This window comes from Salarias fasciatus, chromosome 4, assembly GCF_902148845.1.
Source record: "Salarias fasciatus chromosome 4, fSalaFa1.1, whole genome shotgun sequence".
NCBI lineage: Eukaryota > Metazoa > Chordata > Actinopteri > Blenniiformes > Blenniidae > Salarias > Salarias fasciatus.
Window position 1 is genome coordinate 652,610 of NC_043748.1, and position 68,742 is coordinate 721,351.

The following is a 68,742-nucleotide window of genomic DNA, read 5'->3' on the forward strand; positions in this document are numbered from 1 at the left end:
CCATCCCTGCAGATGTTTATGGATTTCTAAATGATGCAAGAAGATATGAACATTAAAAACATCCAAACAGAGGCAGGTCTTGACAGACTGCACTGTTTTAATATTCATTGTAGGAGTCTAAAGGATTAAATCTGTTGTAATCCCCCCTAAAACTGCTAATGTGATTAAATTATATCCAAATATTATTGAACGCTGGAGCAGAGAAGTTGTTTTTGAACTTCCTGGACGTGTTATCTGCACTTCTGCGGACGTGGGATTGAGCGGTTGCTGTGATTACATTGAACTGGTTAGCATAACAGCTCCAGAACTGAGTGCAGAATCTGTGAAAGATTAATCCTCTGTTTGTCTGAAGAAACGAGGCCCTTGAAATTCAATTTGGGACGCTCCTGATGTGTGGGCTAAGCAGCTTTCTGCAGAGCAATGTGTACAAACCGCGATTAGCTCCAGACATAAATACCTTTTATCAACCTCGAGGTGCTTTACTTCCACATCATTTATTAATGGTTAATTACAGAAGAACAATAACCAGTTTGTGTGTGTTGTGTGTGTGTGTGTGTGTGTGTGTGTTGTGTACACAACAGGATCAAATCATCTCATTAGCCGCTGCTGCAAATGAATCTGCAGCATGTAAAACCAGGTTGCTTCTGTTCTATTATTCAGAACAGTGTGATTATGAGGAGCAGCTCGTGTTTACGCCTAATCTCTGTGTCAATATGTAAATCCCCTGCAGCCAGACCCCAAACAGCACCTCCTAAAGGCTCCGAAACACACACACACAGAGTTTAAGGATGAGGAAAAAGTGATTTCAAGGAAGAAAAGATCCATCGATCTTCTGTCCAGCTTTTTGCAGCTTAAGGACTTGAAGGGACGATCAGTTTATATACAGCTGGAAGAATCTCCCCGTCCATCGCAGGGAAATCACTGGGAGCTGGTGTGAATAATGGTGTGAAGAGGGCTGAGTGATCAACCCTCCGTTCTGCCATTTATTCCTCTCTCTTCATTCAGACTGTTGAGGTTAATTTAACAGCATGGGGATTTCATCAGACTGAGAGATGCTGGTGGACATTCAGATGTGTGTCCGGAGACCGCTGTGTTCTTTCTTTTATCACAAAGTAAAAGTCTGAACTCCAGACATCCATCGTGACGACAAAGCCGAGTGGTTTGATGTGTCAGAAGCTTTTTTTGATTTGATTTTGAGGAAGTTATGTAAGAATAAACATTTGTTGTTATTTTATCTCATCTCATTTAGATGATTGTATTACCGTTTTTACCTGTTCAAACCAGTCTGATGCGGCTGCTCGCCTTTAGCAAACTGGAGATCCCTCATCAGCTCTGTCCTCTGCTGCTCATTCTGAAATACTGCTGCTAACTTTTAAGGCTTTGGCCAAACACCGCTGACCTCCTTCACCCTGATGCTCCAAACTGAGCCACTAAAAACCACTCAAGGTCTCACAAACCTGGCAGAAGCCCTGTGGAGACTGAGCTTCCTCAGTCTGCGGCGCTCAGTTTGACTTATTCTGGTAATGAAAGGTAAATAAATGTTACTTCTATATAAATATGCTTAATTATTTACTGATTACTGTCCTGCAGAGAGTAAAGAAGCAAAGTGTGGTGACGGCTTTGGAGTGGAGATGAGCGTGACGGCCAATATCTCAGCTGCTTATCAAGCCCTCGAGAAGATTCCCGTCGCTGCTGAAGTTCTCCCTCCTCCAGAAGTCCTGATTTAATTAACCCGTTGCTGCCTCAGACTCCGTGGAGCATTTGAGGACTTGCTTCCTCGCAGGCCGTTGACGCACGAGCCACGGGAGGATGCTGCGCTTCCAAACCTGCGGCTATTGTTAGCATAACTGTATGTGAAGATGTATTCTTGTGAGGATGCATGCATGGACGCGGGCGTCTGCTCACTTGTTCCTAAGCAACAGTAGACCTGTGAGCCCGGTGACAGATGGTTGGTGAAGTTATTTTGGTTTGGAGGAGAAGGAAGAAGGGAGGGAGCGGCGAGGCGAGGTGCCTGGACGGTGTGGGGGGGGGGGGGGGCTGGCGGGGCGTTTCCACCTAGCGTGAGGGAATCGGCAGCCTAGCAACGCAAACTAAGTGAAGACGTCCCTAGCAACACAGAAATGGCGTTGACCCCGCGCGCCTCCCCCTCCGCCGCTCGGCGCCCCGACATCGCTCTCTGTTGTTGGGATGCCGACACGTCGACCTGGGTGAAGAGGAGGGGGGCTGACGTTCCCGCTAACAGCCCAGTTCCCGAGGAGTGTCTCCTGAAAGGCCGTCTCACTTAGTAAACATGAGAGAATCAAGCGTTCCAGCATTAAGCGTTAGAGGCCATGTGTGGATCTGAAGGGTCGCCGCCTCTGGAGCTCCTAATCAGGGAAATGGAAATACAGTCATTAGATGATTCAGGTTTACAGCTGAGTGGTGAACTACATCAACCCCAAAGAATCCAGTCCAGGAGCCTCTCCCCCACTGCAGACGTCTCATCCTCGAAACCCATTAACCTTATTTCCATTTAGAAACGTCTGAGTCGCTCACATCGTCTGCCTCTCCGCTCTGCCGTTCCCTCGTTTCTCCTGTACTGGTGCAGGCGGAACTCTCAGAGAGAACACTGTGAAACAACAGGCCGGGTTCAAACAGTTCAGGATCCTGAACGCTCAGCTTCTGGCCGGAGGACGCCCGGGCTGGCGGGAAGTAAACATGACTCGGCTTTGGAGGGCTTCGTCTGCAATCAGCTCATATATTTTCGTGTTGTGAATCAACTTTCAACTCAAAGTAAGTGGAATGAGAGGCCTGTTGAGCTGGACTGAAAGTGTGTTGAACCCAGCATCAGACTCCACCTCTCCCTCCGTCCCTCATGTGCCTTCAACCGAAGGTTTACTTCTTTGTTTTCACTCCCCTGAGGAGGAGGAGGAGGAGGAGGAGGAGGAGGAGGAGGAGGAGGAGGAGGAGGAGGAGGAGGCACACCGAGGCGACTGAGTTTTGATTCCGGCTCTCTGCGACGGCGTTGACAGGCTCCAGCTTAAAGGGCTCCCGATAGATCTGTAACACAGGTCAGGACCCCTCCGCCCCCCCTCCCTCCCCCCCTCCAGCCCTCCACTCTGCTGCTTGTTCCCACTTTAATTGGCTGCCATCTGACCCGGTCTGCGGCTTTTCTTTTCATTCAGTGCCACTCTCACTACACTCCTGCCCAAAACGCCGTCCGTTCGTCACCACGGCTCTGCAGCATCAGTCAGCAGTAGGGTGGGCTTTTCTCTGCCCGCTGTGTACTACCTGCACCACCCGCCCACACACGGCCTCACGCCAGCGAACAGTTGACTGTTGTAGCCTTTTCCTACTTATTTTTGTATTTCTGTCATTTCTTCCAGCAGCGGTTCTTGAACACGGGCGGCAGTAACTAAGCAACCGCTCGGAAAATAAGGAGCAAGGCGCAGGGATAAAGATTCAATAAAGGGACAAATGCAGCGTTGAGAAGCGTCGTCTGCACATATATGAGCGCCGCCGTACATTATACAGCCGGCTCACACACTCCTGTGGAGCATACTGTTATCTGGACTGGACCGGTGGAAACATCTTGAGCTTCGTTCCTCACTGGAATGGAAACATGTGGCATCAGATATCACAATCTGAAAAAGGAATGTCTACTAATTATTAATAACAATAAACTTTCTTGTCTTGTGTTATATTCCTCAGTGATTGTTTCTTTTTCAGCATTTTGTGGAAATCGTTTTTGCAGATTAGCCACTGCTTTGCTCCATCCACCAGAGGGCAGAGTGGCATGTTAAATATAGTTTCCAACTGCTTAGCTTTTTTTTTTCTTTCTTTTTGAAGGTACAAAACTTTAACTGTCTGCAACTAAATCATTTACTACTGATCAATACTGCACATCTTCAGGGTTTAACAGAACATTTAATCAAGTATCAATTAATCTGCTCATTAATCTATTTACAAGTCTTGTTCAACTAGTAGTCAGAAGTTGCTGCTACTAATATCAATAATAGTCATAACAACAACAACAAAAACAACAACAACAACAACAACAACAACAACAATAATAATAATAATAATAATAATAATAATAATAATAAAGCTCAATTTTAGGATATTTCTGAGAGTTTTTCATTGCAAAAACTGAAATAAATTTTACAGCCTGTGATCCTTTACTAAAACTGAAAAAGTGAAAACTAGTGCTGTCAGTTTTAATCGCGATTAATCCATTGAGGTCTGCCAATTGGGTCAAAGAAAAGAACTAGAGGATAATAGTCTTTTTTCCTGACGTCGGGACTGATTTATGAGGATTAGATTCTTCATTGCGATTAATCTCAACTTTAAAAACGTTAATTGTTGACCGCTCTCCATGAATTAATCACGATTAATTGTGATCAACGCGATTAAAACTGACAGCACTAGTGAAAACAGATAACAGTGTTCTGCTGATTTTTTTAAGTGCACTGATTAAGCAGATGTTGTCCAGCTGCTATTGCTTCAAGTGTCCTGTGATCCTAAATTGGACAAAGTGTAATATTAGCCCCTTAAGGTCCACGTGGCTTTGTTTTGTTACTGCTGTAACCATTTGTTAAAGTTTTACACTGAAGATGGCATACTCCCATGTTCTGACTCCATTGCTCTAAAGCATCTGTACCTTCCATGATGGTATGAGCTTCATGGTATGAGCTTCATATTGCGAGCACATGTGGAAGTTGATGCACTAACAACACACCAAAGATCATGTTGGACACAGACTGTGGAGCAGCCAAGATACTGAGCAGACTGTGCTAACGGATTACTTTTACAAGACTTGCAAGGTGTAAAATGTTTCTGTTGTTAATGATTGTGTGTATTCAGGGTTAGAACTCTTTTCTGCTCTTATTGTGGTGAGAGGCATTTCCTCAGCTGGCTTCCCACTACTTTTATTTGAGGGCTTTATTGCACAGTTTTTTTCTGTTGTACACCTTCTTATATATTTATATTTTCAGAATTTTTCTTCAATAAAAGTGCATTTCAGTGCACGATCTTGGTTCGTGAGGGTTTAGGTTCCGCTCTCTCACCCAAGCCTCAAAAGTCTCTTGATCCGCCCTGCAAAAGAATCCACATTCAATGATAGACGAGTCACTTGAAAACATAAAACTAAACTGCAGTGAAGCAGTGCTGAGCCATCGCTCTTGTCTTGTTTTTGGCCGGAAGTCGCCGGATTGAGTCCTAATCGAGCTGATCGGAGCGGAGAGGCTTGTCCCGGCAGGTCTGATGAGTGGATGCGGAGAGGAGGAGGCTCAGCAGGCGGAATGAGGAAAAGCGCTCGAGTAGTGGACGAGAGAGCGCGCACACACACACACCCACTCACACACACACACACTCACACACAGAGCTCTCCTCTGCGGCCATGGGATCTTTACCACTTTACCGTCTCCTGACTCTGCTTTTCCTTCTGTCCGCGGCCTCAGACGTCCACGGTAAGCTGCTGTTTTATTCTTGTTTATGTTGTTATAATGACTTTTATTTCTAAGGAGGTTCACTTCCTAAACTTTCACCTGCTGAGGAGACCGAGAGCGCCCCTCTCTGAACCTGAGCATGTTCACAGTGCAGATTGATCCCAGACATTGACCGTGAAGCCCTGGGAGGAGGCTGCTGGGGGAATGCGTTTGCCTCTCTGTCTGCAGTAATTGCGCTGCTCCATTGGAGCCTCCAACACTTTTCCTTATAAGGGAGAGAAACTCTCCACAAGCAGGCGGCGACCCACAGGAAAATCAGTACTTTAACTATTTAAACACGAGTGAGCACTGACGTTTTAGTCAGAATACCCTTTAAATGAGGTATTGAACCATAAACTCTGTGGGCTATTCCATTGAATTTCCATTAATTGACTTGATTAAAAAACAAACAAACTGACAACTATCATGCTTTTATCTCAGAAACTAGGTAACAGTGAAATCAATTATTTAAATCTGTCAAGTTTCAATGTTTTCTACACTAAATTAACCCATTTCCTGACTGTGTGTCAGTGTTGATCTTGAGTGAGCCACACCTCAGGCAGTACAAGATAACAAACAGAAGATTAGCGTTCGCTCACCTGCTGGATTACACAGCGACACATCCAATAGAGTGTGTAACATTTGTAACAGTGAGATTACTGAAACTCCAGCAGACTTTGATTATATACTCGTACGTCCCTTATTTCACCTCATAACAATTCAACACACACTGAAGTCACATGTTCGGACCAGAACCAAATTCCTGCACGAGCAAACATGAGCATGAGCAAGAAGTTGAAAGGAAAATGTTTTCATAGCAGAGAAATGTACAGAACGTGGAGTCAGGGTCGGGTCAGCTAAGAGAGAACGTCATAGAACCGGCAGCTCATCACGGTGCAGACGACCACCACAGAACAAGAACTTTTAGCTCTAAACTGCTGGCAGGTGTCAGTAAGGAGGACAAGAAATGCAGCAGATCTGTGTTTCTGTGTTTTCAGTTCAGAACTGGTTCACTTGAAACTGTTGGCTTTATGCTATGATTTTTTTTTCAACAAGAACAACTGCAAGGAAATAGGTTAACTGTGTAATTTCCTATTTTTTTCTGTATTTTCCTTCAGGTTCCAACATATGCACGTCACAGGGAGTGACTGCCTGTCAGCAGTGCCTGGCTGTTCACCCGAGCTGTGCCTGGTGCTCCCAGGAGGTAAAAACACTCAGCTTCTCCTCCTGCTCATTGCTCAGGAAAGCAAGTTGGAACAAAAAGCCTCATTTGCCAACAGCATTCTTCTTGCCGCTACCCTCTGATGTTACTCCGTAGAAACGCTCCGACATGCTTCTGCACTTCAGCCTGTGGAGTGAAAATAACAAAAACATAGCAGCTGGTTTTGTTCCTATACTCTAAGAAGCCCCATCATGAGTAAGGACTTATCATTTCCTGGTGATCAACAAAGTGGATGTGGTTGTTGTAGGAGTTTGGGAAGGGGGGATCCAGCACTTCTCGCTGCGACCTGAAAGAGAATCTGCTGAAAGGAGGGTGCAGCCAGGCGGCCCTGGAGTTTCCCACCAGCTCCGTGACCACGCAGAGGGATGACCCGCTCAGCAACAAGGCCTCGGGGACGGGCGGAGACGTCACCCAGATCAAACCCCAGAAACTCCACATGGTGCTGAGGCCAGGTCTGTTCTCACCAGGCCTTCACCGGCTGGTTGGTTAACTGAGTGGACAGTTATGATGTGAGAATGGAATGTCCTCATAAGTTACTTGGGAGATGATAGATGGTTTTGCGTGAATAACTTGTTTCTCAAACTTGTGCTCTCAGGTGATGCCCAGCGATTCACTGTGAGCGTGAGGCAGGTTGCGGACTACCCCGTAGACCTCTACTATCTGATGGACCTCTCGTTTTCCATGAAGGACGACTTGGCTCGTCTGGTCACTTTGGGAAACGATCTGGCTAAGGCGATGGGCCGAACCACCAGCAACCTGCGCATGGGGTTCGGAGCATTCGTGGATAAGACTGCGTCTCCATTCATGGTCACCTATCCTCCAGAGTCCGTCGTCAACCCTTGCGATACGTAGGTAGCGAGCGCACGGCTGAGGCGGGTTTAGTCGATTCTGTCCCGACTGACTCTCACTCTGACTCTGCTCTCTTCCAATGCAAACAGGATCAGCGAGGTGTGCCAGGCTCAGTTTGGCTTCAAGCACGTGCTGTCGCTCACCGAGACGGTAGCTCGCTTCACCGAGGAGGTGGAGAAGCAGCAGGTGTCCAGAAACAGGGACGCTCCGGAGGGCGGATTCGATGCAGTCTTGCAGGCTGTGGTGTGCAAGGTGTGCAAATGTGATCCGATACAACCCAATGTGCCTGTTTGTCAACCTGTTTGTCAGTATGTTTATTCTAACTAGTCAATCATGACTGTCATCATCAGGAAAGGATCGGCTGGCGACCGGACGCCTCACACCTTCTGGTGTTCACCACCGATGCCAAGACTCACATCGCTCTGGACGGACGCATCGCGGGCATCGTCCAGCCGAACGACGGACTGTGTCACCTGGACAGCGACAACGTTTACAACAAAACCACAGTGCTGGTAAAACAAGTGGTCGAAATGGAAACTTAATCAATTCAGGTCTCCACACGAGGAAACCACATCTGCTCTTGGTTTTAAAGATAATTCAATGAGATATCTTATAAACGAGTTTAGTCGTAGTTTGACACAAGAAATAGGAATTCAGGAACCCAGACTGCTGCTTTCCAAGATTACATGCCTCTTGTTTGTTTCAGGACTATCCTTCCTTGGGGCTTATCAATGAAAAAATATCAGATAACAACATCAACTTAATTTTTGCTGTGACCAAGTATGTGGAACCTCTTTACAAGGTAAGCGGTGCACCACTGGGGTTCATTCTCACGATAAAACATAAAAAGGAAACAAACCTGACAGACTGTTTCTCTGCTGCTCTGCTTTCTCAGGAGTACAGTAACCTCATTGCTGGTACTACTGTAGGAACTCTGTCTGATGACTCCGGAAATGTTATTCAGTTAATTGAACAGGCCTACGCGGTAAGAACTTCTGGAGGGGATTGGAAAAAGAAACAGTTACCTGTGCCATTGTGCGATGCAACTGACGTGATCAACAACTTCATATTGGGCAGAAAATTCGTTCAGAAGTAGAACTGGAGCAGGTGGACGTCCCGGAGGAGTTGGATCTCTCCTTCAATGCGACCTGCTTAAATGGAGAGGTCATCAAAGGACTCAAGTCCTGCTCCGGCCTCAAGATTGGAGACACGGTGTGTATTCATTTATATCTGAATTCGGTCTCCCTTTGTGTGACTGATTATCAAACAACGGCCTTCGTCTTCAGGTGTCGTTCAGCGTGGAGGCTCAGCTGCGAGGCTGCCCTAAAGAGAAGAGTCGCACTTTTTCCATCAAGCCCCGAGGATTCAAAGACTCTCTGGACATCACGGTAGAATTCGCCTGCGGTTGTAACTGTGAGGCCAGCGCGGTGGTGGACAGCCCGCTGTGCAGCGACGGAAACGGGACCCGCGAGTGCGGGGTGTGCCAGTGCCACCAGGGCCGGCTGGGCCCGCACTGCGAGTGCTCCGTGGAGGACTACAGTCCGTCTGATGACGCCAACTGCATCCCCAAACCGGGGAGCCCCATCTGCAATGGCAGGGGCGACTGCTTGTGTGGACAGTGTTCCTGTCACGCCAGCGAGTTCGGCCAAGTTTGGGGGAAGTACTGCGAGTGTGACGACTTCAACTGTCTGCGCTTCAAGGGGGCCCTTTGCTCCGGTGAGTGGATACAGTTCCTTGGTCCTGATGGACCTGACCAAGTTGTTGCTATGTGAGGGAGCTCGATTATGCAGGTTTATTGATTCTTCCAATTCACAACAACATTTTCTATTGTGGACAAAATATTGGTTTGTGAGATTTGTACATTGTTGCATTGCAGTTTTCTACATTAACACAGCTCCACATTTCCCTAGATGTTCAGCTTCATTCATTTTACCTCCGTCACCTGAGTATGCAGACTCTGACTTGTTTTTACTCACTTCCTCTCCATGTTTACACACCGTTTCTGCTCCTTAGAAGGGAAAATCATCGTTCTTATTAACGAAATACCCAACCACTGCATGTAAGACATGTAAATAGTTACATAGAGCAGAGTAATGCATCCAAAAGCCTAATAATCTGTCGGGTGTGTCCCCTCGGTGAAGGTCCCTCACTGAAGGCGTGTAGGTGAACTCACTGGATTAATTATTGCTGCAGTTGGCGTGGCGTTCCCACCGCTCACTGCAGGGCTGCATCATGTTCTATCCCTCCCTTTTACAAGCCCGCACGGCTCAGACAAGAGTTACTCAATGACAGCGGGGCTAGTTTATGATTTCAACAGTCTGGCTTGTTGCTCGTGAGGAGGGGGCTGGAGGAACAGCAGAGCAGAAATGCGCCAGTTCGTCTCTGTTTGCCTTAAAAATAACAAACTTGAGCTGTGCATGCTAACTGTGTGAGGCAGGGAGTTGAGTTTACCTCTCAACCCATGAACATGGAGTTTGTTTTTGTTCTTTTGGCTGTGGATCAGCTTTGGAAGTGGAAGTAAACAGGCAGATTTATCGAGGAATCTCTTGCTAGACTCATAGAATTAAAATAATTAACGTAATTCCTGCGCTACAGACATGGATTATGGACTTGGAGAAAAACATGAGTTGAGACAGACAGGGCTTAGCGAGAACACGCCGTCAGTGACCACAATGGGAAGTGTCAAGAACTCGCAGTGGAAACAGAAGCTGTTGCGCAGTATCTGACCAAGAAATCCCAACTTCTGTAACTGTTATGAACCGCTGCACTGACTGTGAACTCATGCTTTTGAACGGCCCACTGAAAGGACTGAAAGTTACTCCATCCGTGGAAACAATATGTTATTATGGAAATAAGCACACGGACGACAGTGTCAGCGCTGAGATGAAGAAATACAGGGACAATTCAGGGTCATACAGACATCGACACAGATATAAATATGTTTTGTTGCTATAGTAAGCAATGTTTGCAAGTTTATTACAGTGTTGCTGTGTTATAATTTGCTCAGATAAAAATAAAATATCAGAAAATATTTGAGACGGTTTTACAAATGTAAGGGGACAAATGTAGTGAGTGACGCTTTATTTTGCTTCTTGGCGCTTTCTGAAAGTGGGACGTTTCAAGTTTTACATCATTCAGTTATTTCGCTCCCTTTGCAGTCATAATGTTAGTTACTCATTAACACAGTAAGTCACAAACACATCATAGATCAAGTCACGGCCTCATTAGACCTTCAACTTCCATCTCTTACCGTTAAAAGTAGAATGTTAAGACAAGAAGCAGCAACCTCTGAGTCTCTCTCTCTCTCAAGGGAAGTTGTTTTCTTTTTTTCTCAGGGATCCTATTGAGACATGAGTGTTGACATGCAGGGCTTCTCGGTGCACATGCTCGCCCACAGCCGCGGCTGGTGTGAGGCGGCCCACAGGGCTCAGTCTGGGCCTGCTGTGTCTCTGTGTGCTCCTCACTGCGGCCGTAATGAAGTCTTTAAAGGCGGACCGTCCCTCGGCGACCCGTCTCCGTCTCCGTTTCTGTGATTTCCCCCTGCGGCGGTGCATTTCTCCACCCCTGAGGGGCCGAGGGGCCGGTACGGGGCCCGGCGCTCAGGCAGGAGGCGGCAGGCGCTGCCTCGGGGCCCGTAAACACGAACAGGGAGAGAACTGGAACGTTTGCATTCCACTGCTGGCTGCTTGCCCAAAAGCTCTTCCCTCTGCAGCATTCATCTCGGTGCACTTGATTCTGGTCCCCCTTAGTGCTCTCCTCCAGCTCTGTTTATCCTGGTTCTGGTCTCTTCTCCAGCCAGCCTCCCTGTTAGAATCCTGTAAAGCTCCAGCATGTGATTAATGAACGGGATTACTGGGAAGTCCTCCAGGGAGGGAGAGGAGCATGATGTAAACCCAGAAACTCCTTCAGTGTGTGTGTGTGTGTGTGTGTGTGTGTTCTCGTATTTCTATCCTTGTTGGGGCCAAATGTCCCCACAAGGATAGCAAAACGTGGAACGACGTGCCTTGTGGGGACCTTTTTCCGGTCCTAAGTAGGAGAAACAGTGTTTTCTTGACCATGTTGTTGTTACTGAAAAAAGTAAAAGTGCAAAAACATTTCTTTAGGGTTAGGCTTTGTTGTGGTGTGGGTTAGGGTTAGGGTAAGGGTCAGGGTTAGGGGCTAGACATGAATGGGAGTCAATGGACGGTCCCCACAAGGATAGAAATACGAGACTGTGTGTGTGTGTGTGTGTGTGTGTGTGTGTGTGAGGACCCAGCTGAAGACCTCTGAAGAGCAGAATCTCTTGGCAGAGTTTTGCATGAAGGGGATGTTTCCGGTTTATGATCTCCGTGTCTCGGCTCTTATCTGGGTGACAGAGGAGGAGAGATTACTGGGTGTGTGAGAGGCTGTTAACCATTAACCGCTGCACCCAACTCGTCTGATCCCTTCCACGCCACAAACACAGCCCTAAAGTCAGGCCGCTGTCGACAGGGAGGATACCGGGTGTTGTTGTTTCCTCATGTTGACCAGTGATCCGGTGATTTGTTGTTGAGCCGTGGCGTCAGGGACCCCCGGACCCTCCCGTGACTCCTCCACCTCCTCCACTCCCTGATCTGATTCAGCTGGGCCGTGACTCACAGGAGCACAATCCTGTTTGGTTTCCTGCTCAGAGCTGAAGTCGTTTCTGGGATTTCTTCACTTGTCGAGGTGGAGTGTTGCTCAGCAATCCAGTCAGCGAATCGCTGCTGCCACTTCAGACCAGTCCGAGGAAGTGTTGGTCTTCCTCCCATTGTGTGCGTGTGTGTGTGTGTGTGTGTGTGTGTGTGTGTGTGTGTGTGTGTGTGTGTGTGTGTGTGTGTGTGTGTGCCTGCCAATAATGAGATCATTAGAGTGTGTTGTACATTATATCATTGTCTGAATGGAAACGATCAGGAGAGCTGCATGATGTCTTCCAAATGAGTTACTCAAACAGAAACTTTTAATCACCAGCATATTTTGTCATTCAGACCAGGACAATGGAAATAACAGAGGAAAAGGGTTACGTAATGTATTGTGAGAAGAAGCTTGAAATGCTGCTCTTCAAAAGACCTAATGCTTCCTTCTGTTTTTTTTTTTCAGAAATTAGTCAAATCAATTTAATCTATTGGAAAAAAAAGCGTCAATTTATAAAAATTAAGATTAATTCTTCAACACACAACTAATTTTCAGCACCTTGACACTAATTAATGCAGAATATATAAATAAATCCATAGTTACTGTTAAAAGGATGAGACATGTGTTTAGACACAAACATCTACTGCCATGAATACACACACCTACTGAAGTGTGTACACTCATTGGTTTTTAGGCCCATAGTTAGTGTCAACTCTAGAGTATACACACGAGTGCACTCACATGCATTTTAATGGCATCAGCCCATTTCCTTTGGACCAACCCACCACATCCTGTGCAACACACACAGTGACCACAGCACTTGTGCTGCATTTCACAGGTCATGGTAAATGCAGCTGTGGCATCTGCCAGTGCGACGCCGGGTGGAAGGGAGAGAACTGTAACTGCAGCACCCGGATCGACACGTGCACGTCCAGCATCGGCCTGCTGTGCACCGGCCGGGGGAACTGCGAGTGCGGCGTGTGTCAGTGCACCCAGCCCGGCGCCTACGGAGAGACCTGCGAGAAATGCCCCACCTGCCCCGACTCCTGCACCATCAAAAAGTGAGCTAATCCATCACCCTGCGTTCTAAAGCATGGAGCAGGAGGGGGCTTTCCTAAATCCAGACATTCACAGACACAGTATGACAATACTGCAGACTCTAACGTCCTACGTCTGTCTTACCACCTCCCATATTTCCTGTCAGTAGAGCTGCAGGCCCATCTCTGATCTCTGATCTCAAATGTCACAGTGAAGAAAAGCAGAGCAGATACACACTGCTGCCGACATGCAGGAGCTGGGGCCGCCAAAACAAAAGCACTTAGTTTAGGTCTACTAGATTCTCAAAAGGCTGTAAGTGAGCTTTACTGCAACACGTGGACAACTAATTTTAACTAGATATGAGCAGGCTGCTAGCATAAGCACTTGGAGAGCTCTGGAGTTTTTAGTCTCCCCACCGCTTAGAGGATGAATAAAGAGAAAACATTTCATGTCAGCTGTTCAAAGGCGTCTTCAGATGCAGCTCCCACGCAGGTTTTTAAGAGATCCAGATGTAGAATGACCTGGTCCTTCATAAGAAGCTCAAATCCGCGAGCTGAGCTGAAGAGTGCTGCGCCGGCTGTGTTTGCAGGTCGTGTGTGGAATGTCAGCACTTCAAGAGAGGGCAGTACATCGAAGACAACAGCTGCAATCGGATCTGCAGGAATGAGATTGAAGTCGTGGATGAGCTGGGTGAGAACTCCTCCAACCCTCCAACAGCTTCTTAACCGACTAAAACTTGATTCATTATCTTCACATGATTTCCTTCCATCAGTTTTCCATGACACGAACGCCGTGAACTGCTCGTACAAAGACGTGGACGACTGTGTGGTGCACTTCCAGTACTACGAAGACGACAGCGGGAAATCCATCCTGTTTGTGGTGAAGGAACCAGGTAAGGTGTGGGGCGTGAAGGAGCGTCATCGGGACGTCCTGCTGTCTGGCAGAATGCTGTTATCCGAAAAACACATCTTCAGCGTGTTGGCTTCAGCCCCACCACAGGAACTCAGACGAGCGGTGATGATGCTGAACGTGGTTGTGAAATGGAGCGGTTGCTTCACTTTATGAGTGTACTCAGATCCCGGCGGTGGAGACTGATCCCCGCCTTGTGTCTCAGAGTGTCCCGAAGGCCCGGACATCCTGGTGGTCCTCCTGGCGGTGGCGGGAGCCATCCTGCTGCTGGGCCTGGCCGGCCTGCTGATCTGGAAGCTGCTGGTGACCATCCACGATCGCAGGGAGTTCGCCAAGTTCGAGGAGGAGCGCGCCAAAGCCAAATGGGACACGGTGAGGGAGTGAAGAGAAAACACAACTCTTTGAGTTAAAATGCTTCAGAAAGCTTCACATCGTTGAATTTCCTGAATTAAACGTCTTCCTCTCTGTTCCCACTCCCCAGGCGAACAACCCTCTGTACAAACAAGCCACCTCCACCTTCAAAAACGTGGCGTACCGGGGAAACTGACGGCCAAGGCCAGCGAGGACTAACTCAGGGTGGAATGTAGCAGCACAGAAATGGATACTTTCACACTGTCCTGTGACTGAAACCTGCTAACTGCTGTCAGCAACGTGATGTATTGACTGTAAAGAAGCAAAACAAGACAAAAGAGGACTGAAACTGTTAATATAAGTCCGCTTCGTGGCCTTTTTCTTTCTGCACTGTGTCAGGGATGGAGCTTCGTTCAACTCAGTGGATCCACAGCCCCCCCCCCCCGCCATACAAAGGCAAAAATCCTTTATAAAATAAAAGCACTGGACAGCTTCACGTCTCTGGCACCTGACCGGGAATTTACAGCCATGCAAACTGCTACTGAATGTCTGTCACCATTATTTTTTAAGGTCTAAAGTCTACAACTGCAGTATTTGTCCTTAAAGTTTGCTGTACGTGAGATTTCACTGTGGCAGGAGTGAGTGGATGTTCTTGAGCGCTGCAGCAGTTTGCTGCTTCATCAGGTTTTCTTATTGGAGGGAAAATGTGCTACTGTCTCTTCTGTTGTTAAAAAAAGGCCTCACCGCCTCATGTTGTGGTTCAAAGCGTTTAAAAAAAAAAAAAAAAAACCATCAAGCTGCGGCTCGATGTTTAGCTTGTTATTTTCACTGGGATGTTCTGATGTAAAATATTACATACTGCACCTTCAAAACGTCTCAAACTTGTAGATTTTTAGTACAAATTTACTGATTGGGCATATGAGTAATAATAATAATTTAAAATGGAAATGTTTGATGAGCTCCTTGTCTGTTTGAGAGATCAAATTTTTATCAACATTCCTAAAATGTGCCTTGTTTATAAATGTTTGACTGCTTTTCATTCACAGAACCACGCTTTTTTTTTTTTTTTGCACATCTGTTGTGGCAAAAGCACTGTGATAAATATGGTACAGCTGGATGTGTGCTGACTGTTTCTACAGTAATATCAGGGGTCTGTGTTGCATTTGAGAGGAGTGGAAACTTTATTGATGTTTTTTTTTTGTACCGTCTGGGTTTTTTTTTTTCTTTTGTACTTTTGTTCGAAGCTGAAATGCTGGCCTGTTCATTGGAAATTTGAAGTTGTATTCACATGTTCCAGGTTTTACACTGAAAAGCACACAGCGAAGTGCTTTGTATGTGTTGGTGTTGTGGAGCAACTTGATGATCAGTGAATCTTGCGGTTGCAGAGAAAAAGCCCACTATCAGGTGTGATCTGCATGATCTCAGCTTCCTTATGTGGCCTTGAACTCATTGCAAAGCATTTCTCTTCCATCTGCAGTTTGGCTCTTAATTTACTACAGAGGAAATGCACAAAGAAATATACTTGATCTTATTCTTACATGTGGCACTTGGCATTTGAGGTCAAAATTTCAAAATTGGTCAAATTGTTCTGATTCAAAGTAATGAATACGTTAGTAGTAATGAATAATACATGACCAAATACATCAGGATCATTTTCTTTCTAACTGTGTCTTTATTAAAGATGTGAGCTGTTTTGTTTTAGAAAAGATTGCAATAAACTGTGGATTCAAGAAGGGTGTGTTTTTTGTTCTGATTGTTTTACCTCTGCTGTGAACCAGTTCAGACACAGAGAGAGATGCAGGTGATGTTGGTTCTGTCACGTGCTGAGGAGAGGTTTTGGACCTGCTGGACACAGGATGGTGGAGCTGGAGCTGCCAGGCACAAAGAGAAGGTTCATGGAGTGAAGGAAGACATGGAGCATGGAGATAAATTGTGTAACAGCAGAGGAGGGAGCTGGAAAATACAGGGGAGCGATCGCAAAAACACAGCACGTGTCTCCCTCTAGTGGATGAACACTGAATAACCCAAATTCTTCCACATGAAAGTGGAGATCCTGCATGTCTACAAAATAAATCAATTATAAGAACTACTCTTAATGCAAACTTGATTTTGAGAAAAAACTACATTTTTAAGATTCATCCCTCTTTATTTCCTTTATCGTACTGAAAATCAAAATAAAGCCCTCATATTTCCATTTATCTATTTATTTCTTTGTTTACTTTTTGACACGCTTGTGTGCACTTTAAGGTCTTCAGGAAAAACACAGCGCCTCCCATTTCATACTCTCATAAATATATAAATAACTTTCCAATAAGTAATCATTTGTTTCCAAAACATATTGAATAAGTGTCTTTGGAAACAAAAGGGAGATATGAAATAGTTTCATTCACCCACAGAGTTTGTTTAATTGTAATTTTGCAGTGTCCAGGTCCAGAGCTGATGAGCTGGGGATTCTATCCAGTTGTTGCAAAAATTTGAAATTACAATCTCGTTAGTATATGACACCTTGCGTGTGCACGCTTTTCGTCCTCCATTATTTGTTTTCTTAGCCGTTATTTTTGTTTGTTTGTTAATTTTTTTTTATATCTTTGAAATTAGTCTTCCACGCATTTCTCTCTGGTTGTCACATTTCCGTTGGGCCGTGAACACATCGCACATGAAGTTCCGACCCCCCTTCCGCTGCGTCAAATCCAACATGGCGGCGCCCGGTGCGGCGGACCGAGTGGAGGCAGGCTGCGGTGCTACGGAACCGTCACACCCGGCCTGTGGAGACTCGAAGAGGCCTCAGTTCGGGACTCGTTTCCTCACGGACCCGCGGGAAGTCTTCCAGCACAACGCCTGGTGGGTAGTTCACAGTCTCACCGCAGGAAATACAGGGACAGATGTGCACGAGCACCTCTGTCACGGCTCGTGTCCCGCTCCTGTGACATCTACAGCTTTGTTTCCTACTTTTTGAGTTTCAAAAGCTTTCACCAAACACCTAAAGATAATCAAAAAGTGAATATTTGTACCTGGTTTACACGCTTTTCTCACAGCCTGATAACACCTGTAATAACCACTTTATAACACAGGGTGGTGTAGTGAGTCACTCTGTCGCTGTTCTTGCCATCATTCAGAGAAACGAAGAAGTCGTTCAGCCTCAGGGCTGCATTTTGGCCAGGATGATCCATCAAAATGTCTTTCTAAATGTAACAGCTAGAGTTGTGCTATTATAGTGAGTTATTACATGTTGTGATTTTTTTTTTATAGCAGCAGCAATTGTGGTCTTGACAATCTTTTAAATACTTCTAACAAAGTTTTAAAGTACATCATCTAACTACCTGAGTGTGGTGTAGTTACAATGTGATTTTACAGTGTGTGAGATATATAATAAATTGTATGCATTCTGATTTAAAAAGAAAACAGATAATATAATTAAAAGTGTTACAATTTTTTGGATTTGTTGCCACAAAAAAAAAAGTATAAACTTTTTTACACTTCTCCTTGAAGTAAATGCAGACCTATTAATCTTGTGCACTGCGTGAATTGTGGGCTGCTCTTTGTTTAGTCTTTTCACAAAAAATTTTCTCTCTTCTACCGTGACATGAAAAGTTACCCGTTGCGGTGTTAATAAAGGATTCACATACTTATTTATCATGACATATCAACTGAAACTAAAGTGTCTTTGACATTATTTTGATACATCATGGGCTCTAGTAATATATTTATTTTATTTTTTCACTATTTTGAGATTCTGTGTTTCAGATGATTTTTAAAAGTACCACTGAATGAAACAAAAAGTGCTTGACATTTTAGTTTATGTGTAGTAAATTCTGAAGATGTGGAAATTTCACAGTTTCAAGTGAATGTTGGGACCAAAAAAGTGCCTTTCCTCTCTCTTTCAGGTGTTACTTATTAACAATGTCTTAATATACTGTTGCATACTCCTGTTGATCTGATGCTGGATGTATATCAGCGTTGTCAAAATGTCACAAGAACTTCCTCATCTGGGGATGTTTGCGTGTTTCTGTGCTGCTATCCTAACACTGATAATCCTGTTTTCTTGTCAACAGGGACAATGTGGAGTGGACGGATGAGCAAGAAGCAGCAGCGAAGAAGAAAGTTTTAGAAAACAGTCAGCCGCTGCCGCCCGAGAAACAAGGTGTCATTACTGCCGCCCACACACATGAACCTCACTGAATCAGCCAGCAGCAGACGTGGGATAGTTTTTAATTGCCTTTCTGAGGATACAGAAAGTGACCTTTTCATTGTTCGAGGAGGCTTGTGTTTATGCTGTGCAGGAAGCAGCTCATAAAACTGCATCTGTGATACATTTTTTGATTGCCGTCTTCACGCAATTAAGCACGGCTGCAATTAAAGGGCTCATAATTAATTTTATGCATCATATTTACCTCATTAAGCTGCACAAAGTGGCTCGTGATGCTTCATAAACGAGCTAAGAGGTGGTGGCGTTTGGCATTTCTGTTGCAGAGGAGTACGACAGCCGGGCCAACGAGTACTGGAACGACTTTTACACCATCCACGAGAACCGATTCTTCAAAGACCGCCACTGGCTCTTCACCGAATTCCCAGAGCTGGCCCCACAGTGCGGCCTCCACCAGGAACCCAGCGCTGACGCCTCTGCTACAGAGCTGCTTCAGGAGGACAGCGCTGATCAAAAACAATGCACACAACTGGCGAGTTTGTCTTTAAGTGACGGCGAGTTTCCAGGGTCATCTGCCACGTATCGTATTCTGGAGGTGAGACATCGGGAGTTAACGTTTCTGGAAGTCATTCGAACATGTTTTGAGTAGAAAACTCCTTACAATGACCTAATGTGTACTGGGTTTACAGTAATATAGGCCAGTGGGTTTAAAGGTGTGGGGGTTAATGAAATGAATAGAAATATCTAAGGCTCAAGGAGGTTACTTTTCTCCAGCCTGAGTTAGTCTGTTGGATTTTTTGGAAACACTTGTGTGTTATTTGTATAAACACACATTTTAGAGCTGAATTTACTCATAACTTCTCAAGCTGGATGTTGATGAGGGAAATGCCTTGAAGTGCAGGACGAGTCATCAGTTCACAACTCTTTACAGGAAGAGAGTTCAAACCAAACTCTGAGGAGTCTTGATAAATGTCCAGTGACTGACCCATCCTTATAAAACACCCCGTATGGTTTACAGTTCATGAGAACGCCGATGCCTTTATTGTCATCCTACAGGATAGAAATTGAGAGAAGCTGTACAGAGATGTAACTGATACGATGCTCTGTGCGCAGGTCGGCTGCGGTGTGGGGAATACAGTTTTCCCAATACTGAAGACTAACAAGTAAGAACAGAGTCACCTCTGATGTTTGAAAGCGACTCTCGGATCAGACTAACACTAAATCTGCGGCTTTGCCCCCGCAGTGACCCGGGTCTCTTCGTCTACTGCTGTGATTTCTCCAGCACAGCTGTGGAGCTGGTCAAGGTGAGCAGATGTGGATCACAACAGAATGAAGACTCTCATCTTCTGTGTTTATGCTTTAACTAAAGAGTTGAATCTGCTCTTGTCGTCAGACGAATCCAGAGTACGACCCCGGGCGCTGCTTCGCCTTCGTTCACGACTTGAGCGACGTGGAAGCCGATTACCCCGTCCCTGATGGGACCCTGGACGTCGTGGTCCTCATCTTTGTGCTGTCAGCACTGCATCCAGACAAGTATGGACCTGTAGCTCCTCCGGCCTCCTCTCCGGTGGGTTGTCTGAAAGTGCGGCCTTCTGTCTCAGGATGCAGGCGTCCATCAGTCGACTGGCTCGCCTGCTGAAGCCTGGAGGAGTGATGCTGCTCAGAGACTACGGACGCTACGATATGGCTCAGCTCCGCTTTAAGAAAGGTTAGAATGTCCACTATATACTGATCAGTTTAACCACGTCACGGCAAACGCCTGTGTTTCGTCCATCAGAGACAGACTTCAACGCTCCTGAATGTAGTGGTGAGCAGGGTTGCTTCACACTGAGAACAGTCTCACATCAGTTCCAGGATCAGGGGCTTTTCTCCACCATGTTCTCTCTGTGGGGTTTCTATGGATCCTCTGATTACGTCCCACAGAGTAAACATGGGCCGACGGTGTCCCGCAGACCACTACATCCCCGTCTGCCTCCTCTGTGGCCCGTGAGATCATTTACATCAAAGACCGTGTTACAATGAAGACGAATTTTGTTTTGTTTCATAAATGTTGTTATACTAAATATGGTTTCAGGCAGGATTCAAACACATTCACAGAGTTAGATCGTCTCGTTGAATCAGTTGCTTCAGATTTGTTAGATCATTAAACAATGCAGGACAGTTTGTTTGTGACTGTTTGTCTGATTATTTGTCCTGTGATGGACGAGCGACTTCTCCAAGCTGTGTAACGTCTTCACACACTCAGCTGACTTTAAAATGGACGAAGCCGTACAGAGAGATGGTTACTGATGCTGCTGTGTTATTGTCACATCTTTCAGGGAGGTGTCTGTCAGAGAACTTCTACGTTCGAGGCGATGGGACACGAGTGTATTTTTTCACGCAAGGTAAAATCTGAACTTGCCGATGATTTAATGTTATTATTGTTGAGTTTCAACACTCTTGCTTGTCTTTACTGTAGACGAGCTTCACGAGCTGTTCGCCGGGGCCGGGCTGGAGAAAGTGCAGAGCCTCGTGGACAGAAGGCTGCAGGTGAACAGGGGCAAACAGCTCACCATGTACCGAGTGTGGATCCAGTGCAAGTACCGAAAGGCTCCATGTCTGCCGCCCGATACGTGAGGAGGGGGCTCCACCACTTGACCTCTGAGCTGAAAGGAAGCATGGGATGCTTATTTTTCCCAGAGGACGCACGGCCCCGGAAGGCTTGACTGTGATTGCAATAAAGAGGACGTAGCAGGATCGTCCCTGTGAAGGCTGAACACCGTCTCAGCTACAGTAATGTGGATGGACTAGTTTCATGGTGTTACTGATAATGCTGCAGTCCACAATCAAGACTGACGTTTCCATTTTAACTTATGAAAAGGACCGCTTACCCATGAACAAAAGTGTCCAGTCGTTTTTAAATTGAATGTTTTGGCACAATTTGAAAAGATTTCATCACATTTTTGTATGCAGGGAATAAAAAATGACACCTGAGGTGTGCTTTGTTTTCACTTGGACTTTCTTTGTTGTCACAATCTTTCAGTGTGAACAGCGGAGGGGAGGGCCGAGGCATTAGATGTGGGGGTAATTGATGTGAAGTGAGTGCAGTGTGGGTGTGAACAGGATGGCAAAGGGAACTTTCTGATAAGTGATCTCTGCTGGTGTGGGTGGGCGATGCTCAATCTGGTATTGTGTATGGAGGGATTTTGCCATTGGTCCAGACAAGAGGTTTGGGGGGCAGGCGTGGACTGAGCGGAGGTGAAAATACTTTTAACGATCTCACGAGAAAATATGAGATTTTACTGATTATTGTTTACATTGCAAAAACATGAGAACCGAACCGAATCGATCCGGATTCAAGTGAAACGCCTGCAACTGCTCAACTTCCGAAACAGGCTGGTTTGTTCCCCGCGGAGAGGAGGAAGGCGACTGGGGACCAACTTTGTTTTGATCGAGCTGGAAAGCCAGGACCCGAAATTCATCTCACCGCCGGGGGAGATAAAGATAGAGGGGGTAACTAACGCCAGCTTCAAGACATTATTTATACCTGGTGGAAAAACGCAGAATCTCGAGGGTCGCCATTGTGTGGGACGAGATACCCGACCTTATAAAGCACGACATGGTCCTCGGAGAGAGGGCTGTGATGGGGATCCCCGCTCAATAAGGAGCACGGAAAGGCGGGTTCGGGATACCCGGAGTTGTCGAGGCCTCCGAGGGGGGAATCCTCCGTCGTCTTCCCCGAGCCACACGGCGCGCTCTCGTGTCTTCATCGCGAACAATTAGCAACGCGAGGGACGCGGCTGTGGATGCGGCCTAGCCTGGGAGGATCTGCCGAGCACCGGGGAAACGACGGACACGGCTTCGGGCTTCACAGCAGGCCCTCCGGAGGACCGTGAATATATTACATTACAGTAAGTGTGCTGTTAGGGTTGTCGAAGAAAGGAATATGCGGGCTGAGGTGCGCTACAATGAGGCGTCGTGGCAGCAGCACCTGGAGACCCGAGCTGTTAGCATGCTTCATCACCGAAAGGCTAGCTCTACCGTGTGTCCATTAAACCGAACACAGGCACAAACAGACATTATATCGAGTCGTTTTTAATCCCACAGCTGTGATACACTCATATTTATATGTATTTGTGTTTATTACGGGATAAATCACGTCCAGCGTTGCTAGCTAGCGTTCACGGTTAGCCGTTAAATTGCAACGCTACGCTAACAGTAGGACTGTGGCTCATTTATCCATCGTTATGTTGTTTTTACAACCCCAGCTGATGGTTAGAATCTCTGCTGAGCCAGCATACGCGCAGATCCAAGTTAAAGACTAGCCATGTACTGTGGAAGCGGACACCAGCGCCGCTGTTATTTATTTAATGTATGGAAGTCACATATAACACAGTCCGCGTTGGGCGTGTAACTTCAGCGTTAACCTTTGCTCGAGCTAACAAGCCGGGCACTTATTGTCTATTGTGGCCTTTTCCCTGGCTGTGGTGTACTTGGCAGTCCCTCCATTAGTGACCTTTTCATAACTCCAGCGCCATGTAACTTGGGCCTATAATCCCAGGGCGTTATCACATGATGCTATAATTTTCCAGGCAGTGACTACACATCTGGTTCACGCCGTTAATGTATGCTCACCGTTCGCCATTGGTTGTATTTTTGGCCACTTAATGGTGCCAGTGTCTTGTTTTTTTCTTTTTAACTCAGTAACTGAGTGGCACAGCTGGTGCCAGGCTGAACACACATGATAATGTCAAACATCATTGTCAAGCCTATTGATGACTCAGAACAGGAATTTTCCACATCCATATAGCTAAAAACAGCCATGACTCATCACAACCGGTGCCTTTTGAAATAGTGATCCCTCACTCCCACTAGAATATTCCAGACTTCTCAGCGCTTTTCTTAATCTGTGCTCTTGTCTCCGCAGACATGATGGAAGAACTGCACAGCCTGGACCCCCGGCGGCAGGAGCTCCTGGAGGCTCGCTTCACCGGGGTCGGCGTGGCCAAGGTTTGTGTTACAGCGAAAGGTGGAGCAGGGCGCTCCTTCCTGTCCAAGTGCTTATAATCACAGATTTTCTCGATTACACTTTTTTTTTTCCCTCCTTGTTTGTGGATCTCTTCCTTTCTTTGTCTCCCTGTGCCTCGGTATCATTCCGCTGCTTGGCCTGGGTGAGCTTGGCCCTGCTCCTTTTCTTTGTCTGTCTCTGGAGAAGGTTGAGCTGTGTCTGTGTTTTTTGGCTGGTGCGATATGGCATCTCTCCCTGGCTCGTGATGCAGTGGCTGTATGTGCGAGCGGTGACGCCTGCCAGAAAGGCCACAGACGGGACAGGGGTGGTAGCGGGGAGGAGGAACGACGGCAGAGGAGGAATGTAGAAATAGTTCTTGACCAGGTGTAAGTGGAGGGGGGGCGTTTCAGCCTTCCGCCCCCTGGCTCGCTCCGTGGACGGAGCTGTCTTTGTGGAAGGTGATCTTGGAACAGTTAGGGAGCGAGAGTCGGCGCCAGGAGTGGGCCCCGTGCCAGCCATAGGCAGAGCCGAGCCCGGAGCATGGCATGGCTGCTGCCGCAGAGAAAATGGCGGCTTTTGCTAAGGCATCATGCCACAACCACCCCGTATGACAAGAGATGCAATGTGTGTGTGGGGCGGAGTGAGAGAGAGAAGTGTGTCAACAAATGGCTGTGAAGAAATATGGGTTGGTGGTCTAAAAGCTCTTCAATGTCACACGCTGGCTTCGGGGTTTTTTTCCCCTTGACCTTGGGCAGTGTGGCACTGCTGCTCCCTGCCATCACTGAGGTGGCATAAAAGACAGGAAAATTGTTCGCACCATTTCAGGACAAAGGAGCGCAACACCTTTTTGATAATCGAACAACAACGGCCAGAAATTGTTGCAGAGCATCGCCTCTTTCGAACACACCACCAAGATTTCTCTTTCGGGGTGGCGGCAGCAGCAGCGGCCGGGTAAAAAGGAAACTGTCATTCTTAGATCAAGCAAAAACCGACTCTTTCCCGAGAAGGGAAAATGGCTGAGGCCACGGTGAGCAGGAGGAAAATAGATGACATTATCTAAAGGTGACAGACAGACAGAGGAATACATCCCCAGCAGCATGCCTAATGCTCAGCCATTTTAGGAGGGTTCAGCGAGAGAGAGAGCTCCACTGTGCTCTGAATGACTAAGTGTCTCCCCCTGATTGGACAGTGCCTGCTGAATTCTGATGTGATTCATGTGATTGACAGGCGTCACCTAGGGAACCGGCTCTGGGACTGATGCAGGTCTACAGTCAGTGGGAAGTTAATGGTGATGGTATTTAGTCAAACCTCCGCATCGCTTTCCTTCGGATTCTCCACACCTTTCACTCAGCGTTTTCCAACTGTCTCTCCAACATGAGGGAGAAACGTTGATGTGCCGCATATATCTCTATGTTTAATTGCTTCCTGTGCGGTATGTTTTATGGATTGCGTGTGTTGTTTTAACAGGGCTCGGGTCAGAATCAAAATGAGTCATCCAATCAGAGTCTATGCAGTGTGGGCTCGCTCAGTGACAAAGAGCTAGAGGTCAGTCTCTCTTCCATATTTACAGGATTCCTTTCTGTGTTTTAATGCTAACCACGTCTCTGGTGATTTATGCCGCTTTTTCTTGACAGACTCCTGAGAAGAAGGCGAATGACCAGAGAGTGAGGAAACGTAAAGCTGACCACTTTGACGGCAGCCAAGGTAACGCCGTCCTCCTTGTCCGTCCGCCATGACCCTTTCACGGTCAGTCCATAAATATGAGCGTCCCGTTGACGTCAGGCGTCTCTCTTTCAGGCAAAGCCGGAGCGAGAGGACATAAAATTAGCGATTATTTCGAGGTGAGTGCCAGAAAACGCGTCCGTCCGTGTGTTCCAGCGCAGCTTTGATCTCACTCCAGCCTGGGATGCATCACTCTCACTCCTCAGCTTCTCACTCCTTCTCTTCTCTAACCTTCCACTGACTGCCTGTCTCCTCTTTCTCTGCGTACCTGTCAGTTTGCGGGAGGTAGCGGTCCTGGTACCAGCCCTGCCAGGGGAATTCCACCAGTAGTCCGCTCTTCCCCACAACACTCTCTGTCCAACCCCCCTGTCACGGTGAGCACGTTTGCTCCATGGTCTCTTCTGACTTTTTCATGCTTTTTATTTCCTCTCGGCACTCTTTCTCGCCTCTATCACCCCTGTCCAAAACACCAGAACAAAATCAATGGGTCGACTTTATAATCACTGACAGTGGAACTCGGTGATAAATGGTTAAAACCTGTGAGCTTCAGAAGCGATCGTAACATTTCTCGCTCGTGTCGTGTCTCTTCATGACTGGCAGCTCCAGGTCTTGACAAATTCTGTAATCTGATGAAATTGGCACATTGTTTCAGCCTGGGTGTGGGTGTGTGTGTGTAAAGTTGTGATTGGATGCGTCTCTCTGCCTCCCAGGTGCAGCAGGGAAGCCCCTCCTCCATCAGCTCAGCCACCACGGAGCACTCCACATGTTCTCTGAAGCCTGCGTCTCTTCACATGCTGCACAAAGCCACACAGGTACCGAGGCCGGATCATCCCTGCCTGTCATTTCAATCGTAATAGTGTTTTTTCAAAACGTGTCGATGTTGCTTGTTGCACTGCAGAACGATTGACGTTCATTAATACAAATACTCTCTGTGCTCGTCCCGTAGTCTGACCTTACTATAGAGAAACTAACAGCAATGGAGAACAACAAGAACTCCGACCTGGAGAAGAAGGAGGGCCGAATAGACGATTTGCTGCGGGTACTAATCTCATTACATTACATGCTGCTCTGCCTGCCTTTGTCACTGGGTTTTGAGAGCGTCATGCTCTGTTTGCTTCTCCCCACCTGAGGCATGTCAGAGACGAAGCAGCTCATTAATGTACACATAGAAAGCCAGAGCTTGTTCCCTGACGACGTCCCTGCTTGTGTTCAGGCGAACTGCGACCTCAGAAGACAAATTGATGAACAGCAGAGGATGCTGGAGCGATACAAAGAACGCCTCAACAAGTGTGTGACCATGTCCAAGAAGCTGCTGATTGAAAAGGTGAGTGATGGGGCGCTGCGACCCGAGCGGCAGGGCCTCAGGTCTGACGCCCGCTGTCTCCGCTCCCCAGTCCAAACAGGAGAAGATGGCCTGCCGGGACAAGAGCATGCAGGACCGGCTTCGGCTGGGCCACTTCACCACAGTCCGGCACGGGGCGTCCTTCACCGAGCAGTGGACCGACGGATACGCCTTCCAGAACCTCATCAAGTGAGGCTCTTCGTGTTTCCGCTGACCGAACCAGTGATAGAAATAATAATAATTCTGCTTACGTTGCCCTCTTAATGTCCGTTCCGTTTCCAGACAACAAGAAAGGATCAACTCCCAGCGGGAGGACATCGAAAGACAGAGGAAGCTGCTGGCGAAGCGCAAGCCCCCCTCCATGGCCCAGACCCCGCCCCCAAGCCTGGAGCAAAACAAACGCAAAAGCAAAACCAACGGAACAGAAAGCGAAGCGTACGAAACCCGCCGTCGTTTGTTTTCTCTCCTCTATCGGTTCTTTTTCCATCACTCGGGTTTAAACGTCCGCCGGGTTGTTTGTCCCTGCAGGTTATCGCAGGCGGAGTACCACGAGCAGGAGGAGATCTTCAAGTTAAGGCTAGGTCATCTGAAGAAGGTAATGCTTCATGTTTCTGATGATTTGTGTTTCTTTTTGTTTTTTTATTATTAATTTGATGAGTTGCGTAACTTTGGACGATGCTTTCTTGGCTGCAGGAAGAGGCTGAGATCCAGGCAGAGCTGGAGAGATTGGAGCGAGTGCGAAACCTGCACATACGAGAGCTGAAAAGAATCCACAACGAGGACAATTCACAGTACGAGTCTTCTTCACTTATACAATACACAGCATAGTGTGTGTGTATAGATCAACTCCTCTACAAGCTGATTGATTGGTTTTTCTCCCGTCCAGATTCAAAGATCACCCCACGCTAAATGACCGATACCTGCTGCTCCATTTACTGGGGCGAGGAGGTTTCAGTGAAGTTTACAAGGTGAGAGAGAGCAAGACATTCCTGAGCTGGAACCTTTTGCCATTTCCAGGCTGGTTTTCAGTCCTTTTTCTCCTTTTCCTGTCCTTGTGGTCACACTTTGTGGGTTCGCTTGTCCTTTGTAGAAGTTTCTTCAAAAATCAGCTGAAATCTTCCCCCACTTCCTGGTCATTTACATTCCACTTGTTGGTTTTTAATCAAGTATCTATAGTTTTTCGTTACATTCTTGTCAGTGAAATGACACAAACACACACATTACATCGGAACCTCGTGGCCCAATATTTCTTGCAGCTTTTTGGGAAACATTTCCTAAAACGCTGTTCTTTTCTGATATTTCCAACAGAAATGTGAATGATCTCCATCAAATTCTCCACACTCTCGTCAAAGTTTCTGCAACCGATTAACTCTTTACTGTTTAACTTCAGCGTAGTAAATAAACGTAGGAGGTTTTTCCATTAGAGGCGTCCAACAGATCCATTATCTAGTTGATGTTTAATGTATCTTCCACATGTCAAGCCAGTCGTCTTCTGCATATATTCCATGCTAAGCTCTTTCTCTGGTTTCTCTTTTTTGTAGTTGTGTGTCTTTTAATTTTAGCCTTTATTGCTGAAGTGTTTCTGTGAGAAAAGTCATTCTAGAGATTTCTAGATGTGGTCCAGTAGTCGGTCTGAAAGAGGTTCTGCTCAGAATGAGACAAATGAGGTTAGTTTGAGACGTAGAGTCATTTTTATTCTCCAACTGGAATGCGGTGTGTGTTTTCCAGGCCTTTGACCTAACAGAGCAGAGGTACGTCGCCGTCAAAATCCACCAGTTAAACAAGAACTGGAGGGACGAGAAGAAGGAGAACTATCACAAGTAGGTGTTGTCATTATTATATCGTCACAGAATTGATTTTACTTTTACCACAACTGCTTTATCTTCCCTCTTTGTTTTTTTGTTTCTTTTGCAGACATGCATGCAGAGAATATAGAATCCACAAAGAGCTGGACCACCCTCGAATAGTTAAACTCTACGACTACTTTTCACTCGACACTGACTCGTAAGTCCCGCTCCTTCCTACAAAACTGCTCTTCAAAGCTCTGTTTCGATCTGAAATGTGTGTGAACGCCCGTTCCCGTGTGGCGAGCAGCTTCTGCACGGTGCTGGAGTACTGCGAGGGCAACGACCTGGACTTCTACCTGAAGCAGCACAAGCTCATGTCGGAGAAAGAGGGCCGCTCCATCATCATGCAGATCGTCAACGCCCTCAAGTACCTCAACGAGATCAGACCGCCCATCATCCATTACGACCTGAAGCCCGGTGCGTGACGAGCCGCCGGGTTATCACCGCTGTCGTGTTTCTTATAATCCCAGGAAAAGAGGAGCGGGGTCCTCCGGTTCAGAGCAGAGCCGCTAAGCAGTTTTCTCCCCTCACAGGTAACATCCTGCTGGTGAACGGCACGGCCTGCGGGGAGATCAAGATCACAGACTTCGGCCTGTCGAAGATCATGGACGACGACAGCTACAACTCGGTGGACGGGATGGAGCTGACTTCCCAGGGGGCGGGGACGTACTGGTGAGGGACGGCCGGGACGCAGCGCCGAGCGAGCAGAGGAGCTTCAGACAGAGAGAGAGAGAGAAAACTAATGTTGATTCAGAATTTCTGAGCTCATAAAACGAGTGGGCACACACACACACACACACACACACACACACACACAGCCCAGCAGCTGATTGTTTCTGGCAGGTGGGATGAAGGCAGGAACAGGATGCAGACATATAGAAGATGGAACTTGAGGATTTTGTGGCGTTGCACTGCATGAGTGGCTTTTTAAAGAGGAAACGCTGTCAGTGATGAAGTGAGACTGTTCCTCAATGCCAGCGGGGGGGTGAGGGGGGGGCTGACGTCGACGTCTTTGATCGTCGATGTGTCGTGGAGACAAAACATAAGAGGATTATACATCACACAGCGTAAAACACCACTTACTGACATCAAAGTGTGTTTTTGGGCCGGAGGAGCGTTTCAGACGGTTTCTTGTCTCGGCGTAGCTGAGCGATGTCTCGGTTTGGTTGAAGGCTGTTCTCATCGCTGCTGGTCTGCAGGTGCAAACACAAAGACGGTTCAGCGACGAAGAGCCGCGTCACACAAACACACTGATTGCTCCTTCTTGATGAGAACTGGCTGCTGCTGCTCTCTGTTTGTTCTAACGTGGTGTTTTTGCTCCACATGTGGGAGCACAGAGCTGAAATGCTGCCGGGGGGAAAAAATGACTCGTACACAAATTGCGCCGTTACTGTGAAAAGCCCCCCCGAGGGCCTGGGGCGGTTTGATCCGGTTCGGTTCAGCGATTCACTCTCGGTTTTCTCCCCTCCAGGTACCTGCCCCCCGAGTGCTTTGTGGTCGGGAAGGAGCCCCCCAAAATCTCCAACAAGGTGGACGTCTGGTCCGTGGGAGTCATCTTCTACCAGTGTTTGTACGGCCGCAAGGTACGAGACGCCTTTTAACAAAACCGTTGAGCGCGAGAGAGAAACACGGCCGAGTGCTCCACTGACGCTTCTTCCTGGACCGTCCGCAGCCGTTCGGTCACAACCAGTCCCAGCAGGACATCCTGCAGGAGAACACCATCCTGAAGGCCACAGACGTCCAGTTCCCCCCGAAACCTGTAGTCACACCTGAAGCCAAGGTGAGCGCCCCGCCGCCGCCGCCTCCCGCCTCCCAGCGCAGAGCGCACACGTCTCAGTGTCCTCGTCCCCGTCTCCCCAGGCGTTCATAAGGCGCTGTCTAGTCTACCGTAAGGAGGACCGCATCGACGTGCACCAGCTGGCCAGCGACCCCTTCCTCATGCCCCACATCCGCAAGTCGGTGGCGTCCTCGGGCACGTCGGGCATGGCCGTGGCGTCCACGTCCAGCTCCTCCAACAGCAGCGCCTCAAACTGAGCCCCCGGGACGGACCGGGTCCATTCAGAGCGCGGGACGGGGGCGACGCCCCACCCCCCCACCCCCCACCCCGAAGAGTTCACAGGAAGTGGATGGGGTTGGTTGAGACGACATGGACGGGTTTAAAGGAAGGGGAGCTCCGCATGTCCCTTCACCCCTCCCCGTCGGTCCTGCTTTCTGGGGGGGAAACGTATAGAAGGGTGGCGTTGTCCTGGGGGTCAAAGCCCCGGATGACTCCCAGCCTTGGCTCTGTGTTCGGGGGGGGGGGCTGAAAGCGGGGTTCAGTGTTTGGGATATTTCTGTTCCGCTTTTAAAAAAAAAATAATAATAAAAAAGAAGAAGAAGAAAAAATGAAGTACAGAACTGCTTCAGCTTGGCCAGATGGGAAGGACTGGGAAGGCCTCACACACACTCACACACTCACAAACACACACCCCCTCCATGCATGAGCCGCTCTGCTCCCAGGCCCCCCCCCCCTCCAGCCGGTCCCTGTTCGATCCCGAATATCTCCGACACTGTCGTCCTCTCAGCCGTTCTGGGACCCCCCACCGCACCGCACCCCCACCGCCTGGCTTCAGTTCCGCCCTGGGTTTTATGACCCCCCCCCCCCCCCCCCCCCAAACTCCTGTGACCAAAGCGTAGACCTTCCAGCTGGTGGCAGTGTTCCACCTCAGTTTTTATAATGAATGGTTTCAGAGTGGCGTGGAAGCTGTGGAGGAGCGACCCCCCCCCTTTTACATTTTTTTAAAAGAAACTTTTCAATTGAACAGGTTTTATGGAGAAAACTGTTGTTTTCGAGTTGCCTTTAATTAGAACTGTTCTTGTTTTCGATCGAGTCCCCCCTCCTTTCCATAAACACATATTTATTTAGGTATGTTTGAATTTATTTTTGGCCAATAAAATGCAAGGGACTGGTTTATCTGATAGTACTGTTGGGGGATATTGGGCCTTAGCAGAAAGTTGCATAAACCATTAAATACTATTGGTTAAAATGTGAGCTTCTGTGTGATTGATCTACTTCCTTCACCCGCTGTGTGAAATACGACTTCCTGAAGGGTAAATTAGAAGCTGATCACCGTGTTAATCGATGCTTTTGACTGTGGCAGGGAACAGGAATACCTGGGGAGGTTCCCTCAGGACCTGGATCCACATTTGGTAAACATCTTAACTAATGCTTAGATAAGAGAATTCACTTCACATCGAAGGAATGAGTTGGAATATCTCAGATTTCTACTTATTTCTGAAATTATAAATCCCTGTTAGATCAAACAGCTGCAGCATTACTGTAATAGTTACTAAATTAGCAGCGATCACTGAGTTTTACCTGATAAAGTCCTGAAAAAGTGACATTTACCCTCCAGATGGAGGGAGGAGTGAAAAAGACTCAAATGAATCTCCACATGGTCTAAAACTACATGATTACAAGTAAAGCTATGGTAATTTAAAACTACTCTGTATTCTGTATCAAAAAGTCCTGTTCAAATGTACTCGGACAAAGTAATCAAAGTGTTTATATAATTCAGTTGCTCTGTTAACTGCAGGCTGTTCAACACTTTTGGTTCATTAAAATGATATTTTAGCAGTTTAATGAACACACTTCTCTGTTGAAAGGATGAACTATTTCCAAGAAAAACGTGGATAAGAACATTAAAATATGAAGTCAAACTGCGACTCTACCCAATAGCAAAATAAAATATTCAAACTGAAATATTTGTCAAAGTACAAGTAATCTGAGTATTAGTTATTCATGACCTCACACTGAGCAAAAGCCTGCATGATCCACACTCGTTCTGTCTGGGAATTTAACATTCTAGCAGATTTTATGTTTGAGATCCAGCACGTCCAGACGGCGGAGGAGAAGAGATCCACGGCGGTGACCTCAGGTGACCTTTACTCAAACTGCCTCTCCTCCACTTTACAGGAAGGACGGAGATGTGAAACAAACTGAGAAGTGATTTAAAAACAGGTGGTGAAGCAGCTCCACCGTGGGGTGGAGGTTAGTATTCTGAGCAGGAAGCTTCCTGGTTGGACTTGGTGGAGTCTGCATGTTCCTCCTGTGCACGCAGGGGTTTTACTCTGATTTCCTTCTATAGTCCAAAAAACCTGCATTTGAGCTGAGTTAGTGACTTTAAATTCACTGCAGATGTAGATATGGATGTGTTTACTGTGTTTGTCCTGCATTCACTCATCATTTAGGTTGTATTTGTCCCCTATGAGGACAGCAGCAGCAGCAGCAGCAGCAGCAGCAGACTCTACTAACATGGAACACCAAATGTTAAATATAAAAGAAACAAACAGCACGATAAAACAGAAATACGTAAAACTATAATGTACAAGAAGCGAAAACTGCAAAAACATGGACACACCCATGGAATGTACAGAGTGTGAAATGCAATGTGTGTGTGTGTGTGTGTGTGTGTGTAACACAGCAGCACCCTCAGCTTGTTGCTACAGTCGCTCTTATGGTTTTTCATGTTAAACTGAATTGACTCAGTATGTCAGGCGTGCACACCTGGACCTAAACCAATGCCATTAAATGCCGACGTGATTAAATTTACACCATCATATTTGGACTGGTTATTTCCCCGCATGACGTCATGAAGGGATAATCTGTTTGAGGCGTTTGACTTTTTTTTTCTTACAAACTTTGTAAAAAAAAAAACAGCCACGTGCAGCTTCACTACGTATTGAGGTCATTCTTTTAGTTCTGCAACAGAAGCGTGAATGAAAGGCCCCCGAACCTCACTTTGGATACCACACACACACACACACTCACTCACACACGCATGCAGACACGCGCACGGCGCTGCTCTGGCTCCATTCATTGCGGTCCTCGGTGGGAGGCGGACGGACGGAGCTCTGGCGGCGCGGCGGTCAAACTAAACTCTGCTCCAGCCGCAGCTGCTCCGGATTCACTCTCCCTCTTCCTTTGTTTGGCGGATTTTATTTCGCATTTTCGCGGCGTGTCTCGTGCTCTTCGTACTTGCGGAGCATGCAGGGGAACGAGCGCCGGCGGAGCGCGGACGCAGGAGCAGCGCGGACACGTCGGAAACTCGGAGCGTACAAATGCACTTTGTATTTATTCATCTTCAGTCTGGAGCTGAAGAGGAGCCTGACGGGTGAGGAGGGAGAAAAGCCGCTCCGTTCCTGCAGAAGTTTGGCTTTTAGGGGGTAAAGTTGGGGGGAACGAGGCTGCGCTTTGGGTGCAGTATTTGCTTTTCGCTCGGAAAAATGCGTGTGAACGCTGCGTAATGTGGATTTGGTGCGTCGGTATGCCACGAACCAAAAAGTCCGAGTGCTGAGTGGAACCAGATGTGGAGAGGAGGAAAAACCGAGGGGGGAGGAAGGAGGAGGAGGAGGAGGAGGGGGAGGAAGGAGAGGATTACTTTCTGTATTGTGATTTCTATTTATGCGTAAAAGTTGATTTGAACGCGTCGGGCGGAGGAGAGCTGTTTTTCAGGCCGCCGCCGCTTCATTTGGCACCCTGCGGCCAGATGTGACCTTTAGCGTCCTGTTCAGGCGGTAATTAACACATTCAGTCCATCTGAGCGGCTTCCAGGCCATTACAGTCAGAAAAACTAAAAAACAGACCAGTTTGTCAGTTTCCTCTCGCAAAAGTTTATTTCTAAAACCTTTTTTGCCTTAATCCCACACATGGATTCATTTACCTGTCGGTTTAAAGTCTCCCAGTATCCCAGGCTTGTGAATGAATGTGGGAATACTTTAAAATCTGGGTCAACCCAAATCCTGCAACATAAAAACACCATCAAAGATCAAAGAATGTGTTACTGTATATTCGCATAAATTCCTCTTTTCCACATTTTAGAAGTTAAAGCTTACTGTAATGCTGATGCTTCACTCCCCTGAGTACATAGAGATGCTGGAAGATGTGAGGGTTTGTCAGTTTTCTGAAATGTTCCTCGACTCATCCGTTGTTTGGTAGGTCTGTGTGGAATAAGAGAGAAAGCTCTGGAGTTGAGATCATTCTTTAAACTGGCAGCAACGCTCCGTTCACAGTTTAAGTGTGAAAGAACGACCGGCTGAAATATGTTTCTATTCTAATGCACAGTTCTCAGAAATAGACGCGGGTTTGACTTCTCACCAGTTAAAACTCACAGTAACACACTGTGTGGGCGTGATGGGAGGATTCGGCGGCGTTCTCTTCGCTTTTCTCGCTCTGCTTTCTAAATCTGTTTGGCCGTCTCCCTCCTTCCCTCTGCTTTGCTCCTCTGTCTCTGAGTGTGGCTACAAAATGCAAATATGCACTTTTAACCCCCCCCCCCCATGCCTCCGGGATGAGGTTAAAAGCGTCCAGTTTGGGTTTCTTCAGAGGCCAGACCACCATAAAACACCAATGAAACAAACACGGCGGCTGGAATTTCCTGTCTGTTTGCTGCTTTGTGTTTTATCACGGAGCTGTTTTACTGTTTCCATCACAGGAAGACGCTCACAGCTGGTCATAGAAAGCAGGCTGCTGGTTAGGTTTAGTTAACTTTGAGTCCTGGTGGGTGTCAGAGGGTTGATGGGTGTTTTCCACTGAGGAGGCGGCGGTTCTGGGAGCGCTGCTGGTTGTTCTTGGCCCCGGTGCTCTGAGTCTGAGGAGGAGAGGATGGGATCACAGCAGGGGGGCTGTTGTGGCTCGGCTTTCACGGGGCTCAATGGCTTAAAGTTAATCTGGAATTCTGCACTCTCTCTGATTGCCGCGCCGCTCCTCTCACATCAAACATCCCGCGGCGTCGCCTCCAGGACCAGCATGAAAACTAGTGTTTGGATTTGACTCCGGCTCGGCCTGGTTCCCACAGCGAAGCGAAGCTCGCAATCGAACCCCGACGCCTTGTTTCAGAGCTTTAATTTTCCAGACGATGGAAACACTCGGCTCCAGTGAGCGAGACGCTCATCTGGCGGTAAAATGATGGAGCAGGTGGGACGATCGGATCTGACTGATTACTATTTTTCTGAATGGAGCTCTTGATGAGACTCCCTATTGTCTCTGCATCCCGCAACTCCAAACAGGAGATTTGAAGTGTTTGGGGCTAAGAGGGCGGAAACAAGTCCGGGTCGAGTTTTTCAAGCCAAATCCCGCTGATCCTCCCCAAACAGCCGACATCCGGGCCTCCAGTTTCACTTTCCTGCCTCCATTTCTGCCCACCAGGACAGGTTTCTATCATTATATTCGACATTCTGATAACTTTAAAGTCACTCTTCCATCTCTAAACACAGTGAATGATGCGGAATGTTGTGAAAACCTGGAGTTGTGGCGCATTAAAGCCCAGCAGGTCTGAATGGTCTGGGATTCCGAGAAGAACAAACAGAGCAGAAAAACAGCAGCGGTGAGCGGCTGTCGGGTTTTATTCCCGAAACTGCAGTCACAGAGTCTGGCTCGCAGCCACGGAGGTTCACGGCCTCGCCGTTCGGCTCACATCTGGTTTGTTTTGGGCGTTTCAGGCGTTCGTGTGAACGTCTGAAGGCCTTCTGGGGTGAGCTGTCGCTGCTCACCTTCACACGGCCCAACAAGGAGGTGAAACTTTTCAAAACACATGCGGCCACTTTTCACAGTTTATTGCTCTTCCTCTCTGTAATTCCTTCCCTTCCCGTGTTCGGAGTCTGGTTGGGGTTGTTAGAGGCGTGCGTCGTGCCGACGACCCAGAGTCCGCAGATCAAACTCAGGCAGCATTAATAGATATCGATCTGGCCTCCTGCCACATTAGCTGCTAACAACAAGTTGTGGTTGTGGTCAGCGTTATTGACCGCCGCTGTTGTTTCCCTCTCTCTGCGCAGCGCCGCTGGAGTCTGACGACTTTGCTTTCTTCCTTGAGGGCGCTGACGGGTGCCTGGGCGTGCGGGACGGCTCCTTCTTCCTGTCGCCGTCCTGCGAGGACGCCGCCCAGCGCTGGAAGTGGGTGACCCGGGGCCGCCTGTTCAACCTCGGGTCCTCGCTGTGCCTGGGCGTGAACACGGGCAACGCCACCCACCCGCCGGACAAGTCCCCCGTGGGCGTGTACACGTGCGACCGCGAGCCCCCCAGGGTGCGCTGGACCTGGAACTGTGGCCTGGTGCTGGAGCAGCTGAACAGCTACCTGCCCTCCACCTCCATCTGGAACGCCTCCGCCTCCGCCTCCAGCCTCAAGTGGACCGTGCACGGCGGCGTGCAGGACCTGTGCTCCAAAACATATCGAGGTTTGTGGCCGATATTTATCGATATCGATATTAAAAGAAAAACAAGTTTCCAAGATGATTTTACATACTGAAAATCTGTGAGAAAAAATATGAAAAATGTATTATTTTTCTATTTTCCAAACCTTCAAATACTAAACACAAAACAAACAGTAATAAATCAATAAATATGTAGTAAATAACAGTGTAACTTCAGAATAACTTTAGAATCTGTTGCAAGTTCCTCCATGAAAGTTCAGTTTGCTTTGACAGTTTTATAACTTATGTCAGTTTTAACTAAAATCCATGAAATAGACTCAATCAGAAATATCAGAACATATCCTGAAGACATTCTCACGCATCAAGTTTTACTCATTAAACCCATACCGATATCAGCACTGATATGTTGGATCCCGTATTGATATTTCAAGCTGAAAATCTTCAGTGTTTCTCTCAAAATCTGTGTGTTAGGCGCCTTACACACTGTGTGTGGTGTCACTCAGAGCTGAACTCCATTATAATCCGTGTGTTTACATGGGACTTTATTTCTCTGTAAATCTGAATAAAGCTCAATTCTGCTCTAAAAATGACCATATAAACGTCTGAAAACTTTGTTTAGAATTAAGTTTGAATTAATGCTGAACTAAAAACACCATGTATTTCATGGTGCTCCTGTGACTGAGTGTGGTTACATGGCATGTAACCACACTCAATGACAGGAGCGTGAAGAACTTCAACCAAACACCTTTTCATTAGAAGCAGAAAAACAAGCCGCCTGTGTGCAGAAAGTGAAAAGGAATGAATCTGATGTGAGAATACTCCCATAAAGACGACGTTTGGCGAGCATTAGACACCAGATCGAGAGATAAGTTAGCATGTAACACAGGAATTTAATTAAAAGAATATAATAAATATCCTAAAAGAAGATTGTTATCTTGATGTCTTGAAATAATGTCTGTGATCTGATCTTCATCTCTGTGATTAGTGTCAAAACACACTTTGTATTTAAGAGTTATGCATTTGAATAAGTCCAAACAGTACTGTGAATTATACACCAGGAAACAGCGGAGTGTGTCTGTTGCCGTGTTCTCCAAACTCCCGGTTCATGTTCTGGACTCTCATGTCCACCGCAGAGGGCAGACTCCTGTTTTCGCTCTCTGCAGTGGATTAACTTTGATGTTGAGGGGAATAATCCAGCATTTCACTGAGCGTCGTCTCTGGTCCTGACATGAAGACCGAACTGAACTCAGCAGAGGAACGTCAAATCTTTATTGTCCTGAGTTTAAGGTTCTGCTCTCAGGCTGGTTTGATTATTTCTACATTTCCAGTTTTTCTCTGAGCTTAATGCTCTGTCCTCTGGATTAATTTCTCCGGGGTTCTTCCAGGACTCGTCACGCTGAACAACCTCCAGCTTAAATCCAGCGTTTCCAGCTGTGGACAGATTCATGCCTCAGCTCTTTAAATGACTCTTCCAACTCTTTCCAGCTTTCTTTTAAAGTTCTTCCTGCTCCAGATTCGTTAGTGCTGGAGAGTAGCAGCCTTGTTTTCTCTGTTTCCTATTATTCAAATTACATCCAATCTCATTTTATTCACCTGACCAGAGTCCAGTGACTGTGTGTTGGTCGTCGAAATAGAAAGACTAGATCAAGTTTCCATGTTTGACATGAGCAGATTCAAATATGTTGTACTTTAATTTAGAATTCATCCCTTTAATTCACCAAAAAAGTTTTTTAATTTAGTTTTAAACTTCATAAGTGAGTGTAATTCAGACTTTGCGGATGGGTTTAGCAGATCTCCTCTGCCGTGCTCGTCACAGCTGCATCTGATCAAATGCTGCTGTGAGGAAATGTTGGCGGGCGAGCGGCGGCCTGCCAGCCACCAATCCAAGGAAAGCAATGCCAGTGTTGGTATTCTACAGTAAACGGTCGCCTGGTTCCATCAAACCCAGAATTTCCTCTTTTGCAGTTTTTTTTTCTTCAATCTTTCTCGTTTGCATTTACGAAGCAGCGTTAGTTTGTCCGTGCAGTGGATGTGTGCGCTGCAGAGGAATGCCTGTGACATTAGTCAGCCGAGCAGCAGCTCTCTGCCGCCGCCGCCGCAGCCGGCCGGCGCTGGAGACGAGCGGGACGCTCCAGAAATCTCTCCTCCCTGCTTCTAACATGTCTGCCCTACTTTCCCCCACCGGCCGGGTTTTGGTGACGCTGCAGGTTCAGCCCCTCCCTCTCTCTCTCTCTCTCTCTCTCTCTCTCTCTCTCTCTCTCTCTCTCTCTCTCTCTCTCTGTCTCTTTCCTTCACCACACACTCCACCTGTGGAATGTTGAGGCTCGGACGGCGTTTTCAGCTGAACTGCATAAATCAGCTGAACTGGCCCGTAGCTCCGAAAATAGAATGAACCAGAGTGGAAGAGATCAGACTAGAAAGTGATGAATGTGACGGTCTGAGTATAACAATATTTTCATTTTAATGTCTTGTGTATCATTTAATTGTCATTTAAAAGATCAATTGATTATGTAGGGTTGAGTTTGAGTGTAAATTTAAATTAAAGAAAATAAATTAAAAAACGAATATTTGTTTTTATCAGAATATTTAAAGCCTTTTTTTGTCCAGAGTCTTGTTTTAATGCTCTTTGCTCTGCTGACCGCTGTCCTCCTCTGCTGTTTTGACTGGAACACAATCCTCTTGTTTTGCAGCGTGTGTTTGATTGTTCAAGCTGCTGAGCAAACACGAGCTATTTCGGTTCAGACCCGCGGGATTTAGGGTGGTGCGTGTTGTGTTTTCGGTTCCTCCAGAGATCTACACCATCCAGGGGAACTCCCACGGCCGGCCCTGCTACCTGCCCTTCCTCTACGACGGCCAGTGGTTCCACGGCTGCACCAGCATCGGCCGCGAGGACGGCCACCTGTGGTGCGCCACCACCTACGACTACGGCAAGGACGAGCGCTGGGGCTTCTGCCCCGTCAAGAGTACGTGGCCGTCCGGCAGGTCGTCTCCCCCCCGTCTCTTTCCCCCCGTCCCTCCAGTCTGACCGTGTCCTCGCCGCCTCCCTTCAGGCGGCGGCTGCGAGACGTTCTGGGACACCGACCCGCTGACGGACAGCTGCTACCAGTTCAACTTCCAGGCCACGCTGTCGTGGAGCGAGGCCCGGATCAGCTGCCAGCAGCAGGAGTCCGACCTGCTGAGCATCACCAAGCTGCACGAGCAGACCTACATCAACGGTGAGGCCGGAGGACCCGCCTGCAGACGCAAACAGGACGTGTCTTAACGGAAACAGAGCGGGGATAGAGCGGAGAAGTCCAAACTTTATCCTTGTTTTAGTGTTGAAAAGTAAAAGTACGCATCTCAGATGCGTACTTTTACTTTTCAACACTAAAACAAGGATACGCTACCTTTCACATAACATATGGTTAGATAGAGGCTGAAGCACTTTACCCACTGTGGAAAAACCCTTGATTTCCTTCAACAAACCTCATATTCATCATTTCATTTCGTGTCTGCCCATCAAGCTCTCGCTGCCCCGTGAGAAGCTTGACGAGGATTTTAATAGCAGAGAAATTTGCCGTGCGCAAACAACAGACCGTTGGGTTTGCATATTCACTCTCCCAGCGGGAATAATTGATTTTTAGCTTGCCGTCACCCTTCTGCCAATATTAGCCCGCATTCAGGCTAGTCTTACGTAACGCTCTCCCCAGCCGGCGCAGCGGCGACGGTCTCGTTAACGCCGACGCTGAGCCGCTTCCTGTCACTGACACGAGGTGTGTGTTCAGGTTTACTCACTGGATACAACGCTGATCTGTGGATCGGCCTCAACGACCTGGACATCCAGGGGGGGTGGCAGTGGACCGACGCCTCGCCGCTCAAATACCTCAACTGGGAGCCAGGTCAGGCGGTGAACACACTCCCAGCTTGAAGAGTGTGTGTGTGTGTGTGTGTGTGTGTGTGTGTGTGTGACGTTTTGTTAGAAATACCTTTTGTGTTTCGTCTCAGACCAGCCGAACCACGCCGATGAGGAGAACTGCGCCGTGATCCGGACCGAGTCCTCCGGCCGCTGGCAGAACCGGGACTGCTCCGTCGCTCTGCCGTACGTCTGCAAGAAGAGGCCCAACGCGACCCTCGACCCCTTCACTACCGGTCAGTGGAGAAGAGCTCCGGGTCACCGCCGACGACCGGATGCTGACGAGAACGTCTTTGGTTCCTCAGACTCGTGGGCGGACGACGAGAAGTACGACTGCGACGTGGGCTGGCAGGCCTTCCAGGCCGGATGCTACAAGCTGGCCTCGGAGAAGACCGACTGGGACGCCGCCCAGAAGACCTGCCAGAAGATGGAGGCCAACCTGGTCAGCATCCACACGCTGCCCGAGCTCGAGTTCATCCTGCGCAGCCTGAAGAAAGGTCAACACACACACACGGCTTTCACTTTCAGACTAATCACTGCGCTCACCTTGGACTTGAATTTTATCCTCAGCTTTCCCTCCAGAAGCTGAACCCGAGGAACAAAGCTGAAGCTTTGACGGCTTTATAAGCATTCCAGACGTGGACATCAGGGAGTTTGACATTTGTTGGTCGAATGTGGAATTAAATATTGTCACTCTCGACCAAGGACTAACAGAGAATGGGAGTGTGTGTCTGTAATGTTGACGTCCATCAAGTTCAAACAGAGGCGACTGAAATCTCTGCTGCCTTTCAGATTCTGCTAAAACTCAACAGAATATAAAAGTAATCACGGTTAAGAAAAGTGTCATAATGATAAAAATGAATTAGCTTTATGTATAATTTAATTTAACAGTGATTCAAGCAGCTTTTCAGGCCACAAAGGGAGTGAAAATAATGAGAGGAAATAGGAATTCATTGGGTTTTTGTGATTTTCCCTCCACCCATTTGATCTGGTTGTATCCAGAGTTGTGTTGTGTTGAAGCTGATCTCAGCGGACTGTGTGTGACGGCAGAGTCCAGCCTGGACAGGAAGCCAGTCCATCAGTCCATCAGGGGCAAATAGAGGGAGACACACAGTCACACACACTCACACTCACACAGTCACACACACTCACGCTCACACCTGTCAGCTCAACTGTGGCGGGAAACTGGAGGGTCTCCAGTGAAAACCCCACTGTCCATCCATCCACCCATCATCCAACCATCATCCAACCATCCATTGTCCATCCAACCATCCATCCCTCATCCATTCACCCATCATCCATCCATTATCCTACCATCCATGATCCAACCATCCATCCACCGATTGTCCGTCCAACCATCCATCCCTCATCCATCCATCCATCATCCATCCATCTGTGCATTCATCCATTACCTATCCATTATCAGTCCATCTACCCATCCATCCATCCAGATATAAATCATCCATCCATCCATCTATTATCCCTCTGTTCATCCATCCATCCATCCATCCATCCATCCATCATCCCTCTGTTTACCCATCTTTCTGTCCATCCGTACATTTATCCTTACATTCGTTCATCCATCCATCCATCCAACATTCATCCATCTATCTAAAATGCATCTGTCCATCATCCAGCCATCTAACATTTATCCATCCATCCATTATCCAACCGCCGATCGATCAATCAATCCATCCAGCCATCCATAATCAGTCTGTCCATCCATCCTTCCATCTAATATTCATCCATCCATCATCCCTCCATTCATCCATCTGTCTATCCTATGTCTATCCATCCAATTTTCATCCGTCCATCATCCGATCAAAGACCTCCTTCATTAGTGTCTCAGACTCTCTCCAGCTCAGCACTAATGGCCGACGGCAGAGCCAGACTGTGAAGCTTTTCATAATAAGCGGCTGAACTGCAGGAATAAAGTTTTGACATTTTGACAGATTTATGATTATCCCAGACAGGACAGTCTGCCATTTTGACATTTGTTGTTTAAATGTGAATTCAGACATCGTCACGCTTGAGGAAAGATTGAAGAGGGATCAGAAGTGCTGCAAGTTCAAACAGAGTTCATTCAGACCTGTCAGGACTCTTTACTTTTTTGTTCTCATTCCACTAAAAAAAGCAAACATGTTCATATTTGAGCTCTGATTTGAATATAGGGTTTGAAAGCAAATTAAAAAATATAATTTTTTTCTCCACATTTTGTTTTACTTTCTTGATAAAATTGATCATATAAATAATTGATAATAAATAGAGGTTGTTGTAGCACCATTCCTCTCCTCAGGAAAGAGGTTTTTCCAGCTCATGTCGTCCCGCTGTGTCGTCTCACAGACATCGACCAGCTGTGGATCGGGCTGCACGACACCGACATGCAGATGGACTTCCAGTGGACCGACCACACGCCCGTCATCTTCACCTACTGGCACCCGTTCGAACCCAACAACTTCCGCAACACCCAGGAGGACTGCGTGTCCATCTGGGGAGCTGTGAGTGACCCTCGCCGTGACCCCTGCAGCCTCCACCCCCCCCACACTGACTCAGCCTGTCATGGACGTGCTGCCGTCTCCTCCTCTTGTATATACTCACCAGCTGCTCTGCCTCTGCCTCTGTGCTTGTGTCTGGCCGGTATGTGCAGGAGGGCCGATGGGATGACAGCCCCTGTAATCTGACGCTGCCCTCCATCTGTAAGAAGCCAGGAACAAAGAATGATGGGAAGCCTCGGCACCAAGACTGCAAACAAGTACGGCCTCCTCTCCCTCTTGGCATTCACCGCTTTACACTTCATTTTCTGCCTGACATTTTCTGTTTATGCTTCATGTCACTCAGATGTTTGTTTGTTTTTTTTCTTCCCTGCTGTGGAACTCTCTCCAGAACTTTTTCTATACTGTTCAGATCTGCAGTGATTCCAGTCAGTGACATTTATCATTCTAAACATTTCAGCCACTCCTTCACCGTTGCCCTGCAGCTCCTCTTTCTCTCACTTTTCGTCACTCAGACTGTTACAGTAATATGAATCTCGCTCTTATTACACAGACAGTTACTACCAGTCAACACTTCTCTATTCCAGTGTTTTTCCACGTTTTTTTTCCTTGGACTCCCCTTTTAAGAAAGGCTGTGGACTCTCTATGATCTGTTTTTTCTCCAAACACACACCCACTCTCACCAACACTGAAGAGAGAGGAGCCTTCAAAATAAAAGCCTCTGGCTGTGTCCCAGGTGTTTCGTGATGGCTTCTTTCGACAAGTACAAATACAATTTAGTTCATCTCAAGAGCAGCAGAAAAAAGTAGCATGATAACCTATAAATCAGAATTATTTTAGTCTAAGGCTCGCTGGGAAAGATATTCAACTGTGCAAGTTTCATTACAGACTTTTGGAGTCATTGAAGAAAATGATGTGTAATTTTTATTTGTAGCATAGGAATGCTAGAATGCTAATGTTAGCAACAGTAGTAATATTGCTTTTTTACAGCTCTTAAACTCTCACCCAAGTCCCAGTTACTCAGCAGTTCCTTTTGGCCTCATAAATGGTGACTAATCCAAATGTGTAGCTTTAGTTTTCCTGCATAGAAGAGCTTTCAGAAACAGTCTGTGTTTTCCTTCAGTACAATGTTAGCATAAAGCCGTCACTTGCCTTCAGCGTACACGAGTTCACTCTTGTAGTTCAGTCTTCATGCTAATGCTAACACACTGTAAGCAGGCCCGGGCAGCTAGCATCTGTTATAATGAGGCTTTAAAGGAATACTCCGAAGATTTTGGACCCACACCCTCTCCCTATCATTGACAAAGTTAGACAAGCTCATAAATACCTTTTTCATGTCTCTGCGTCCAGTGGCTGGTTCCCAGCTGTTAGCATCGTTGTTAGCTTAGCTCAATTGCTGGAAGTCAATAGGAATCAGAGCTGGACTGTCGAAAGTGGACAAAATCCTCCTTCCAGTGGTCCAGGGGACGGCGTATTAGCATGTGAAGTAAATCCGAATGGTTATAAAACATTTTAAAAGACGTGTTTTCTTTTCAATCCGTTAAAATAACGTTTTGACACAAGCATAGTGCTCCGCGGAAGGATATACAGGAGCACAGCAGTAGAAGCCGTAGACTCAGCCGCAGACTCAGAGACGCAAAAAAGGTATTTATGAGCTTGTCTAACTTTGTCAATGATAGGGATAAGACGTGGGTCAAATCTTCGGAGTATTCCTTTAACCTCTCCCCACTACCTGACCATCTCAGGAAAATGTTCCGTCTCTAAACAGGACAATGTGACGTGGTTAATGTTTAAGAAGTTGGCTGCCTGTTCAGAGGTCTGTTTGCTGAAAGCTTTAAGATTCCTGATGGATCTGCAGAGCAGGAGTCGTGCTGCTTCTCAGCTGTTACAGCCGATGAAAACCAAAAACCTCCACATGGACAGACCATTTGTTTAGAGGAATGAATCTCTTCCCCTCCCTCCCACTCTCTCTGGGGGAAGCAAGGCATCATGGGTGGCGGTGTGGCCGGGGGTCACTTGCCGTGGCATGCGCTGCGGAGTCCTGCAGCGGCGCTTTTTACTCTTTGCCTCAGACGGATGAGTTCACTTCACTCGACATGTAAAACAACAACACCGAGGCGGAGGCAGCTGACTGCTTCCCCACATCCATCCTCAAACCGCTCATCCCCCCCCCCCCACCCCCGAGCGCTCGGAGCGTGTAACGGATCCTGCCACGCTGCCGCTGGACGTTCTCACGGAAGCGGCGGCTGAAAACAGCAGCTGTTTCTTTTCTGCTCTTTGTCTCTGGAGATAATGTTTTAATTATCCCGACAATTAATTTGCTCGATGTATAACTAATAGTGAGATAATGAAACACAGATATGATGCCAGGGGCCGTTTGTAGAGGCAGCAGCTGCTCGGGCTGCGGCTTATCTGGCTGTTTTTATTTTTTTCAGTCTATTTTGTGTGTGTTTGTGTGCGTGTGTGTTTTCCTCTGTTTGTTGAACCTAAAATATGGCGCTGCACGACACTTTTCAAGCCCAAAATGCAAGAGTTTCACTTTTTTGTTGTTGTTCGGTGCAGGCAAAGGTCAAGTCCTCAAGAGTGAATCTCTTCAGTTTTGGGCTAAATCCATGTTTAAAGGTTTGAAGAAACTGATGTTGGAGTTAAGTTGAGGTTTGAATAATGATAATAACAGGTTGCGTTTCAGCCCATGGTCAGGCTTGCTGCAGTGTACAGGTCAGGTCCAGACAGTGTGTAGTTACAGTTGAATTTAGATCAAATCTGTAGGAATTTCATGCAAGCGAACGCAACCTTCCCATCACACGGCGTTTCAGTGTTTGGCAGCTCGCAGTTCTTTCATCTTTAAGATGCAGATCAAACTGTTCACGCTCCACATGCGCTCTTTCTCAGATGTTATTTCAACCCCAAAACCAGAGAGTTCAACTTAGCGGCCGTCATCGTGATATTTATCTAGTATCAAACGATACGCTCTAATCTGATAATGATAGGAGGGTTCACGCTAAATCTGAGATGATTATCATGGAAACCTGCCGTTTCCCTCTGATTACAGGAGCTTTATACACGCTTTGGCTTGTTTAACTGTGGAACTCACCAGTTTGACTTGACTCCTGCTGCTCTCTGCCCCCGTCGGGTCATTTTCCAGTCGAGAAGCGCCGAAGCTGCTCCTCCAGACACTGTTAGCAACTTGCTAATCACGCCGAAAAGTCAGCATTTAACCTGCTGTCGTTGTTCGACAATACTTTCTGAATTAAGTTTGGAATGTTCCACTCCTGTGTGTGTTTGCAGATAAATACCAGACTTATGTACAACATGATTTTCCCTCCTGCGTTCACGCCGTCAGCCAGCGGTTAAAGCAGGTTTTCACTGTAAAGACAAAGAATGTGAAGGTTTTCCATCAGATCTGGAACCTTCAAGGCTGCTGTCCAGATGCCAAATGTGGTTTTTGCAAAAGCCCGAGTTTGGGTTCAATCGCAGCAAAGCCCTGTGTGACCTTTCTATTGCTGTCATTCCTGCGCACAGCAGCCCCCCCCCCTGTTACACATTGGCTGCTCTTGCATCTGTACACGTCCACAGCTCCACAGTGAGCTGGCAGGAGGAGCCGGGAAAAGCTTTTCTCTGCATGTCTGGACTTGTTCTTTTCTTTTCTCAATGGGGATTCAGAAAACTGTTTAACTCACGGTGATTACTGAAACATGGCCGACCGGTGTAGGTCGGTAGATTGGTTATCTAGAGAGACTGAGATGCTGGTGGAGTCTGTATCTCGTTGTTTTGGTGCCAGGCAGCCGACTCCATTCTCCCCGACTGAACTGATGATGACTGTTCATCTTTCTTTCCTGTTTTTATTGGAATATGGAATTTCCCTTTTTACCAAACAACTGTGAGCAAAGAGCCGTTGTGCGAAAAAAATAGTTCCGACCCATGATGCACCTCCAGGTGTTCCTACGTTAGAAAACTCCTCATAAATAGATTTTGGTTGTTGCATTGGTTTGATTTCAATTATTCAAAGAAACGAAAACTTCCTGTCAGCTTTGGAATTGATTTTGGGGGAAAAAAAAAAGCTTTGTGTGGATGAAGGCTACAGTTGTAGTTTCCTCACTAATAATCTCATCGTTTTGGACTTTTTCGATGTAACAAAGCCAATAACGTCACAGTTGTTCCCAGGAGAGTAATAAGTTATGATTTTATTGAAGCATCATCAAAAACCATCCCTCCAAAATGTGGTAACTGCAGCCAACGACACAATCACACAGGGCTGGATTTCTGGGAAAAAAGAGCATTTTTTTAATTTATTGCTTGTTGTGTCAAGTTTTCAAATATAATTGTCGTAGATCGTATTCTTCCAAACCATCTGCTGTCTCTTCATCCTATTGATCAGAAAGCATCATTACACGTTTCTATTTCATGTATTTATTCTTTTTTTAAGCTTGTTTTTAAATGGACCCTTTACAACGGCAGTGTGTTCGGTGAATGTGGCTGACCTGGTAAACACAGTTTGAAACTTCAGAAATTTAATGCACTTCATAAGAGGAGAGCATTCACGCTTCTGAACTTCAAACTGATTTCTATTCATGCTTGCTTCTTAAATTTCCCCATTTAGAGTAAAAAAGATTTCCAGCCTTTCCTAGCAGCGCTCGCAGCCTCACCAAGACTTTCAAAAGAGACAAAACTCTCAAGACGGCGATGTGTGAAAATGTCACTTTATGAAAAACTTCATGTTATTTAGAGTTTTAAGACAATTCTGTTGTTTGTCACTGTACATTTTGGTTGCCCTGCAGATCTGTAGTAGCACATTCCACAGACTTGTTCAGGCTTTTCCATCTGGATTTATTGCTTTTAGAATTTTTTCCTAAATTCTAATACTTACTTTTTTCATCTCCCGTCCGTCCTCCAGGGCTGGAAGTGGCACAGTCCAGCTTGTTACTGGGTGGGAGAAGATCTGCTCCCCTTCGACGCTGCCAGGAAGTCCTGTGAGGAGCAGGGAGCCGCGCTCGTCACCATTACCAACAGGTATGTTCACACACACACACACACTGACACACACACACACTCTCGCCCCCCAGCCCAGAGAGAGACCGTGGCGTTTGCTTTGTGGCTCCAGGTTCGAGCAGGCCTTCGCCAACAGCCTGCTGTTCGGCCGCTTCGGAGACTCCTTCTGGATCGGCCTCCACGAGGTGGGCGATCACGGCTCCTTCCACTGGCTCAGCGGCGACGAGGTGTCCTACACCAACTGGAACCGAGACCAGCCGGGTACGTAACCACACGCTTTTATTTTGAAAGGGACACGCGTTCGGTTGTTCAGCAACAAAACTGTAGAAATAGATTTTATTTTCTCTCTTATTCTCAAAATCATGATTGGAAATTAAAAAAAAAATGTAAGAAAAAAAACATGAACGATTGTACTGAAACGGTTGAACCAGTTTTATGCTGCGGCTGAAAGGAAAAAACTGAAAACACTTTCTCACTGGAGATTTGTTTTTTTTCTATCTTTGCACAACAGTGAGTCTACCGTGACTCACCAGATATTTCCAGTTACATTTTGAGGCGAGATGTGCTTTATATCGCCCGGCATCTGTTAACAATGATATCTTCTAATTTGAAAAACATCAGGAAGTCTGGCGCTGGAGAAAGAATCCTTCATTCCGTCTCAGATTTAAGGGCGTCACTTCACTCATACAGAGTCTAGAGTCACCCAGAACCTTCAAATGAGAGCTGAGATTAATTTCAAAGTCATTTGTTTATCATTTATTGTCATCTGTTCGATTAATTATCATTTTAACAGCTTTTATCTACTTTAGCGCTTTGATTTTGTAATTTCTTGCATGAGGAGTGAGTGAAAGTGTTACACTATCTTTGCATGATTACTGCTTTATTTCCCAATTTCTTAATTTCGTTTCCTTCCATGAGTTCACGTCCCTTAATGGGATTATTGAAGTTTCCTGTAATATATAGCTGGAGATTTTCAGTGACCTCAAAACTCAGAGTTTATTTTGAAATCAAGCCAATCAGATGGAACCGTACAGAAACTGGACACAGGTGACTTTCTCTTCTGTCTTGATTTTTCCAGAATACATTTTTTTTCGATTGACATGCAGATACCGTGACTTGGCTCTGGAAGCAGCTTCATATCGAGGAAAATGAATTTTATTTGAGTGTGTGAAAGTCGACGGCCCGGTGAAAACAGTGTAGATCCTGTCTCGGCTTTGTTTTCCTCAGAACACATAATTTCATATCATTTAGATTCACAGTTATAACAGCCATAATTTTGAGAAGCGAACGTGGAGACGTGGCCACAGCCGAGGCGTCTGTCTGCAGACAGAAACAGCTGCAGCGTCTTTCTGACTTTGGCCTGATCTCCTGAAACTATGAAACGATTCAGACTCATCGTTTTTATTCAGCTAATAATGAATAAATTAAAAAACATTCATGTGTTTGAGACTGTGAAGTTTGTGAACAACCGTCTGCTCATTGGAACAATGCTGATTTAAATAATCCACAAACGGTGTGATCGGCTCTCATCATGTAATCCCGTTTCCTGCACACTATTTCTTCCATCTATTTCCAGACGTTTCATCATTTCGGCTCTCCTCTTCTCTCTCTGCTCACCTACGTTTCACCCTCCGCCTCTTTCAGCCAGCATCCGCGGCGGCTGCGTCGCCATGGCGACGGGCTACACCACGGGCCTGTGGGAGGTGCGGGACTGCAAGGCGTCCAGGGCCAAGTTCATCTGCCGTCAGAACCAGGACACGTCGCTGAGCCCCGAGCCGCCCGCCCCGCTGCCCACGCCCAGCCTGAGCGGCGCCTGTCCCGGCGGCTGGAAGAGCAACAGCGACCTGCGCTACTGCTACAAGGTGTTCCACTCCTCCCAGCTGGACCAGAGGCTGAGCTGGCTGCAGGCGCACCTCTACTGCCTGCGGCACGGCGCCAACCTGCTGAGCATCAGCGGGCCGGACGAGGAGCACTTCGTCATGCAGGTCCTCCACGAGACCTTCGGGTGGGTTCCGGCGTCCTGACCGGCCTCCTGAACGCCCTTCATCATGATGATGATGATGATGATGATGATGATGATGATGATGATGATGATGGTGACCATGTGGCCCACAGGGAGTCGGAGGAACACGAGCAGCACTGGTTCTGGATCGGCCTGAACCGGAGGAACCCCATGGACAACGGCAGCTGGAAGTGGAGCGACGGCCTGGCGGTGAGTGGACAGTCCGTCTCATCAGATCCCAGGAAAATACATGTACGTTTGTTCTTTTAATGCCTCAAAATGTGGAGAAGTGGAAGTGATGTGAACACTGAACACACAGTTCTCTCTACCTGTTCGATGTTAAAAAAACCTGCAGCAGTGAAACTTATTCACAAATACTTAAAATGTTTCAGGTCAAGTGGAACTAAGGAGGATCTTCAGGTGTTTGAAACTCTCTGTTCCCTATAGGCAGATGATGCACCGCTTTGCCCTAAAATGTGATATTTTTTGTCACACTAAGAATAAAGAAATGAAACATGCTATTTCCTCTTTTTTTTTAACATTAACGTATAAAGGTATGTTGCCAGCTTGTAGCAGTTTGGTACCAAAAATGGAAGTTTTCATGAAATATGAAGATGGGAGTATTGGTCCTCGTGTTCTCTCACACGGTCCGTCGCTGCCTCCTCTCCACTCACACAGTCGACTCAACTCCGTGTTTTGCTTCCGTCTCAGTTCACGTACCAGAACTTCGGCCGCTACTCCTACAGCATCCGGCAGTGTGCGGTGGCCGACCTGGGCACCATGACGTGGCTCGCCACGCACTGCGACTCCGAGCTGGACTTCATCTGCAAAATCCCCAGAGGTACCGCGGGAGCCCGTTCCGGACCGTCCAGGCTGTTCGTGCCGCTCATGCCTTGATTCTCTGCTGCTTGTGTTTGCAGGTAGTGTTGAGCAGGTCCCGGGGACAGAAGGTCAGTCCTGGTTTTCCTTTTTAAATCATTCGTTTTCCCTTCCTGAGCTGATCTCCTGGTTCGATTCCCGCCCCGCCCGTCAGGCACCACCACTCCACAGTGGATCGGCTTCCAGGAGGCCGACTACAAGTTCTTCGACCACCGCACCACCTGGGACCAGGCCCAGAGGATCTGCTCCTGGTTCGATTCCTCGCTGGCGTCGGTCCACTCTGCTGAAGAAGAGGCTTTCCTGACCGGCACTTTAAGCAAGGCACCGTGCTTTTTTCCTTGTTGTTTTAAAATGTGGACTCATCACAAGGTCTCTGCAGCTTTGAGGGTTTTCCTCACGCTTCCTGTGGCGTTCAGATGGTGAAGGTGGAGGGCGACAGCTGGTGGCTGGGCCTCCACTCCTACGAGAACGACGGCCGCTTCCGCTGGTCCGACCACTCGGTGCTGAACTACGTGTCCTGGGCTCTGGGGCGGCCCCACCCCCTCAGCCGGGACCGCCGCTGCGTCTCCCTGTCGGTGAACAAAGGCACGTGAAGAACGCCCCGGTGTGTGTAAAGTGTGCACAGCGCCCTGACTGGAGTGTTTCCTCCTCGCGCTCACAGCGGACTGGTCCGACCAGAAGTGCCACTCGGACCTGCCCTACATCTGTAAGAGGGTGAACGTGACCGGGACCATCCCTCCAACGCCGTCCTCGCCGCACCCGCCGGCAGGCTGTCCTGACGGATGGTCGTCCTACCAGCACAAGGTAGTCCTGCTGCGTCAGTGTGACTCCACACACACCCGACGTCCCGTAACGTCACGGTGTCTGCTGCTCCTGCAGTGTCTGCGGGTGTTTGACCCGCCACGCCGGGTCACCTGGTCCGCGGCCAAGCTGAAGTGTGAGACGCAGCGCGGCGTGCTGGCCGTGGTGCCCAACCACCTGGAGCAAGGTAGCAGTCAGCAGCGCTCAGCCGGCGGCGGGTCCGAGCCAGACCGCCTCCTCACGCTCTCCCCTCCCCTCGCAGCTTTTATCACCACCTTGCTCACCAACGTCAGCGCCGACCTGTGGGTGGGGCTGACCTCCGACTCGAAAGGTCACTTCCAGTGGGCGAAGACCGGCCTGCTGAGCTACACCAACTGGGGCCCCGGAGAGCCGCTGGACAACAGCGGCCCTCACCACAACCGGACGCCGGTAGCCAGCGCACCGCTCCTACTGCTCCCGCCGTTTCGCCTCGCCAATCTTACTCTTCCTCTTGTCATTTCTCGTCTCAGGGAAACTGTGTTGCGATGATTCACGGGAACCCGGTGAAGAAAACCGGCATGTGGGCGTCCCGAGCCTGTGAGATGGAAAGCAACGGCTACATCTGTCAGCGGCCGCAAGGTGTGGGAATCAGGTCAGACTCTGACAGCAGACGTGTGTGTTCTCCACTCACTGGCTGTGATTCCAGACCAGGACCTGACCCCGGCTCCGGCCCTCATCCCCGCCTCGCTGTCCAAGCCGGTGGAGCTGGGCGGGGTCACGTACCGGGTCGTGGAGAAGCGGCTGGACTGGACGGGCGCCCTGCACCTCTGCGAGTCTCTGAATGGGACCCTGGCCTCGGTGAAGGACCCCTACCAGCAGGGCTACCTGACGCTGCTCATCAGCAGCCTGCGCCGGCCCGCCTGGATCGCCCTCTACAACTACGGAGTGAGAGCCGCCTCAACTCACAGTTCATCCAGTTTGGGGATCCTGAATTATTTAAAGGAGGGGTATTATGCAAAATCCACTTTTTTAAGCTTTGTGTAATGCTATAGTGTCATTTCCCCATTAAAAAGACGCAGGGAGTTGTTTCCTGAACCATTCAGGACTATTTGAGCAATCCCTGAATCTCCCCCTGGCAGCCATGTTGAGCGCTGAAACGCTTGGTGCTGCAGAGCTCCGCCCATAATACACAGCTCCGCCCATAATGCATAGCTCCACCCATAAAGCACAGCTCCGCCCATAATGCACAGCTCCGCCCCATCTCTGATGTAGTCTGCACAGCTCCTCCTGCACAGCTTGCGCTCCCCCCCCCTCCACTCTCGGAGAATGTGCAGGGAGATGGACGCTCAGAGGGGGGCGTGTTACTAAGCTGAGGAGACTCTTAAAGAGACAGGGACTCATTTCCAGTCGTTTGAGGCAGCCATGATGCAGAGGCAAATTTAATTTAAGTTGTTTTTGACACATGTAGCTTTCACCATCCAACTTTGGCAAAGCTGTTGCTTGATTGTGCCGTAGATTGATACTGAAGGGCTAAAAAACACGTAATACCCCTCCTTTAAAGCCTTTACATGATGAAGAAAGACCGCTTGAATGTTTCTGTTGTGCTGGTTTCCGTGTGCAGAGGGGCTGGGTTTATTACAAAAACACAATGAACATCAGGAACAATGTTCTTTACAGTTTAAATCTATACTAACAGATGGACTTCCTGTAATTTCACAATAAAAGAGTTGATAATATAAGACCAGTAAAATAACAGAATCAGTATATTCCTGAAACATCACACCTGCTTCCTACTGATTGTATTTTGTACATTAGTTGTGACTGTTTCTTGGTTAAAGGGGCGGAGCTTCACCTGGCTGGGCGACGAGGAAGTGTCGTATTCGAACTGGAAGGATGGAGAACCCAATCAGATGGCCGGATGTGGTCACATGACCACGACCGGCCAGTGGACCATGACTCCCTGTGACGCCCGGCTGGAGGCCGCCATCTGCCAGATCAGTGGTGCGTGTTCCGCGTGTCCTCCGGCGTTGTCCTGACGTTCTCCTGACGTTCTCCTGACGTCCTCCTGAGGCAGAAGCGTTGATCCCAGCTGCTCTCGCTCCTCCACAGAGGAGCCGGTGCTCCACCAGTGGGTCTACCCCGGCCTGTGCCCCCAGCCGGTGGGAGAGTGGGCCTGGGTGCCCTTCAGGAACCACTGCTACGCCTTCAACCTGCAAATGCTGAGACTGCAGCAGGACGCGCGCTCCTCCTGCAAAAAAGGTTTGAATCCGCCCGGCCTCCCACTGCACCGGCCCCCCTCAGCTCATTGGAAACCAATTCCGCGCTCCGCTCCTGACCTTCTCCGCCGCTGCCGCCATCGACCAAACGCGTCAATACGTCTAAATTTAGAAGTGTTTGGTTGCGCCCGTGGCATCCGGCGTTCGATCCCCTCCCCCGTGGTCGACCCTGACTCGCCCCGTGTCTGCCTCTCTCTCTCCTAGTGGGGGCGGAGCTTCTGTCCATCTTGGACGAGACGGAGAACTCGTTCGTGTGGGAACACATCCAGAGCTACTCGGAGCAGGCGCACGGCGCCTGGCTGGGCATCAGCGTCAAAGGTCCGTCGCCTCCACTCCTCGTTCTCAGCTTCACGTTTTAAAACATTGATTTTTTTCTTTCATTTCTTCTCAGCTGAGCGGTTAATTAAGAGAAAACCTGATTAAGACTGTTGCTCTCTTGTCAAATAAATGTGATAAGGCAAGGTGCCTCGTTCTAAAATAAGGTTAATTGATTTAAAATGTGTTATTATCTGTCATGCTATTAGATAATTTGTTTAAAAAGTCTTGAAATATGCTTGCTAAGCTAATTGGGCGATCAAATCCAGCGCTGGACGCGTCCTCCCGAGGCACAGCGTGTCCTTGACCATGTTCTGGTTCTGACGGGGTTGTGTGGGTGCGGCAGGCCGGAGCCTGGCGTGGAGCGAGGAGGAGGCGGAGATGACCTACACCAACTGGGAGACGCACGAGGTGGCCCTCTCCGTGCTCTCCATCAACTCCTGCTTCTGGATCCAGAGCAACAGCGGCCTGTGGAAGCCGGGCTCCTGCAGGAACCGCACGCACGGGGTCATCTGCAAGCGGCCGCGCAGTGAGCGCACACACACATAACCACACACACACACACACAAATTACTGTCAACTGTGAGATTTCATAGAGGTCCAAACCAGCCAATAAATTGAGCGTTTGCAATCGATGCGCGCATGGAAACACGTGGAACCGATGAATGGATGAAGTGAATTAAGAGAGCGACGAGGAAGGAAATAGAAAGCTGCAGCATCAGGAGGCTGCAGGTTTTATCTGAAGTTTATCTACATGAATTACTGTGGCATAGGGAACAGATCAACAGACATGATTTTTAATTTTACAATTCTTATATAATCCATCCAGAATGAATGAATTCATCAGTAAATTAAAGGTGTTTTTGTTCTTCTGCAGGCGCTGAAGATTCACCCGTCACCTGTAAGTTTTCCTCCCTTCATTCCCAGCTTGTTGTAAATCGGTGAGTTTTGCTGTGAAGCTGACCCCGACGACCCTCTGTCCAGCCGCCGCCGACCACCTGCCCACCCTCATCGTCGTCACGGTGACGGGCCTGGTCCTGGTGGCGCTGATCGTCGGGGTGATCTACCTGTACCGCCGGCGGACCGCGGGGGCGCGGGGCTCCTACGAGGGGGCGCGCTACAGCCGCACCAGCTGCGGCCAGAGCGAGCAGCTGGAGAAGAACATCCTGGTGTCGGACATGGAGCTGAACGAGCAGCCGGAGTAGCTGAGCCACTCTCTGGACTGACTGACTCTCACCTGTACATAACGTTTGTTTTCTTGTCTCTTTTAAATCCCCCCCCTAAAAGATTTTTTAAAGTGCTGACGGGCTGCGTGGAGCGCAGCAGATGTTTACTTTTTGAATTGAATTCTGATTTTTTTTTTTAAATTTTGCCAAGATTTTTTACAATTCTGGACGTTTCTCTCCTCAAACGAATTCATCTCCTGGAAGGCAACGAACGGATCCACTGGGAACCGTTTCACCGCAGCTGGAAACACTCAGCACCAGGCCGCTTCAATCAAACGCCTCCATGGTGCCAAAGTCGAGTTTTGCACACTATATTTCCGTCGCTGTTGCTGTTTTGACCAAAATACCCATAAAGTGAACAGAAACAGGACTTTTAAGTCGAAGCGTTCTGCCTTTTTTCCTCCGGAACCAGAGTTGATCTGTCGGGGTTTGCTCTTTCGTTGCCATGCCAGTGTTAACCTGAACTTGAAGGTGTGTTGACGTGGTCCTTGCCGTTATCTGTGCAGCTGCGGAGGAGCTTTGTTTTGGTGAGCCCGCCTCCCCCGACCCGCCACGTCAGCACCAGCTGTGTGGAGGAGGAGGAGGAGGAGGAGGAGGAGGTGCTAATGTGAATGTGTCGAAGGTGACAGGGACCCGTGACCTCCAGTCGTCTGAGGCACACTCTATAATTTGTGCACATAAGTTAGAGAGCCGGTCTTCAGGGAGTCTGGCTCTGCGGTTTGTCGCCGGGTTTGAGCTCCCGCCGCTCGGTGTACGTTTCGGCACTTTCCGTTGACTCTGTTTCTCCCAGCTCCATCTGGAGCTGATTCAGCATTTTATTTTTTTTTTAGTACACTCATTTTATTTGTTTGCGCTGTAACAAGCCGTGTTTGCAGTGCAGGATTCGTCTGATCCTCTTTATACGTCACGCTTTCCTCCATATGATGCAGCTTTCTGGATGTAACCCGACTCACCTGGTGGAGTCGTTCAGACACATTCCTGTTTGCCTAAACTCCAGCGTCTCACTGCCCCGCGAGGGAAAACATCTCCTGTGTGCGTGACTGAGTTGTATATATAAGAGCCAAAGAACGCTTTATATAAGAATATTTCTCTCCTTTCTTTCTTTTTTTTTTTGTTCGTTTTTCACTTCAGGACTTCACATCTTGTGTGAAGTGTGACGGCGAGAGTTCATTTGCCCCCGAAACACTTTCCTTTTCCCTTCATCTCCTGCTTCTGAGTGCTTTTCTGTCTTCTCGCTCGGAGAGAAAAGCTTTGGAGCCATTTCAGGCTGTTGGTGTTTCACTGAGCTGCTGTGAAAAAGAAAAAGGGGGGAAAAAAAAACTGCTTTTTTTTTTTTTTTTTTTTGGTGAGTTGGACTGAGATTGAGGGGGATGGGTGTGTGTGTATGTGTGTGTTCGTTTGTGCGAGTGTGAGTGTGTGTGCAGTCTCCAGCTGTGGAATGTTGAGTCGGCAAGAAGAGCTCAGTGGCACGTCTGGAACCAATCAGAGGAGGAGGGCTCAGGGACAGCGAGGGTCAGGAAGAAAGCAGAAGAAATTAGGAGGAAAAAAAGCGGAAGGAGGAAAGAGGGGAGAACGAGGAGTGTGAGGAGGAGTTTGGGATGTAAGGTGGAGAGGGAGGAGGAGTGAGGGCGGCTGGGATTGGGCCTGGGCTTCTCCTGTCCTCTGCTGGAGGATTACTGTACAGGGGAGGCGGTGTGTAGAGGAAGGAAGCCCCCCGGTGTGTGTGTGACCCAGGCCCTGTGAAGATACCCGAAACGCACCTGTTCAAATCTGTTGAAAGTTTTTGTGTATTTTTTTTTTTTATATGAAATGAATAAAGTTTATGTTCTCAAAGCTCCTGTTTTCACTGGGATTATTACTCAAACACTGAGTGAGCTTTCTGTTTGCATGAAGATTATTTCCTTCCAGGCTGACTGATGTTCAGCTGGGTGAAAATCTGGGCTGCAGTGATGCAGTTCAGCCACGAGAGGGCGCGGCTGTCCCACTACATGACTCGTGCTGTCCAGACTGATCACTCATGGCTGACTGATGCAGTTTCACCTTCACACAGGTGACACCAACCAAACTTCCTGTTTAGCATAGGTGTATTATGTCTGTTTGAAATTGTTAAATCTAATCTGTCCTGCTGAATTTCTGAAAGTTAGAGAAACTTTAAATCCAAAGTAAAAGAAAACTTCAAATCAAGATGATAGTTTAGACGTATGTTCACTTTAGACTTCCTTGTTTGTTCATTTCAATCAAAAAGCACAGCATTAAACCAGTCAAAGTCCTGCTCTGGTGTTTTAATAACTCACCTTCATATTCAAGACGAGCACTACAATCCAGATTTAAAGGGCAACTCTGGTTTTTTGACACCTGGACCTTATTTCTAGGTGTGTCATGCTCATATACTCACTCAGACAAACATGGTGCAGCTCGGAGTCCTTCAGAGGTTATTTAGATCCAACCGATTTAGCGGGGGCCACGGCAAGGGAGCTTCAGCGTGGGACATCATCTCTGCAAAATCGCTCATTTCGGCTGTATTTCTTCATCCATTGCCAGTGTTATCATAAAGTCAGCTCGTCTACCGTCTTCAGGTGGGTCAGCTGAAGAGCTGACAGTTTTCGCTAATTTAGCCACAATTAGCTCGGATGGGAACGTCGCGGAGCTCCTCTCCCCAGCAGAGAGGCACTCTGAGTCGGCCTCGGCTGTCATGGTGCCTGGGCGTCTGGGAGGCTGCGTAGCTCCGGTGCCCAGCGGAGACGCACTGTGCGCGGGCTGCGGGGCGCTCCTGGAAGTCTTTCCTCACCGAGAGTCTCTGGAGGTCTCCAAGCCGGGCGAGGAGTGCTGTGCGCGGGCCGCGGGGCAGCTGACGGGAGACGCTCCAGCATCCGAGCTAATTGTGGCTAAGTTAGCGAAAACTTTCAGCTGACCCACCAGAAGACGGTAGACGAGCTGACTTTATGATAACACTGGCGATAGATGAAGAAATATAGCTGAAATTAGTGATTTTGCAGAGATGATGTCCCGTGCTGAAGCTCCATTGCCGTGGCCCCCACTAAATCGGTTGGATCTAAATAACCTCTGAAGGACTCCGAGCTGCACCATGTTTGTCTGAGTGAGTATATGAGCATGACACACCTAGAAATAAGGTCCAGGTGTCAAAAAAACCGGAGTTGCCCTTTAACAAGGACCTATTTTACTAATTGCTTCGGAAGGTCAAATTTCCTGTCTTGTTAAAGTGAACATAGGTGTAATATTGTGGTGTTAAGTCAGATGAGATGATAGATCAGTTTAACTCATCAAGCTGGAGTTCAGATGAAGGTAGGTGCTCTAAAATCTGCTTTAGTTCTCGAAAGAAACTGAATTCCAGGCAGCTCCTGTCAATATAAACTGACGTTTCTGAGCAGCCTGATGTCAACTGCATCTGTATTCTGGAATTATTTTGTTGACCTTTTTTTGTGAGTTTTTTGGAGTTTAGCGACATAGTAACAGTCGTTCTTTGCTCCATGCTAAAGCTTCCAGCAGCGGCTCTGCAGGCGTTTTCACTTCTTCAAAACCAAACACAATGATAATTCTTCATTACCCATTTCAAGGTTACTTTAAATGAATGGCCCAGAGGTTGGTAGCCTTGTAAACCAGCCCCGCCCACTCCTCATCCACATTTGGATTTGGAGCTGGGCTCAGTCTGGATAGGAGCCCATAGAAACTTCTTGCAGGGGGCGTCGGTTACTCCTTTGACTGACAGCGCACTTCAGCCAATCAGCGCTTCAAAACAATACGTCATCAAAATGCGTTAGCTTCTCTAAGGGTTAGCTTTAGCTCATTAGCTCTAGCTTCCCCACACGCAAAGACACGTGAAAACGTCTTTTCTTGTTAGAAACTCACCAGGCGCAGACTCTTGCTCTTGCTTGATTGTTGTAATTCTTGGTATTTTAGCTGTAACTTTACTTATAGCAGCTTTCAGATGATGGTTAAAGTTAAAGTCCGTATTCTCCGCTACGCGCAGTGATGGATTCACTTCCGGTTTAGCCACCGGAATTCGCCAAAAAAATTTGAAAACCAATAGCGGCAATGTTTATTGACTCGGCCATTTCACGACCGAGTGAAATCCCCTTCTATGGACTCCTACCCAGCCTGAGCCCAACTCCAAAATACAAACGCAGATGAGGAGTGGGCGGGGCTGGTTTACGAGGAGAAGAGGTCGGGGAAGCAAACTCACAACCAGACGTTCACTGGTTTGAATCCCACAGACAGGTGAGGGAGTGATGGGGGGAAAAAACTGCTGTTGGTTTCATTATTTACATGAGAATAAAACCACTACTAGAAGCTTCCAGCGGGGTTTATTTTGTGCTTAGAGGCCAGGATTTGATGCCACATTCTCACATCCAGCAGCCGCACCGAGGCTTTAAACCCCCCACCTGTTGGAGCCGTCGCTCGCCCCCCTCCTCCTCCACAGACCTGCACCTCTGCAGCACCACGACCCGGCCGCCAAATAGCTTGTTATTCAGACGAACCCGGCTCGGCGCGATCCGTCTCACTTAGGATGGATGTGGCAGCACATCCCACTGCACGCCTCAGGCGCTCCGCCGAAAGCATCCAGGGGTGATGCTCTCCGGCAAGTCTCACCGCCGTCTCCGGTGTGTGGAGCCCTCAGAAAAAGCTTCCCCCTCTCTCCCTCTGTTGTTGTTTTGCTGTGTTTTGTGAATCCTGAACTATTTTAAACAGCCGAGCCATTAGCCGCCGTTCAGACGGCGTCTGATTTTGGCTGCTCTCTGTCTTTCTTTCGTTCTGAAGCTTTTCCAGGCACCTGGATATTTGAGGCGCTCTTCAGAGAGTCGCCACATCTAAGAAACGGACCTAATTGAAATGTTTCCCTGGCAACGGCCGAAGGAAACGCTGGAAACGGCTACATACAGACAGTTTGATGCTGCCATTGTGTGTTTGCGAGTGTGTGTATTTATAACATTTAAGTGGACTTTAATCTCTTCACACACTCTGAGGATGGAAAAACAACACGATTTATTGTCCCTGAAGAAAATCACGACAACTTTATAAGTTTAGGCTGAAGGTGTGTGAAGGAGTGTGTGTTTGTTTTAGTTTCTTTGTGGGGTTCGAACGCTGAGCGACGCGTCTTCAGGGTTTCTCGGCGGTGACAGCAGTTGACCCACACACCTCAGATGTGTCTTCCTCCGCCTCTCAGCCTGTTTGTCATCTTAAGTGCGCCGTTTTTGCTTTCTTCCTCCTCAGCCGAATCCCCGAGTCCCAGCGCCGGAGCCGCCGGAGCCGCCGGAGGTCCTCCGGGTGGCGGCTCAGCTCCAGAAGAGACGCCTCCGCTCGCGGCGGCGATGTGACGGAGGCCGCGCCGCCTGAGGCGCCGCCGCGGCGCCTGTGTGGAGGTTTGAAGCCTCTTATCGAAGGCGTCCGCCTGGTGGGAAGTTCTCCAAACGGCCACGTGGACACGGTGTGTGTCGGCAAACGGCTCCGGCAATCACACACCGCATCTCACCCCGTTTAAACAGTCTGGTCTTGATTAAGCTCCAGGGTGCAAAACAACATCAGAACAACACGCCGTCCGATAAGATTCAATCAGGCGAACAAACAGGCTCGGTTTGACCCTCGTTTCTTCTCTGAAACATTAAATCTTCTCCGTCAAACACTCAGCTAATCTTCTCCAAACCTTATTAAACCCCGCTGTCTTTTATCTGCTTCATTCCTCCGTTAGATCCTGATTGTTTGTGCCAATCCTGCCAAAACATGGATTTATAATGACTTATTAAAGAGGTGCCGTGGTGCAGTGGTTCGCACTGCTGCCTCACAGCTGGAGCACTGGTCAGAGTGCCGTCATGTTTTTCTGTTCCGATCTGCCCCGGGCTTTATTATAATGTATAATTCAGGATACTAAATGAATGAAGCTCCAACACTGACGACTTAAACTGACCTTTCTCCTCATCCTCACTTCATGTAGAAATGAAATATCAAACAGAGCCGGACGAGAGTTTAGCTTCACTACAATAATATGTTTATGTAACACAATCACTCCCCCGAGAACACTGTTCACACTTTTACACACTCAGACGCTGAAAGAGCTCCTTCTATTCTGATCCTCCGTATCTTTATTGTTATTGTTATTTTTATAGCAGCTCCATGAACATGTGGCGTCCTGCTCGCAGCCGGCCTCCGGGACCGTATCGACTGTGTTAAACGGACAACAGGCAAGAAACACACTCACCGTAAACTTCTGAGAGATGCTGGAGTCACAGGAACAAGAGTTAATAACGTGCCGACTGCGGGACGCACATGCTTTTATTTTATTATCTAACTGTCGTGGATATTTCCCATAATAATATACTGCTCAAAGCAGTGAGGCTGTTTTCAATCATTTATTTTGTGATCATAAATGAGCACACAGGGGAATTTTTGTACAACTATTTGCATATTTCAAGAAACATTCATGAGTGAGGATGTTTGCTCCTACGGTAGAAATGCAGTTTTACCGACAAGACTTGAAATATTGATACCTGCAAACCCAGCAAATGAATTTTTGATACTTTATTGATTCGCTTGGGGCAATTATTTCTCTGCGTTTACCGGAGCCTGTTCCCAGTTAGCCTGCTCTGACTCGCCTCTCTAACCTCAAGGCCATCGCAGCCCAAACAGGTGAAGCAGGCAGGGTGAGCTGAGGGTGATTTTCTATCCAGATTGTGTCTCGTGTGTTGTTTAGTGAGCGAAGGACTGCAGCGGCGTCTTCCTTTCATTTTGCCGTCTTTCGGTCCTCCAGTCTGCGGCTCTGAGAGCACTCGGCTCGGATTGCTCCTGCTTTCTAATCAGGCGGGGTGTCGTCGCTCCGTCCGCCTCTTTTAAGTCAATATAATATCATCTTTGGTCAGCGGGTCGCCGGGTAAACACTTCGCAGGAGCGCAGGCCCACTCCGAGACGACGGCTCCCGTCAGGAACCAGCCATTGATTTCTGGTCAGAATGATTTTAATAGCCATGAAAACAACCCCTGTGTGCCACCTCTTTTTTTTTTTTTTAAAGGGAGATCAAGTTGCCTAATCTTCGTCCAAATCAAAGGCTGCTCACTTCAAAGTGACTGGATCAGTGGAGAGACACGCTGAGCGCCAACACCACAGCAGAAAAAGAAAAAAAAAGAAAAGAGGGAGAGAGAAGCTTTGCTCTCACTCTGCTGTCCAAACTCATTTGAACTCCTGTCTGTCTCCCCTTTCCTGGTGCTGGCAGTGGGTTTGCAGCGGTGCATGATGGGCCGTGGTAGGAGAGCCGGCGCGACGTGTGGACGGGACGGAGGCTGATGTGTGGAGGCAGGGCGGGGGTCTGGGTGTGGTGCAGGAGAGAGAGCCTGCCTCCGCCTGCGGGACGTTCCTCCTCCCAAGGACGGCAGCCATGTGGTGAAAGGGATTATGGGCGCTGTTTGCAGCCTCCGCCTCCGGGGGAAGTCGGCCTCTCTCCGCCGTTGTCTTGTTTATTTGCTATTTTTCTTCAGGTGTGTAATCAGCAGCCTTAATTACCTAATTAGGACTTACACAGCTTGCATTAATTTCTAAAACAACAAACCTTTAACGTGCATGAAATAAATCGATGAGGGAGAAAGAGTCTCACCACCCCGAGAAAGAATAATAACCTGCTTTTTTCTCAACATGTTGAGATTATCGATTTCCCTTCCCATCTCCTCCCCTCGAGACGTCGTTCCCGGGACTATTTTAAAGCTCCGGTTTGAACCGAACAACCTCTTCTCGGTGAAAATGAAGTGAGTGAAGCGTCCTTCACCTGCCTGATGATAATTCCTTACTGTAAACAACAAAAAGGTGTCATTATCACCACTAACCAGGGACCTGGATTAGACTAACCCATTTGCATGAATTTCCACTACAAAATAATAAAGAAGGAGGCGAAGATAAAGACGGAATTGAGACAAACGCTGATGTTAATTTATGGTAAGCTACGGCTGCTCCTCAGCGTGAGGCTTTGATGCTTAATCCATTATTAACCCATGCAACTTAAGGCATGAACGCATGAGCACATGCATGTGCACGGGTTCGGCCAGACTCCCAGACCTGGAGGAGGAAGGAGCCGAACGGAGAGAGGGACTGGAGGTAAAACCAGTCCACGGCTGGACGACGGATCAACCAACACAGCAGCAGCAGTGAGAGGAGGCAGGAGAGACGACTTGCCAGGGAGCAACAACTAAATCCTGCCTGTGTTTACCCTCGCCGGTTTCCAGGGTAATGGCAGGAGGCTCTGTCTTCCTGCGGATCCAGACCCACTTAGATGAGAAATCTTCTGGCCTTGACAGCCGTTCCAGAGGAAACATTTTCCATTACTCCAGCCCCTTTTATTCCGATGGGCAGGATGCGCCTGCATATGTGTTTGTTTTGCACAGTAAACTCAAAAATAACAGCAAAAATTGTGAGTTATTTACCTTATTTAAGGTATTTTAGGTATAACTATGAGATTCCTGCAGGTGCCTGCTTGTTCAAGCAAGTGAATTTGTTTGAAATGAAGTTAAAAAGTTTATGTGCTCCCTTAATTGCGTCTTTCTCCCAGGGTTTGTGTGTGTGTGTGTGTGTGTGTGTGTGTGTGTGTGTGTGTGTGTGTGTGTGTGTGCGTTCTCGTATTTCTATCCTTGTTGGGGCCAAATGTCCCCACAAGGATAGCAAAACGTGGAACGACGTGCCTTGTGGGGACCTTTTTCCGGTCCTAAGTAGGAGAAACAGTGTTTTCTTGACCATGTTGTTGTTACTGAAAAAAGTAAGAGTGCAAAAACATTTCTTTAGGGTTAGGCTTTATTGTGGTGTGGGTTAGGGTTAGGGTAAGGGTCAGGGTTAGGGGCTAGACATGAATGGGAGTCAATGGACGGTCCCCACAAGGATAGAAATACAAGACTGCGTGTGTGTGTGTGTGTGTGTGTGTGTGTGTGTGTGTATGTGTGTGTGTGTTTTCACCCAGCTGTTTGCCACTGAGTGATTTCCTGTGCGAGGCAGTCAGGATATGCAGAGATGAGCTCCATTGTTGGCATAAATTGCTTGGCCCGTGCACGCCGCCTCTCCAGCGGGCATCTCCCCCCCTCGCGCTGATCGATCTAATCCTCGCCTATAATGAGTTTCTCTGTCTGAGTGTGAGGAGGAGGCCGGGCCACGGAGTGGAGAGGAGAATGAGCAGGAGAAGAGGATGCTGAGGGGATTGGTGATGGTTAACCCCTTCCAGCCTGGATCAGCCCGTTACGTCTCTCCAGAGTGACGCCGAAGCGTTTTTCTAATGCATCGTTTCAGCTTTTTCTCTGTAAATCAGCGAGTCATTGTTACAGAGTTTCTCTAATTCAGTTTTGATTAGAGGGAAGTAAAAACATTATTTGTTTTGGTTATTATTATTCTCATTCTTGGTGATAAGAATAGAAATTTCTCTGCGGCGTTTCTTGATAATAACACTCAAGACTCTTCATCTCTACTAATGAAATCTGGCTTTGTTTTTTTCTTCAGGTGGACTTTTGGGAAAACAAAGTTAGCATGAGGGAGCAGATTGATGAGGTGAAGTGATTTTTCTCTTTTCAAATGAGAAAACTACAAAATGAAAGACACAGAAAAGGTTAAAAAGAACTTATTCGTGAATGAAGGTTTGAAGGTCTGTGCATCTACAGGTGGTTAAATTACCCATTACATGTGGAAATAGATGCTTATTGTACGGAGCATCTTCCGGATCACGTCAGTACAACTGTTGATAAAACCCTTCATGCTTCCTGTGAAGACCAAGAAAGAAAGTGAAGTTTTTTTAGCAGGATTGAAGACAGGAGATATTTCCCTCAGGATGAGCTAGCTGCTAAACGGCGAGAGAATATTGAACTTACATTAATCAGGTGGACAGAAAACAACCTTCAAATGAATGCTAATGTTTCTCCGTCTTCGCTGAATGCTCAAGTAGAGGAAGGTTTGCCCCAAAGGCAAGGTCACTGCCGTGTTAATGGACTGATTTACTGAAATAACCTGGAGGAAAAAAAAGAGCTGTTGAAGCCATCATGCTAGCAGAACGAATGTGAAGTGTCCTCACACGACATTTAGCATGCTCAACTAGATCCGACCTGAAAGAGGAGCGTCGACTCTGCTGCAGAGACCAGAAAGCACCGAAGACACAAATAAGAAACCCCGGAGCAGACAGTCCGTCGTCTCCCAGAGAGGCAGCTCCCCTCTCGTCCAGGTGGACGACACCAAGATTTCTCTCCACATAAAAATGCTTTAGAGGAGCAGTAAGTCAGACAGAGCTGACATTTCAGGGAATATGTAGCGCTGCAGTCTCAGAGCCGTATCTCTCCGTCCGACTGGCTGCTGTTATTCTTTCCGTCCTTCATCCTTGATGTAAATGTGACGGCGATCAGTCTTTTAAATGTTCGATCTTTTCCGCCTCTCGGTGTTTTGAGATATTTCTCGGGAATGTTTGCAGTGAGAACTGCTCTCAGATCTGTTGGTTCGCCGATCAGTAATCAGTTTTTAATTCAAGTTTTATAACACCGTCTAAAAAATAAACACTTTTCAGTTGATCGATGATTTTAAATTATGGAAAGGTGATTAAAAAAAAAATCCCACTTCAAGAAGTGTTTCAGTATGATCGGTGAGTCTCTGCTGATTGAAACTGCTGGAACTGTGAGAAACTTGCCCCCTCATGCTCTCCCCGGTGTTTTCGCGTGAGCGTTCCTCAGCGGTTTAACAGGTTCCAGAGTGTGGCTAATCTGACCACCACGTGCCTCCAGGGCCGTGGCGCGGCGAGGAGCGGCGTGAAAGGCCTCTTTGTGGAGCCGTGTCATCATTTGTATTCAGCAGGATCAAAGTCTCCTCAGCTGCTGGGAAATTTGTCCTGTGGCCAGTGTAGCCGGAGCGCTGAATGACAATGTCAGGAGATGCAGAGGAGCCCAGAATTTACATAGAAATGGCTCTGGATCTGAGAGTGAGAGGAATCAAATCAGCCTCTGCCATGTGGGACTGTGTGGGCATGTATTTTTTTTGTCAGCCCTAATGCACATCTGTCACTCTGTATGTGTGTGTGTGTTTGTGTGTTGTATTATGCGTGTGTTTTCTATCCTTTTACATTTCCACATAATTCATGGCCCCGCGACACTTTCCCTGAAGAAGATGATAACGATCACACCTCTGCCATGTTCGGCTCCAGAAGTGACCTCAGACGACTTTAATAAGCCCGGCCTGGCCCGGTTTGGCCCGGCGCTGCGGCCGTGACGCAGCGATGTGGGACTCTGACTCGGCTTCATGTCGTCTTCAGAGACAGACACGGTTCTGGACCGACTCATTTAATGAGCCACATTCAGCTGAATTTATCGTGTGAGCGCTGAGGCCTGGGAGCGTCCCAGACTTTAAAACAGCCAGAGATGTGCCAAATTGGTCGATTTCAATGCATTTAGTGACATTTCTATTTGTACTGCAGAAACACGAGGAGTGAGTGCGCCTGTGACTCCTCTTCCACAGGAAACTTCGTCAAAGTACAAAGACAAATGATAAAATTATGAGTCTAATTGACATCTTGATCCCTGAAACATCCACATTTCTGGCAAACCATTGAGAATACTACTGGAAAATCAAGAGTAGCATGTTGGTAAAGGCTCTGTTTACTCAGGATAATGAATGATACCTGATGTGTGTCCGTGTGAAATCTAACATATCACGATGTGCACTGTGGTTTATTTAGACACCTCTTTCAAAATTTCACGCGTTTATTTTTGTTTGTGCTCAAACATACGTCTGTCAGAGTTTAAACTAGCGGCGCCACTGGATCCAGATGTTGTGGGCTTCAGGTGATCTTCCCTCTAAAGGGTGACGACGTCTCGATGTGCGTTTCCACGTTGGCAGACGGCAGCATGTCGCAGCTTGGACTGGCTTCTCTTCATCACGCTGAAAAAGGCTGTCAGGGCGCCGGCTGATTACACCGCGGCTGTATTGACATCTGCCGTCTTCATTACTATGGCAGACACACAACATAAAATCGATAGGGTCGTTGTAGACTTAATAAAGGTAATTTCTCAGCGTCCCTGCCTCATGCGGCACCAAAGCGCTGGGCTTATTCCTGCAGTTATTTCATCCCTCGCTTCTCTTTAGATTATTTCAGAAATGCTAGTGGGATCAATTCACGAGCCATTAAAACCCTCAACAGCGGATTGAGAAGCTAAAGGTGAAGCTTTTGTCTCAGGGTTTGAATGAAGCGCAAATTTTCAATTGAACAGTTTGTTCAGTTTGGCAGAAGGGGAAAGCGGAGATTTATCGGCTCTTCCGCTCTTTTGTTTTATCTTCAAACAGTCGGAGTGTGAACATGGATCTGAATGAGATGGACGCCCCGTCTCACCGTCTCCCTGTGGACGGTGTGTGTGACTGCAGAGGGATGTGGATGGATGAGAGCGGCGCTATGCGAGAACAGTCGGTTCACAGTCTGCTATCTGAAGAGGATCTGCGCCTCCACTGGATGTGTTAATTATCCAGCACTCCTTCACTGTACGGGCTTTCAGGGTGGATGCTGCTGTAGTTCTGGGATCTTCACACACTGTAATCTCCGGGTTTTTACAGAGTGTCGAGGATTTATTCTCCTCTAGGAGCCCGAGAGCAGATTGATATCAGTCCCTCACTAACAGGCTCACTGAGCACTCTCAGGTTTGACAAAGATCAGAATCTGTCGATAGCATGCAACATGAACAAGAAGATCTAAAACATGTTTCCCTGAGTGATTGGAGTGAACTTCCATTAAATACATTCTTCCAAAAAGACCATCAACGGACATATATTAATGCAGATCAGTTCAATCAGTTCACCACCACCACTGAGGAACTCAGCAAGGCGATAGACTCCGTATCAAACGGCAAGGCAGTGACAACATCCCCCCAAAATCGTCAAAACTCGCTCTTGAAACACCTTCACGAGCTCCTATTGCAGTGCTGGGGGGAAGGGGCTGAGCCCCAAGACATGAGTGATGCCAAACTTACCACCCTCTATAAAACAAGGGGGAGCGGAGCGATTCTAACAACTACCATGGCATCTCACTCCTAAGCACAGCTGGCAAAGCCTTTGCCCTTATCGTCCTCAACAGACTGCAACTACTTGCTGAATGTGTGTATCCAGAGGCGCAGGGCGGATTCAGAGCAGCCAGGTCAACCATAGATATGGACTTCTCTGTGAGGCAGCTGCAAGAGAAGTGTCGGGAGCAGAGACAACCC

At 47.7% G+C, this 68,742-nt stretch overlaps 4 protein-coding genes and 1 long non-coding RNA gene across 7 annotated transcripts; 4 read left to right on the forward strand and 1 right to left on the reverse strand.

Moving 5' to 3' along the window:
• Window positions 1-5,316: 5,316 nt before the first annotated feature.
• Window positions 5,317-15,348, forward strand: LOC115386550 (integrin beta-3-like). The gene is made up of 15 exons (XM_030088907.1): window positions 5,317-5,447; window positions 6,584-6,669; window positions 6,935-7,139; window positions 7,283-7,535; window positions 7,626-7,788; window positions 7,887-8,048; window positions 8,243-8,338; window positions 8,432-8,521; window positions 8,614-8,748; window positions 8,823-9,252; window positions 13,007-13,229; window positions 13,796-13,896; window positions 13,979-14,098; window positions 14,321-14,487; window positions 14,597-15,348. Exons 1-15 carry the CDS (start codon window positions 5,378-5,380, stop codon window positions 14,660-14,662), a joined length of 2,367 nt encoding a protein of 788 aa, XP_029944767.1. The 5' UTR covers window positions 5,317-5,377; the 3' UTR covers window positions 14,663-15,348.
• Window positions 15,349-17,122: 1,774 nt separating this feature from the next.
• On the forward strand, window positions 17,123-21,588 carry mettl2a (methyltransferase 2A, methylcytidine). Its single transcript, XM_030089040.1, has 9 exons — window positions 17,123-17,307; window positions 18,519-18,607; window positions 18,937-19,205; window positions 19,724-19,773; window positions 19,854-19,914; window positions 20,004-20,143; window positions 20,212-20,318; window positions 20,929-20,994; window positions 21,069-21,588. Exons 1-9 carry the CDS (start codon window positions 17,123-17,125, stop codon window positions 21,224-21,226), a joined length of 1,125 nt encoding a protein of 374 aa, XP_029944900.1. The 3' UTR covers window positions 21,227-21,588.
• Window positions 21,589-21,730: 142 nt separating this feature from the next.
• Window positions 21,731-31,459, forward strand: tlk2 (tousled-like kinase 2). Of its 3 annotated transcripts, XM_030088910.1 has the most exons (21): window positions 21,734-22,500; window positions 23,517-23,599; window positions 25,065-25,142; window positions 25,232-25,301; window positions 25,395-25,438; window positions 25,595-25,693; window positions 26,030-26,131; window positions 26,266-26,358; window positions 26,533-26,643; window positions 26,714-26,850; window positions 26,944-27,096; window positions 27,190-27,256; window positions 27,355-27,452; window positions 27,548-27,629; window positions 28,390-28,481; window positions 28,576-28,665; window positions 28,756-28,925; window positions 29,042-29,180; window positions 29,980-30,091; window positions 30,181-30,288; window positions 30,369-31,459. In XM_030088910.1, the coding sequence occupies exons 2-21, from the start codon at window positions 23,519-23,521 to the stop codon at window positions 30,540-30,542; spliced, it is 2,100 nt and encodes a 699-aa protein (XP_029944770.1). In that variant the 5' UTR covers window positions 21,734-22,500; window positions 23,517-23,518; the 3' UTR covers window positions 30,543-31,459. The 3 variants fall into 3 exon arrangements, with proteins under 3 accessions (XP_029944769.1, XP_029944771.1, XP_029944770.1); XM_030088909.1 differs by having other exon boundaries at window positions 21,731-22,500; window positions 26,944-27,256; XM_030088911.1 differs by lacking the exon at window positions 25,595-25,693 and having other exon boundaries at window positions 21,732-22,500; window positions 26,944-27,256.
• On the reverse strand, window positions 29,592-34,516 carry LOC115386563 (uncharacterized). The gene is made up of 3 exons (XR_003931309.1): window positions 34,383-34,516; window positions 34,211-34,289; window positions 29,592-29,701 (listed from the first exon to the last, which is right to left on the reverse strand). It is a non-coding gene; the product is annotated as an uncharacterized LOC115386563 (long non-coding RNA).
• Window positions 33,535-56,853, forward strand: mrc2 (mannose receptor, C-type 2). Its single transcript, XM_030088906.1, has 28 exons — window positions 33,535-33,661; window positions 36,321-36,719; window positions 39,485-39,658; window positions 39,746-39,910; window positions 40,460-40,573; window positions 40,680-40,823; window positions 40,893-41,084; window positions 42,931-43,085; window positions 43,235-43,339; window positions 47,974-48,089; window positions 48,181-48,329; window positions 49,713-50,073; window positions 50,184-50,280; window positions 50,782-50,911; window positions 50,991-51,020; window positions 51,104-51,270; window positions 51,366-51,534; window positions 51,611-51,753; window positions 51,829-51,937; window positions 52,013-52,179; window positions 52,260-52,368; window positions 52,436-52,674; window positions 53,568-53,730; window positions 53,839-53,988; window positions 54,210-54,323; window positions 54,667-54,849; window positions 55,198-55,221; window positions 55,305-56,853. The coding sequence occupies exons 1-28, from the start codon at window positions 33,535-33,537 to the stop codon at window positions 55,523-55,525; spliced, it is 4,416 nt and encodes a 1,471-aa protein (XP_029944766.1). The 3' UTR covers window positions 55,526-56,853.
• Window positions 56,854-68,742: the final 11,889 nt, after the last annotated feature.

Coding starts and splice junctions, on each gene's coding strand:
- LOC115386550 (XM_030088907.1), top strand. CDS start 5,378: ATGGGATCTTTACCACTTTACCGTCTCCTGACTCTGCTTTTCCTTCTG. Junction 7,140..7,282: donor CCACATGGTGCTGAGGCCAG/GTCTGTTCTCAC, acceptor TTGTGCTCTCAG/GTGATGCCCAGCGATTCACT. Junction 7,789..7,886: donor TGCAGGCTGTGGTGTGCAAG/GTGTGCAAATGT, acceptor TGTCATCATCAG/GAAAGGATCGGCTGGCGACC.
- tlk2 (XM_030088909.1), top strand. CDS start 23,519: ATGATGGAAGAACTGCACAGCCTGGACCCCCGGCGGCAGGAGCTCCTG. Junction 28,666..28,755: donor TTTTCACTCGACACTGACTC/GTAAGTCCCGCT, acceptor TGTGGCGAGCAG/CTTCTGCACGGTGCTGGAGT. Junction 28,926..29,041: donor CCATTACGACCTGAAGCCCG/GTGCGTGACGAG, acceptor CTCCCCTCACAG/GTAACATCCTGCTGGTGAAC.
- mettl2a (XM_030089040.1), top strand. CDS start 17,123: ATGAAGTTCCGACCCCCCTTCCGCTGCGTCAAATCCAACATGGCGGCG. Junction 20,319..20,928: donor TCAGCTCCGCTTTAAGAAAG/GTTAGAATGTCC, acceptor CACATCTTTCAG/GGAGGTGTCTGTCAGAGAAC. Junction 20,995..21,068: donor AGTGTATTTTTTCACGCAAG/GTAAAATCTGAA, acceptor TCTTTACTGTAG/ACGAGCTTCACGAGCTGTTC.
- mrc2 (XM_030088906.1), top strand. CDS start 33,535: ATGCAGGGGAACGAGCGCCGGCGGAGCGCGGACGCAGGAGCAGCGCGG. Junction 51,754..51,828: donor GGTCGTCCTACCAGCACAAG/GTAGTCCTGCTG, acceptor CTGCTCCTGCAG/TGTCTGCGGGTGTTTGACCC. Junction 53,731..53,838: donor CGCCATCTGCCAGATCAGTG/GTGCGTGTTCCG, acceptor GCTCCTCCACAG/AGGAGCCGGTGCTCCACCAG.